At 35.4% G+C, this 72,089-nt stretch overlaps 4 protein-coding genes and 1 pseudogene across 7 annotated transcripts; 4 read left to right on the top strand and 1 right to left on the bottom strand.

Moving 5' to 3' along the window:
- The first annotated feature begins 36,696 nt into the window (after positions 1-36,696).
- On the top strand, positions 36,697-38,974 carry LOC145032293 (Galactose oxidase/kelch repeat superfamily protein). Its single transcript, XM_078981057.1, has 2 exons — positions 36,697-36,929; positions 37,537-38,974. Exon 2 carries the CDS (start codon positions 37,560-37,562, stop codon positions 38,781-38,783), a length of 1,224 nt encoding a protein of 407 aa, XP_078837183.1. The 5' UTR covers positions 36,697-36,929; positions 37,537-37,559; the 3' UTR covers positions 38,784-38,974.
- A 702-nt stretch (positions 38,975-39,676) lies between these two features.
- LOC145032294 (SWI/SNF complex component SNF12 homolog) lies at positions 39,677-42,012 on the top strand. Of its 4 annotated transcripts, none has more exons than XM_078981058.1 (3): positions 39,677-39,817; positions 39,952-41,666; positions 41,751-42,012. In XM_078981058.1, the coding sequence occupies exons 2-3, from the start codon at positions 40,117-40,119 to the stop codon at positions 41,818-41,820; spliced, it is 1,620 nt and encodes a 539-aa protein (XP_078837184.1). In that variant the 5' UTR covers positions 39,677-39,817; positions 39,952-40,116; the 3' UTR covers positions 41,821-42,012. The 4 variants fall into 4 exon arrangements, with proteins under 4 accessions (XP_078837184.1, XP_078837185.1, XP_078837186.1 ...); XM_078981059.1 differs by having other exon boundaries at positions 39,967-41,666; XM_078981060.1 differs by having other exon boundaries at positions 40,014-41,666.
- A 14,288-nt stretch (positions 42,013-56,300) lies between these two features.
- Positions 56,301-60,529, top strand: LOC145029255 (P-loop containing nucleoside triphosphate hydrolases superfamily protein). Its single transcript, XM_078977848.1, has 13 exons — positions 56,301-56,625; positions 57,042-57,177; positions 57,388-57,726; positions 57,817-58,046; positions 58,159-58,286; positions 58,364-58,482; positions 58,573-58,665; positions 58,765-58,866; positions 58,984-59,086; positions 59,610-59,693; positions 59,788-59,883; positions 59,963-60,090; positions 60,241-60,529. Exons 1-13 carry the CDS (start codon positions 56,345-56,347, stop codon positions 60,349-60,351), a joined length of 1,950 nt encoding a protein of 649 aa, XP_078833974.1. The 5' UTR covers positions 56,301-56,344; the 3' UTR covers positions 60,352-60,529.
- Positions 60,530-62,880: 2,351 nt separating this feature from the next.
- SOX (sulfite oxidase) lies at positions 62,881-65,733 on the bottom strand. The gene is made up of 12 exons (XM_078981062.1): positions 65,577-65,733; positions 65,075-65,190; positions 64,932-64,994; positions 64,801-64,837; positions 64,648-64,729; positions 64,272-64,390; positions 64,091-64,186; positions 63,886-63,996; positions 63,680-63,781; positions 63,558-63,605; positions 63,270-63,485; positions 62,881-63,168 (listed from the first exon to the last, which is right to left on the bottom strand). Exons 1-12 carry the CDS (start codon positions 65,649-65,651, stop codon positions 63,052-63,054), a joined length of 1,182 nt encoding a protein of 393 aa, XP_078837188.1. The 5' UTR covers positions 65,652-65,733; the 3' UTR covers positions 62,881-63,051.
- A 2,760-nt stretch (positions 65,734-68,493) lies between these two features.
- LOC145032297 (pentatricopeptide repeat-containing protein At5g56310 pseudogene) lies at positions 68,494-70,098 on the top strand (annotated as a pseudogene).
- The last annotated feature ends 1,991 nt before the right edge of the window (positions 70,099-72,089 follow it).

Raw genomic sequence — 72,089 nt, forward strand, 5'->3', positions numbered from 1 at the left:
AATTGATCTACAACTTGTTTTTATGTGTATTTTTAATATTGAAATTTTTTGGATGTAAAATTCTTAATTTATATATGTATATATGTAAAAAAAAAAAATAACTAAAAAGATGAAAACTAAAAAACCGTTTTTAAAATATTGGTTTCCACCTAATAATTAAAGATGCTTTTGTCATCTTCTAACATAATAGGAACTACATAAATCAAATAATTCAAGGTCAAATGATACCGAAATTCATACGAATTGGAGTTTTGATGTGATTCATGTTCATGTTATTAAGCCGACACCATCATAGATAGGTAGTATTCAAGTCATACTTCAAATATTTCGGTGTCACATATATAATATATTTGTTTTTGAAACATCGTTATCACCTTAATAGTGACAAAATCAGATGGGACATTGGAGTACTACAGCACCCCAAAAAAATTGTTTTATGTATATAAAAAAAATTATTTGTAAACATATTTTATGTTATTGTACCCCCAACTAAAAAGATTATATGTTTTTAATGCCTCAAATATGATAACTGCATAGAATATTTATTGATAATTTTTGTACCCCATATAAAAATTTCTAGCTCCATCACTGCACCTCAGTTTTATAATGACAATAATATGGGACATCGTCGAAATAGTGATCATGAAATTGTTCCATAATCAAATAACAAGGTTCCATAATCAAAATTTTAAAATCGTGGTTTTATTAAAAATGTTGGTTTTATTAAAAAAAGTTATCGATTCTAGGTAATAAGTTTGTAAAGTTGTATAAAAATAGATATGTTGTTTATCTAAAAATAAAATAAATACCACCACAACGGCTAATTAGGCTTTTAGCAGTGGAAACGATTTTGTCAATTAGCGAAAGTGGAAGCTCAGGCCACCTCATTTTTTTAATTTCTTCAGATTTTATATTGCGATATAACATAGGATTCATTTTTGTAGAGGACATATTGCGACAAAACTACATAGTCACGTATTTCTACTTGATTTTTATTTTGGAAAAATATATAAGTAAATATAATTTTTAAAATTTTATAATATTAAGTTTTAATCAAAACAAAAGTCTCGTATACCAACTAAATCAAAATTTAGTTCAGATAATCGAAATGTTTATATGATTATAAAGTATGAGAAATCTAAGAAAAATCTTAAACTTTTGACAAAAGTTTTCAAAAAAGTTTTAAAAAATAAATTTGAACAGAAAAATTTCATTATTTTGAGAAAATCACATAATTTGTCATTTGCTGTTCAAATATATATAAACAAAAAAAGATTTTTTTATTGATTTGGAAAAAATGTTAAATAATCATGATTTTTCTATTAAAAAAAACTTTTATGATTTTATTAAAAAATTTATCAAAATAATGATACTTTTCTCCATTAATAAAGTATAAATTGATAACATACTTTTTTTCAATATTTACTTGGAATATATTTTTCTGAGATTTTATGTGCTCAAGAAACCTGATAGCGGACCATAGGGTCACACCAAGAAACCTGATAGCGGACCATAGGATCACGCCAGACGGCGACGCCTCAGAATCCACGACTAGGGAATGGGCGAGAGCAATCCTATGCCAGCTTGGTAGGCCACGCCCACGAGGGAAGCCATCCAGCTACCTTTCCAGCCTGGCATATGGTGGCAAAGTCTCCTAGCGACAAAACAAGGTTACGAACAACCTTAGTAGTGCACGCACCACCAACACATCGTCTGAATCAACCATAGCCCATAGCAGGATGCAAAGGACATCTCTTCCAATGGCCTGATCTGCCTCGTATCACAGTTAACACCCTTGTCCCCTTAGAGACGATAATGATCACCTCCCCTTGAGGTAAGTTCTCTCCCTTCCTTCACTTACATCATACTCTCTCAACACCCAAAAACTTACTTGACCGTCGGAGTGTCCTCCCGGAGTACGACTGACGATTCTTCATTTGTGTTCAATGGCCCGATTGCCAAGTGAAGACCTATCGGATTATCCTGAAGGCCACTTCGCATCATTGGCGCCATCCCTTGTTGTAACGAACAAAAACAAACACCACAAAGTGCTCACCATAAACAATGGCGACGGAAGAAGCGATGCCTAGTCATTTTGACCACAAAGTCCAGTAAGTTCCATGTCATCATTAATCCCAAACTCCGCCACTAACACATTCCTGATTGCGCAACCCATGGTGGCACCATCACCACCTTTCACACCAACCACCTTACCCTAGTTGTAACCACTTATGTCGATGAACACTCAACCTTTCCAATTTTTAAGCTCATCCAGTGGAACACAAATACAAACCCCTTTTCCAGCAGTCAGTCAAATTGTCACACTAAGCCCTTACTAGTTTCCTCCATTCATTCCGAACAATCTAACAGTAACCTAAAACCGAACCATATAACCCCTATTGATCCAAGCAAAACTGTTCGCAGGACAAGCACCGATGACTCAACCACCAACGTCAATACCAACATTTAGCAACATGTTCGCACAGATGTGCATTAACCAACAAAGGCCACCGTACACCACTACTCACATACTGACAATAGTTTTTCCTGATATGAATGGTAACATCCCTATATACCAAAACACTTTTTCGATAAATACACATGCTATGTCTCCCCACAGCATGACTTTCCCCTAGCAACCTACGTATAATTTCTCACAAGCATACACACAGACACCTTTCATAACTACAAACACATCACCTTTCTCCCGGAGCTACTAAATTATGATATCCCAAGTACAGCAAGACTACCACACCTCAAAGTATACCATGTCACAACCTGTCCAGACAGTCACATTGATACCTATAAGTGGCACATGAAATCATTTAAGATAGACGAGCAATTTTGGTGCACAAATTTCCCTACTACACTCAACGATAATGTAGGTGCATGGCTCAAAAATCCTCGCACAAAACATCATTCACAACTTCGAAGTAGCATCCAGATTCTTGAAGGAATTCAAGTTTATTATATTTTGGATTTTTGGTGGTACCACGTTGTGGTGAAGGCATTCCACGATGTGGTGATGGTCGAAGTATCACAAACTTTAAATCAGCACCATGGCGTGGCAACCTATGACCACGACATGACGACTATTTAATAAGAAACCCTAATATCTGGTTTTTTCGCCCCTATTTAAGGGGATGTAATGGCTAGGGTTTCTCACCCTGGCCCTCCATCACACCCTCTCAACCTCCAAGCAAACCCTAACATCCATTCTTGCTCTCTAAGCTTTTGTGTTGATTTTTGGGGATTAGAAGAAGAAGAATGTGTCATTTTGACTTGGATTTAGCAAGAAACTCTTCTCATCATCTTGTTGTGTGTAACGTCGTGATACTTACCATAATTATTTTTATTTTTAAAACATTTATTTAATAGAATACGTTAGTGGAAGACTTAGTTTTTAATTCAAAACATTTTCAAACCACAACGTTACTTCAAAAACTCAAACATAATTCCAAACCATTTAAAATGTAGTGTAAGCAAAATCAATTTAAATTAAATAATCAAAAGCATGTCCAAGAGTGGTATCAATAATATAAATCAACTACCCATAAGTAACCTCTCTCACCAAGGCCAAACTTGCTAATCTTAAGGCCCAAAAGATAAAAGATATATGTGTCATCCCTAACTAAATGAGTTCATAAAGATTGCACATAAAACATACAAACCCCAAATGAGTCAATTATTCACTTCACGATGAAGCATAAAAATGATAGACAAATACCATTTAGAGAACAACCTCATATCATAATTATTTAATCAAATATTCATCTACATACATGCATATATGTTCAACCGCAATTCTACCACATAACATATATGATCAACTGAATGACATATAAACAACCACATAGGATGTAAATAATCACATTTCATATATAGGCAACCTTTACTTATTAAACCTTCTATTAATAACCAACCTTTTGTTACATATTCCACATTTTAATATACAACCAACCTTTTGTTATATATTCAACCATTTAATATGCAACCAAAATTTTATTATTTATTCAACCTCTTATTGTATCTATCGAACTGATTGATAGAAAAGCATCCCTTAGTGCTACCTAATCCAAGAGAAACACCTTGTTCACTACTTGTGTGCATGGCCAGCCGAATGCTCTAAGTGGCTCATGACTTCCACCCAAAACACCAACCTCGTGACTCCACTTTCACTCCTCTGACTTTGCAAAGTACAAGTACTTCATGGTTTCATTCAGGAATCGGTACAAACAGTGCTAATTCTACCGCAACACTTCCCAACTTATATGTGATGTTTGCATTGGCTGCGAACGAGAGACCAACATCACTCCATCTCATGAACATACAAGTGCCTGCAAAACATGTGTCAAACACTCATCTATAAAAACTAGCTACTAATAACCTCTATGGTTATATCTCTTCTTATAGGTACTCTTTCAACCTAGTAGGCATCCTCAATGATTCGGATAAGGTTTTAGGCAAAGATCATGAACTACCCAAACCCTCTATACATAACCCCACAATATCATTTATACATTAAATAAAGCATGCAATTCATACCATCTAAATGTGTATTAAAACATACATTATATTCACAACCAACACATTAAATCACAATCATATATCATTTTTCAACCAACTCAATATATCAAGTTCATCAAAGTGTAAGCAACATAGCAATTAGATCATTACATTGAAATAGCACAAAGCATATAGTAGCATCAAAAATATTATATCATCATCGAGCATAAGTATTGGCATAATCATCCTAATGTGAATCAAATCACCGTCTACGGATTCCATGTTTCAATTATGCAACCTTAATGAGTTAAAACTATGAACTCACATTTATCCTTGATGAAACTCCCATTCTACTCCAAGTCTTGAACTTACTTGAAGTTCTTAAGTCCCCACCTAATCACCACTCATAACAATCAATTAACAAATAAAGTGCATGTTTAAAAAATACAACTTTATACTAAATTTTATATAACTTATAATTTGCCAGCCCAACCCCTGTTAAGTGATTTAAACATAAAATAAAATACATAACTCCGATTGAGTTGATTTTAGACTTTTTAAAACTAGACTCGTTTTCCTACAAGATTGTTATTGTGGTCATTTTGTCTAATTCGGCTCAGAACGGACTCTATATCCCTTGCAAGACAGATTCGAAATTATGTCTAGCTTTCCAAGTTTTTACCAACACCACCAAGACTTCAAGATTATGGGAAAGGAATTGGATTTAATCCATTTTGCACCCAAATAAAATATATTAAGGATATTAAGAAATATTTTTATTAATTTTTGGAAATATCAAATAGATGACACAATAATGTTAAAAGTACAGTGCCTAAACTTTTTGACAAACATCTAGACTCAATTTTCAGATTTTTGACCCGTAACAATAACCTATTCAAGTCCATTTTAACACTACAAAGGCCTGCAAAAATTGAAACTTTTTTCCCATATTTAATTAGTTTCTAGTTTTATCTTTAAGATTACTAGTCATATAGGTCGATACGATTTTCTACAATTTTATATGAATTTTACAAAACTGCATATTGGTGCGGCTAATTTATGACCAGTCAATGAAAATGGAGATTTTCACCTTGGTTAGAGATAACATCATGTCTTGGGAAAACTCAGGAGCAAATTAGACGTAAAATTTAAACTTTGAGAGTTTACAGATCCTGAATTCGACTCTTGATGATTTTTCTAGATTTTTATAAGGGATGGACAAATAGAAATTTTCCTACAATTCCTAGCTTTGAGTTTTTGGGGTTAATTGACATCTTAACCCATTAAGCCATAACCAAAACAGAAAAATAATTTGAGGAATATGTTCTTAGCTCCTAGAACTTTAGATGACACAAAGGATCAAAGTGAAAAGAAGACGCCAATCGCTATACGACCAAAATCCTTTAAAAAATGCAAATCTTCTTCACTTGAATCACACTAGATTAATAGGAAATGAAAACTCACAAGAACACACTAGAAAAACATCATGTTGGCTGCAAATAGGATTACAAACCCGTATTATAGGGTTAGCCTCACTTAAATACCCCATAACTTCCATAATTGACCCTCAAAGTATTACAAAATGACACCTAAACCCATATACATGATCAAGGTTCATTTTATTACACTTTAGCCCTCCAAAGTTAACTTTAAACCAAAGAAAATGTAAGCTTATGAATAAAATTTAATGGAACACCAACATCGATGATGGATAAAAAAAATTAGGTCATTACAATCCTCCCCTCCTTATTACACTTCATGTTCACGCTCCACCTCATGTCACTTCAATGCTTGTTCTTCCACAAGACTTTCACGAGCTTCACACTCTTCTTGTTTGACTTCTTAGATTCATATTCAAGGTTCGCCTCAGGTTCTTTCACCAAATGTTTAGCTTCATCAACTCAAACTCATCCAGGGACAGAATACTTGGTTCCTTAGCCAAGCACTTTCACATATAAGAAACATGGAATACATTGTGAATCCCCTCTAGCTCTGGTTGTAGCTCCAACATGTATGCTTGACCACTGATCCATTCCAACACCATTAACAAACCAATGGAACGGGGTCCCAACTTGCCTCGCTAGCCAAAGCGAATGATCTCCTTTTAGGGTGAGTCTTTCAACAACACTCTTTCGCCGCCTCGAAAGTCTTTGGTTGATGCTTCTTGTACGAATACTTTTTTCTCGTTTATGGGTCAATCACAAATGATCACGAGTTATCTTCACCTTATCCTCAATAATATGCATGATCTTAGAACTTGTGAATTGATTTTCTCCTAGTTACAATCAATATGTAGCAGTATTACACTTCCTCCCATATAACATCTCCTACGAAGAGATATCAATGCTAGCATGATAGGGTTGTCGTAAGTAAACTCCACCAAGGGTAAGTGAGTGACCCAACAACACCCATACTCGATAACATAAGAACATAATATATCCTCAAGAGTCTGAATAGTCCTCTCGCTCTACCTATTAATTTGTAGGTGATAGGATGTACTCAAATGCACTCGCATACCCAACTCCTCCTAGATAGGAGTAGACCCTAGGTTTTTCTTTCTATGAACATAGAAATGTCATCCCTCGATAAACGTAATACGCACACACTTTGGTTCAAAGTATTTTAGGATGATTGGCAAAAATCCAATCCATGCTAACGATAATATTGAACAATTAGATTCCAAAAGGAATTCAACATTAAGGAAGATATGGACATCTAGAAAGATTCCACATGAGTTAAACATTTTTCTTACACCGAAACTTGATCTCATATAGTCGTATTACTATCTAACGTCCAAATCAACGGACTCTGAGGTACATCAAAACGAGCACAAAAGAAAGCAATGTGTAACGTTCCAAAAATTAAGACTAAAAATTTCAATTTTTAGATCAATAACACCATTATCCAAAATAATATCATAGAAACCCTGGTGAATAAAAGTGTACTAATAATATCCAAATACATCAGAGTGATTTAAAATGCGGAACGATGTGGTGTATGCATTGCAATCATTCCAGGTTCTACCCCTTCGAACCAGAAGTACTTGAAACATAAACTGAAAATCATAAGAATAAAGCTTAGTGAGTTCCCCAAAATACCACATAGCATACATATCAAACATATGATGGGCCCCGCTCGTCCTCGTGCCCCGTTCGAAACAGATATGTCAGTCATCAGGCCCCGCCCAATATACATATAACATATGAGCATAAAATTATATAAACACATGCAATAATCACAAGATAAATAGCATACATGATAGTTATCGGGCCCCGCCCGATATACATATAAATATCATACATGCAAGAGTCACGTAGACAACTAGCATCCTAATCATAATAAACCACAGGCTGGTATTTGTGCCTTTAACCCACTAAATACAGTAAGGAAACTCACCTCTAGCTGTTGAATCTCTCAAATAAATGTCGGCCTACTAGTCCCGAAAATCCCCGTACTAACATCATCAAATAATATTCAATTAATAATTGGATCTCGACCTATAATCAAGAATCTAAGCTACTTATCCAATATATAGGGTAAAAGACTAATTTTCCCTTTTTCATACATGGCCCAAACCAAGGCCCAACCAATTTTCTCAAAATGCCCAAATTCCTAAATGGCATCCCAAGGCCCAATAAGGCCCAACTTCCAAATTGTGCCCAAAAATCATCATAGACCTAATCCCAAGCAAATCCATGGTCTATTCATGGCCCAAAATCAGAAATCCAATAGCCCGAAGTCAGAAATCCAATAGCTTAACAAGGCCCAAACTCCAAAAAGCCCAAAATATGGCCTAAACCCAAGAAAGTCAGAACGAAGGTAAATCTGCTAAGTACACGTGGCGTACTAAGCTCGTACGCTTAGCGTACTCCTTCCAAGTCCAATACACGTAGCGCACCAGCTAGGTATGCCCCACGTACTCCCCAGATTACCAACCCAAACCCATTAAGCACTTAACTGGTTGATCCAATATGCTAAACTCTAAGATATGATTCTAGAAGGTGACTTAACACTTAAAGTTGGCAACCTAACACCCATTCATGACTTGATGGGACCTAACACTCAAAAGGAAGCTTAATAAGAACCTTAACACTTTCACGAACCAATATCTCTCATGAAGATTACATTTTTATGGATAAAGGAGCTCAATGGAGCTAAGATCTAACATCTATGGCTTATGGAGTAGATCAAAAGCTCAACTTTAGCTCAAAAGACCCAAAATTGCATAAATGACACCCTAAGTTGGATCTAAGATAAAGAATCATCAAGACGGGAGCTTTTTACCTCCAATGACTTGCTAAGATGAAGATGACCCTGGATCTACAAGCTCAAGCCACTCCCATGCAATCTCCAAGTCTTCTTCTTCTTCTTCACTATAAACACCACCAAATCTCACTTTCAAGCTCAAACTCACCAAAAGCAATTAGGGTTTCGTTTTTAGGGTAGAGAGTGATCGACGCTGATCAATAGAAGTCCAAAGGCGGTATAAGTTTATTAAATAGGGTGTAAACCCTAAAATTTAGGGTTTGCCGCTACACCACGTATGTCATGCGTACTCCACGTATGCTTGTGTACGTAGGTGAATCCCATGTGTAAAAAAGATCTAGTACGATAAGCTTACTCATAGAGTACACCTCGTGTACTAGCTAAGGACCAAAAAGATAAAGATTTGCATTAGGGGCTAAAAGGGAAACATACCAAATTAGAAATGTTACATTTCTCCCCCACTTGAATCATACTTCATCCTCGAAGTACACTTCCCCAAATAACTTCGAGTAATTATAAGGGTCGAAGACTTGTTGTAATATGTCGAAAACTGTAATATTATTTTACAAGGCGTTTATGTGTCGAAGCTTAGAAGTTTAGTCCTTGTAATTTGTTGTGTGTTGTCATGTCTTCTATAAATAGGGACATTACTTAGAGTTAGATAAAAGTCTTGGTAAGAACTTGTCTAGATTCTCTCTGTAAGAATTGAAAGCATAATTGAGCTGAAACCAGATTATATATACGTCTTATGTTCAATTTGTATTGATCTTACTATGATTTGTTTCATATACTTGATTATCTCTTCATCAGTAACGCTCCCTTATATCGTCCTCTGGCTCCCACGTCAACCTTGCGATGCTGCCACTGAACTTTCACGAACTCAACAACCTTGTTCCTTCAGGTTTTCGTCTTTCGGTCTAGAATCTGTTGGATTAGTGTCTAAGTCCATAACTATTTTGGTATGTACTTGACCCGATGGTGCATGGTCCTTTTGGGTTACCTTCACCAAAGCAACTTTATTGGAGAAATATATAGAGAGAGAGGTTATTATGATTTATTAATATGTTATAACAATAATATATTAAAGGAGAACTCATATGTGTTTAATTAATATTGGTCAATAATTAATTGGGAATTAATTTTGTGATCAAGTGTAATTAATTAAACTAGAGGGGCTGATTTGTAATTATGTGATAGTTACAAAATAAGGTAAAGATTATCTTAAATATAGGGTGAACGAATTTGAGGTGATAAGGACTTAGAATTCGACTATGATAAGGATTCAAGGATTATCTTATGGGTTGCTTTGTGGATAAGCATCTAGATAAGGATAATGACTGAAACCCTATCTCTACACCTATATAAACACCCCTTGGCTCATGAATTCGTGTATCCCTTCCCAAGAAGTCCTAAGGACGAATTCTAACCTCTCTTCTCTCTCTTTATACCTTCTCCATTTGCTCTTGGTGTTTGTAAGCCATTAGAGGAGTGACACTTGTGACTCTAAGCCTTCCAAAGTCAATTCAAGGAGATTTAGGATTGTTATTGCTATATAACAATCAAGGTATGTGCTTAAACCCATTCATATGTTAATATCGATTTCATATACTAGAATTAGGGTTTATAGTCTTGGATTCAAAACATGTACAATAGAGAAACCTAGATCCAAGCATTAGGGTTTGTATGAGCACATAGGATGTCTTATGACCAAAACCCATCAGTGGTATCAGAGCCTAGGATGGTTTCAATTGTATTGATGCATTGTATATCTAAAAAATTCGATTTTTTGGTGTTCTAGAGGCTGGACTCGCCGAGTCCATGGTGACTCGACGAGTCAACTCGTCAGATAATGCTTATCTCGGGATTTCTTGCTGTTTTTGCATATGGATAGTTACCTTATCATGTTAGATCAATATTAATCCGATTATATGATATATTTGACTATATTTTCGATCTAAATGAAGATATTTATCAATTAATAAGATAATTGTTTCCTTATAAGATAATTGATTAATTATTTTGAATAAATTGATAAATTGTTATGCAAGAAATCATTAAATAAATCAAATATGGATAATTATGTGATTAAATGTAAATTTAAAATTATTTGTTATTTGATCCTTGTTGTTATGAAAGGTTTCATATTTTCCCCTTTAGGTTTTATAGTTTAAATTTGAACCCAAAAGTTTTGTTGTTTTAAAATTTAAATAGTTAAAACCCTAATGTTTTGAAAAAGGTTTCAAAACTTACCCTCAAGTTTTGGGATTTAAATTTTGATTAAATAGTTTAATTTTGATGTATATTTAAATTCTAAACCCTAATGTATTGAAATGTTTCAAAACTTGCCCTAAAGTTTTGGAAGTTAAAAGTTGATTAAAAAGTTTAATTAGGAATGTTAATTTCTAAAACCTTAGTTTTGAAAAGTTCAAATACACCCTTATCGTTTTATTAATTAATTAAGGTGTATAGTTAAAAGAGATTTAATAAATCCATAAAAGTTTAGGTTAACCAATTAATTAAAAGTGTAATTGTTAAAGTTAACCACATAGTATTTTAAAAGTTATAAAATACACCCTATACTATATATAACATTAAAAGTCTAACATTATATATGTATAACTAAAAGTCGGTCTTACTGTTAGTAAGCCTCATTCACGAAACTGGTCTATAAGGGGTGTTTAAGGAAATTGCCTATAAAATGGCGATTGAATGGGTATCCACTCTTACCCACCGCACTCTTGACTAGTGGAGGGTTGTTAGCCAAACGGGTAGGATAGGATGAAACTTTCCATTATAAGTATAATAAAATACAAAGTAACTAAATGTTTTTCAAATTCCCAATCTTAGTTACTTAGGCAAAAGTGAATTGATGCAATTCCATGAAATTACACTTTGTGCCCTTGCGAAGACGTTAGTGGAGCGTGTGTGGTTTACCGGCACACTAAATGGTTCTAAGCAAAGGTAGCAAAGGGTGACTCAATGTTTGTCATAGTTCGGTGGAGCGTGTGTGGTTTACCGGCACATCGAATAGGTGACTGTAACATGTGAGGGCACCATGTAGTTTGCATGGTTATTCACACCCGCTTTGTGATCCTCGGCATCCCAGTCACAAACAAGAGGGGCATATCGAGATTTAAACATGCCATTGAAAGTTCAATGAATCTCAAAGGATCTAGGAGTTTTCATAGATTTAAAACTTAAATTTCTTTTTCGTTTTTCATGGTGGAAATTAGTGAATCGTCATTCACTTAACTTCAAATATTCTGCAACTAGATTACGGCATCCCTCTTCTAGGTTGTAGCGTATTGTGTTGGGTCCTAGCCTTAGTATCTCATTTGGGTGATTTACTAAGGACTCAATCGATCAACTAACTTGAATTTCATTTTATCCCGTTTTGTAGATGTCAAAGTTTGACAACTATGGTCTTCCCAAATCCCGTGGAACAAGCATTCCACATGAAGATGATATTCCACGATTTGATCGAGGAACAAGAAATCATGCTTCACTTCCTCCTCATCCTCCAATTGTTCTCCCTAACCCACAAGATCAAAGAATTGAAAGGTTCAATATCACTAAGGCCCTATTGGAAATGAAACATGAAGATGGTAAATCCGTGTGTGCCCACATTCTAGGAATGAAATCACACATCGATAGGTTGATTATGTTGGGTGTGTCATTCCCGAATGAGTTGGATGAAAATTGGGTTTTGCAGTCACTTCCTGAATCATATAATAAGTTCAAAAGAAAGTATTATATGATGGATCATGACAACAACCTCATTGACCTAACCTACATGCTCATTGCTGCTGAATCAGAAATGATTTGGCGAAGCAATGGAGCGTATTTGTTGGGAGAGTCAACCGACCATGCTTCCGAGGACGTTCTAAGAGAGGCGACCTGCGCATGCTGCCAAGAGAAAGGGCATTGGATAGAAGTCTGCCCCAAGAGCCTGAAAATTCCAAAGATGGGAGAGTCAAAGAGTATGGTTGTGCTTCAGGTAAAATCCATTATCTAACTTAATTAAGTTCCTATTCGTTGATTCTTAATACATGATGTGATAAGATTGCATTTGAATGTTTTTGTAGGATCGGTGAAAAGAAAGGAAGCTTGATAAGAGAGCAAGATGAATCTAATCACAAGAGATGGATCTCGATCGCATGGACTTGAAGATTGGATTTTGAGCTTAGATATTTATGATAGAGTTGTTAGAAATTTTCCTTTTACATAGTTTTCAATAGATTTTGCATTGTAAGGACAAATGTTTTTCCGCTGCTTTTATAAATAAAATAAATTTTGTTTGACTTATTTATTTATTTGTTTACTTCCTTGCAATGAAATCATTATGAAGATTGATGTTTGCATATTTCTACAACGAATGGATATGATTTTTAGTTATGTTATTTATGGAAATGTCGAGAATTTACCAAATAGGGAGAGTTTCTCATCGCCCAAGTTTCAATTGGACAGAAACTTGGAATCATGCAACTTGGTTGCACGATGAATGAGAAATTTCATATTTTGGAAATTAGACTAATTCATTGACAAAGTGTCAAGTGAAGGACTAGGAGATCAAGTACACAAAGTTGCGTGTTGATCAAAGTCCACCATAAGAGTAACAAAGACATTCGTCATGATTTACTAAAGGTTTAGTAAATATGAATATGCTTATAAGATTAAGAGTGATTCTGAATTGATTGAAAATGTTTAAATCAATAGCAGAACAAATAAGAAGAGTCAAGTAGGCAGAAAGATAAAAGTTTCTCCATTCTAAGAAGAAGGGAGAGTACCTTTTATGCTTTATGATAGGTCTTAATGATTAAGAACCATATCTCAATTGATCCTCTAAGTGAGTCTTAGTACAATTGTATGTTTTAGAAGAGGAATCAAGGATTGAAGAAATGGTTAAATCAAGAAGTCTATCATACTTCGTTCCAATAACAAGTCTTAAAGTTAAGATTGTGACAATGAGTGAAAAGTATTAAAGGTTTATAACATTCATCAAATGTGGAAAGTTGTGATGTCTTGAATAAAACAAAGATCGACTAGGACCAATTTATGAAGTGTTTTGATAAAAACTACACTAACTCTTGAATATTTGTTTGTCAAGAAATGTTTATTGACAAAAGAATCTTATATATCAAGGAGTTAGTGGGAGTCTTAATGATCTTGAAAGGTTTCATGAACAAATCAAATAAACCTTATTGATCATCACTAGCACACGAGTTGAGGTTCTACAACCTATCGTGTTGACATTATTTTGTTTCTGTGCTATTTCCAAATTGAGTTAATTATGCATGTGAGTTCTATGAGTTCTCATTTTGAACGCATAAAATGCAAGGCACCTTGATCAATGAAAGGTACATTGATAGGAAAAAGGTGAAATGCTTAACTACTTGGAAGACGTGGTGGGTAGCTGTGCTACCATAAGGCAAGAAATCAAGATTAAGAAAGTTCGGTCCATATAAGTTTGAATTTGTCGTAAACTTTGGTTTTAACAAATTCACATGGATATGAACAAATACACCATTTAAATCTAAGTGTCATAAAATTTCCTCCTTCATGACAATGATTGTGAGGAAACGCTTTCACTAAGAAAGATTTTTAAAAGATAGTGATTGTAAAATTGCATTCTCGAATTCGATCATGGTTACGGTATCCCTTTCCATAATTTGAATTGTGAGGTTTGGCAATTAGTCTTAATTGTTGAGACACACATATGAACTATCTAAGGCAAAGGTGTATAAGTTCTAGAAGCCTTGATAAAAGATTATCAAAGCACTAAGTATTAGAAACATGAACTTAAGAAATTCATTAAGCATTGTTTTTCTGAAAGTTAAGATGTTTATGAATACATGTCGAAGCTAGTGGGAGCATAAGTGTTATGTTTTATAATAGTCATCATGATAGTGGGAGCATAAATGTTATGATTGTATGATTATTGCAAGTTGGCAATATTAATTATAGAAAACAAGAGTCATTCTTTGCAAAGTTGTAAGGATGGAATAGTTGTTTTGCTATAATTAAGGGAGAGAATATTATGCTTCATTTCAAATCTAAAGGCTTAGGTTGGGAAATATAAATAAATTTAGTCAAAGGTACATAGTGTGTTCTTAAAATTTCGATTATGATTACGGCATTCCTCTTCACAATTCGAATTTTGAGAACATAGCAAATAAAACATTATGCGTCGTGTCCCATACGCTTCGGGTATAGGATCAATTGCAAATGCTTTAATGTTTGACCATTCTAAAATTTTCCAAATGTCTAGCGCATTTAGAGGGAAAAAGGGACTAGAATTGGTTTTGACTAAAATAATTAAACAACTACCAAAGGACAATCCAAAGTTCGACGAGGATTGGTCGCTTGTGAGTAGTTGGAAGTATAGTATTGGAAAATATGGAAATGTTTCCATATTGGATGGACCATATCGACATCATTACAAATATAAAAGATTCTATTAAGAATGAGTTGTCATGAGGAAAATATGGAAGCGTGTTCATATTAGGAAGTAAATATTGAAAATCTATGTCTAGATTAGAAACTTTTATGCAAAAGGATGTTCAAAGGAATGTACTTTGAGTGAGAGACATCATATCTAAGGAATTGTCTCGTAACAATCTCCGATAGAGGACTTTGTAATATCATTGGCAATAGTCTTTGTGACTTTGGTGCAGTGACATTACGAAAGGTTCGTTGCATAAAGTGTTAGAATCTAGCATATTCTACAAGTAGCAAGAATTTGATATTCTTACACTTATGAAAAAGGATTTGGAGTTGTAAAATGAGAATGATTGGAAATGTGTTCAATTTGTCTATTTCACAAAGTAAGAACCATAAGGAAACATTGTGTGCATGCTAGGAGCATGGGACAAGTGTAATAATTCAAGTAAGTAGTTGATTACCCGAAACAACAAATAATGCGTAATCGATATGGTGATAAATAAAAGGTGTTTTATTTATACTCAAAGGTTTGAGGCCATATGGGATTAGTATTATTCTTGTGTTTCACTTTGCATGTTTTGACTTCCAGGATAATTGAATTTATTAAGAATAATCGAATTATTCAAACGGGCCACAGTCGTTCATATGTTGGAAGTAGATATGAATGAAGACTGTCGTGAATTGGTGTGTGGATTGTCTAGAAGAGTATTAGACATAAGAAAATGTTTGCTGCAATGTTCATGAGTGCTTATGAATATGATTTGAGCATTGGATTAAACCCACGCTCATTTGGATCACTCCATGAATTGTATCACGAGTGATTGGTGAGACGATAACATCTTATATTCTTGAAACCGAGATGTGTGAGTTGTATCTTGCTAATCGATTGTACATTGATAATATGTAAACGCACTAGTAACTTGGTGTTATAAAACATATTGTTGTATGTGATTTGGTTAGTGAGTGCAAGCAAGCATTGTATCAAAGTTTATCCGTTCCTTTTATCCAAGGTAGGATAAAAGCGATATCTTTGGGCCCCTCGATGGTTTAGTGATGACAAACGTAAATGCTCGGCCGGACTAGGGCTAATTTGATTTGTTCAATTAGTCAGTCGTCATAAATCGGAAATCGAGAAATAGTACAAAGAGAATGATTAGAAATCATGTCTTACGATATCTAGAATGGAGGAATATATGATCCCTTATCTAAGGACACGCGTATCTGATAGGATCAGAGTTGACAACGGCTTTGGAAAGCTACGATTGCAGATCAGGATCTGAAGTCATACGCATAATAGTTTTTAGACTTATCCAAGTGGGAGACTGTTGGATTAGTGTCTAAGTCCATAACTATTTTGGTATGTACTTGACCCGATGGTGCATGGTCCTTTTGGGTTGCCTTCACCAAAGCAACTTGATTGGAGAAATATAGAGAGAGAGAGGATAATATGATTTATTAATATGTTATAAGAATAATATATTAAAGGAGAAATCATATTTGTTTAATTAATATTGGTCAATAATTAATTAGGAATTAATTTTATGATCAAGTGTAATTAATTAAACTAGAGGGGCTGATTTGTAATTATGTGATAGTTACAAAATAAGGTAAGGATTGTCTTAAATATATGGTGAACAAATTTTAGGTGATAAGGCCTTAGAATTCGACTATGATAAGGATTCAAAGATTATCTTATAGGTTGCTTTGTGGATAAGCATCTAGATAAGGATAATGACTGAAACCCTATCTGAACACCTATATAAACACCCCTTGGCACATGAATTCGTGTATCTCTTCCCAAGAAGTCCTAAGGATGAATTCTAACCTCTCTCCTCTCTCTTTATACCTTCTCCACTTGCTTATGGTGTTTGTAAGCCATTAGAGGAGTGACACTTGTGACTCTAAGCCTTCCAAAGTCAATTCAAGGAGATTTGGGATTGTTATTGCTACATAACAATCAAGGTAACATCTTAAACCTAATTATATGTTAATGTCGATTTCCATATTCTAGAATTAGGGTTTATAGTCTTGGATTCAAAGCATGTACAATAGAGAAACCTAGATCCAAGCATTAGGGTTTGTATGAGCACATAGGATGTCTTATGACCTAAAACCCATCAAAATATGCTTAAGAACTCACCAACATTCAATGTTGACGATTTTCAAAATGAATTGTATTCTTAAGGAACCAGTAAGCAGGTACCTAAGATTTGGATTTGCTGCATTTTGGAATTTGTTACTTTTATGTCACTTTTGTGTAATTTGCAAACAAATACAATATGTAAAAAAATGTGAGTTTGTTATCTCAATGTATTTCATTTGGTTGCTATGTCCATTTATATTCAATTGTGATGATACTATACAATGATGTCATCCACCCCGAATCACTATTAAGCGAGGAGGGAGAACGGTTACATCCCAGAATAGGGGAGACTTGCTCTTCATGAAAAATTCTGATCAGAATATTCGTGGTGATCAGCCCCAACTAACGGTGACTGACCCTGAGAAGAAAAAACTCCAACATAAATATGGAGATAGGTCAGCAATCTATATGTGGGGCTTTCATGATAAAATCAATTACTGGTTGGTCAAGAGAAAGAGCAACACAGTGGAGTATTACAAACATCAAAATGACTTTTCTTCGCTCACCAAGGTGGATCTTATTGAATTGCCTGCTGCTCCGTTTTACAATCCCTCCAATGATCCTTGAGCAACAGCTTTCAAACTTTTCTTGGAAAATCATGTGAGGAGAGGATTTAATAGTATGAAGACTGTTGAATCTTTTCTGAAGACTGCTAAACATGTGTTCGACCCAATCACTAAAAAGTCCATCAAAAATGTCATGCGGTCTCCAACAAAGCAGTTGACAAATATCCCCATCATCAAGAATTTTTGTGATGGCTCTTTGGACAAATATGCTCTATTGGGTGTATGATGAAGCCACGACCTCAGCGCTTATCAAGTTTAAAGATGGTGTCTTCTGTCTTATAGATAAGAGGGATCTTCTACAATTTGGCGAGAAGGACATTCACACTTTAGCATCTCATCAAATCATTTGTGAGCAGGAAGTTCCGGAACTGGCTACAAAAGAATTCACTAGAATGATCTCTGAAATTATTAGTAAAGGAATGTGGTTGGGTACAATGGAAAGATCTGACGTGATAGTCGTTGAGAAGAACTAAGCTTATGCTAGCCTCAAACCAAGGGGGAGATTCATAGGACATTACTTTGTGGTTTGGGCTAGGCAATTATATGTATAAGTCTTTATTAGTTCTAGGTCGTGTTTTTCTTGTTTTTTGTGATGTTTATTATTAAGTCTGTGTGTACGGCCATAAACCTGTTTACGACCAACTACCCCTATATATAGGGTGTGTTAGATTTGTGTCGGGGTTGTTGGTGAATCACACAGTGTCTCTTAGTTTATGGCCCTAATGTGTATCAGATGTTTATTTTATATAAAACGTGTGCATGCTTGGATTAATCTGTCTTATACTACATTCTTTGTATGATCGATTGATATTTGTTTGATCACTGTTTGGATTCTCAGTTTTAGGGACCTTACAACTACTTTATCATTAATGAAACACATATGAGTTTTATTTACGGACGTTGTTATTTGCTATGTTTTATCTGTTCATTTTTATTTGGTATAACAGGATTTAAATTACATGTACAAAGTAACACTCAATAACCACTAGTTTAACATATATATATATATATATATATATATATATATATATATATATATATATATGTAATGTTTCATTACAATAGTATACAAAACGTAACTCTTATCAAAGACTTAATGTAAATTCCATATGTGACAGTAAAATGCCGCCCCTAAAGTACAACAAGAATACCACAACAGCAGCACCACCACTACCACCGCCTCTACCACAAATGGATTCGACCGCATTCCAGGCGGCAGTTTCAGCTGCAGTCATTGTGGCTCTGGAACGTATCAACAACAATGGTGCAAATGGAGGTGGAAGTGGGAATGGAATGGACAATTCTAATCACGGGGGTAATCAAGGGCCTCAATGAGTATGCCCATACAAAGACTTCACAAACAGGAAGTCGAGGCCATTCAATAGAAGTGCGGGTATCATAGCCCTAACACGATGGTTTGAGAAGACGAAATTAGTCTTTGAGATTTTTGTATGACCAGAAGAAAGCAAAGTACAATTTGCAACATGTACGGTTGCTGATAGAGCCCTTTCACGGTGGAATGGCCACATCAAGGCTCTAACACTCACAGTGGCCAACTCGATGGCTTGGGAGGACCTCAAGACCATGATGCTTAAAGAATATTGTCCTAGAGGGGAGGTACAGAAACTAGAGCAAGATTTGTGTAATCTTAATTTAAAGGATTTCGACGTTGAAGCTTACATTGTCAGGTTCAGCGACCTGGTGATCTTGTGTCCAAGAATGATAACCTCTGAAAGTAAGAAGGTTGAACGTTTCATTAGGGGGCTAACTCCCTCGATTCAAAGGAATGTGACTTCTACAAACCCAACAACGTTCGACAGCGCCAAACGCCTCGCGCAAAAGCTATATGAGCATGGGGTACAAAATGACACGATGACTTCTATCACTGAACCAATGAAAGGAAGTGATAACAAGAAAAACTCAGGAAACAAGAGAAAAGGGCAAAAAACTAAGGAGTCTACAAAGAAGCAACAAATAGTGGCAGTTCATGATGCTACCACTCCTGCCACACCAGTCTCGACCAAACCATATGCGGGTAATCTCCCGAAATGTGATAAATGTAACTTTTATCACCACAGTGCTTTCCGAGAGATGCATTGCACCAACTGCAATAGGAAAGGCACACCAACCAATATTGTAGAATGCCAACATAACAGACCCATCAACCTACCAATGTTGGTGCAAGTCAAGCATGTTATGGGTGTGGAGAAACTGGCCACTACAAAAGAAACTGTCCAAAGGCCAACCACAAAAACACAAGAGGAACAAGCAAAGTCCTAGCAATAGGAAAAGAGGAGGGTGTGAAGGATCCAGAGTAGTCACTGGTACGTTCATCCTCAACGACATATATGCATGCATTTTGTTTGATAGTGGGGTAGAAAGAAGTTTTGTGAGTCATAAATTTAAACACCTACTTAATCAAAGTCCCCAAAATTGAACGAAACTTTCTGGGTGCAAATGGCTAATGGGAAAACAGAAACAACCAATGATGTATTCATAGGATACACATTAACTTTAAATAACCACTCATTTTAAATTGACTTAATGATGGTTACTATAAGGAGTTTTGGTGTGCTCATCGACATGTATTGGTTATGCCCCCACCGTGTTGATATTATGTGCTACGAGAAGGTCGTTCGCCTTCACCTACCCAACGACGAAACCTTAATTATCTACGGCGACAAAGTTGATGCAAACCTTCGTATCATTTTTGTGAATCAAGTCATAAAAGTGTTTGCACAAGAAAAATCGTGCCTTTTTAGTCCATGTGGTTGATAAGAAGAAAGAAGAAAAGAGCATCAAGGACATCTTGGAAGTGCGTGATTTTCCCGACGTGTTTCCTGAAGACCTTCCGGGAATACCTACTGAACGATAAATGAAATTTCAAATTGACTTGATACCCAGAGCCACACCGATCGCCAAATCGCCATACATACTGGCTTCGACAGAAATACAAGAGCATTCCAATCAATTAAGTGAATTACTGGATAAGGGGTTTTTAAGGCTAAGCTTCTCTCCTTATGGAGCTCCAGTTTTGTTTCTTAAAAAGAAGGATGGTTCGTTTCGCATGTGTATCAATTAACTTGAGCTCAATAAGCTCACCGTCAAGAATCGATACCCTCTTCCCCAGATCGAAGATCTATTTGACTAGCTTCAAGGAGCAAGTTAATTTTCAAAGATAGATTTAAGATTCGGGTACCACCGACTATGAGTCTGAGAAGAAGACATCCCCAAAATTGCCTTTCGAACCCGCTATGGTCACTATGAATTCGTAGTAATGCCCTTCGGTCTAACGAATGCGCCTGCAACATTTATGGACTTGATGAATCGAGTTTGTCGACCATATCGATCTTGATAACTTCGTGATTGTATTCATTGATGATATACTTGTTTATTCACCAAGTTAAGAAGAACACATCCAACATCTGCGGAATGTTTTGGAAACACTAATGGCGGAGAAGTTGTACGCAAAATTCTCCAAGTGCGAGTTTTGGATCCGCAGAGTCGATTTTTTGGGTCACGTGGTCAATGAAGAGGGAATACATGTGGATCCCTCCAAGGTCAAAGCAATCGAAGTTTGGGAAACTCCCAGAACCCCAATGGAGATCAATCAATTCTTAGGCCTCACTGGTTATTATACGAAGTTCATCCAGAATTTCTCTAAGATCGCCAAGCCACTCACCGCATTAACTCAGAAGGGTGTGCCTTTCATTTGGGAGAAGAAACAAGAGACCGCTTTCCAAACTTTGAAACAAGCTCTTTCCAACGCTCGGGTACTAGCTCTCCCAGAGGGAATGGAGGACTTCATGGTATATTGTGAAGCTTTCAATCAGGGGTTAGGTTGTGTACTTATTCAGCACGGAAAGGTTATAGCCTATGCGTCAAGGCAACTAAAGACCCATAAGGTGAACTATACCACTCACGATCTGGAGTTGGGAGTTGTGGTTTGCGCTCTAAAAATTTTGAGAACTACCTTTACGGGACAAAGTGCACTATCTTCAATGACCACAAAAGCCTCAACCACATCCAAAACCAGAAAGAACTTAATATGAGGCAACGACGATGGGTCGAGTTGCTGAACAATTACGAGTGTGAGATCTGTTACCATTCGGGAAAATCCAATATGGTGGCAGATGCTTTGAGCAGAAAGGAATACTCGCATCGCCAAGTAAGAACGCTAACATTCACCATCCATTCCCATTTGTCTTCACAAATCAAGGAGGATCAACTGGAAGCCTTGAGACAGGAAAACATCTCGAACGAATCCTTGCGTGGGATGGACAAGAACCTCACAATCAAGGATGACATAGCCTACTACCTCATAGACTGGATCTGGTCCCCTAAGTTCGGTGGTTTCAGAGACGTGGTCATGAATGAAACACACAAAACAAAGTACTCTGTCCACACATGGTCATGAACGAATCCTTGCGTGGATGAGCACCTCCTACCATCCCCAAATAGATGGACAAAGTGGGAGGACCATCCAAACATTAGAATATATGCTAAGAGTCTGTATGATAGACTTTTGATAGGCTTGGGATATTCACTTGTCACTGATTAAATTCTCGTACAACAATAGCTATCACACAAGCATCAAGGACGCCCCCTTTGAGGCTATATATAGACGTAAATGTCGACCACCTCTCTGTTGGGCAGAGGTAGGAGACACATAATTGGAAAAGGGGGTGGTACCTAATAGCACTCTAACCGGTCCTCAAATCATTAGAGAAACAACTGAGAAGATCATCCAAATTAGGGAACTAATAAAATTTTGCAGGGACAGATAAAAGAGTTATACGGATAAAAGACGAAAGTCTTTGGAATTTCAAGTGGGTGATCGCATACTGCTAAAAGTCTCTCCTTGGAAAAAGATGATACGCTATGGGAAGCATGGAAATCAGAAGAGTTTTTAGGCTTGGGCAACCTTATTATTGACTTTTCAGGAACTTGGTGGTCGGACCAGGGGCGAGACTAGTGTCTCCATATTAGTCGGACATCGTTATAGGCTGAGTTAAGGCATGGTTATCGCAATTGGAAGGAATTGGAGAAGTGATGTGCGTGTGGATAGTGGGCCATGGGTCATGGGTTGAGTGCTTCATTGGGACGAGTGGTTCCAATTCTGTGTCGGATCAGACTCTCGAGTTTGAGTTTGACTCTAACGGTGTATTGAGTAGGCGAAATGAGATCCCGGATTTAGAGATGGGTCTCTTTTTAGAGGGGTATTGTTTGTCATCTAACGTCTTAGACCTAAGTGAGTCAGTCTATTGGTATGGGAAGGACTGAGAGATGCATGGAACTTACGAGTAGTAGATGACAAAGGCCGAGGATGAGACGATTTCAGTTAGGATTTTAGTATTCGCTTGGGTAAAGCGGACTTCGTAACTCGTGTGACAGAGTGGGCTGAGACAATTATTGTGAGAAGGAAGCCAGTGAGATATTTTGGGCATGCTTTGGGTAACCTTTGAAGGTTCAACTGTTGGGTCGAAAGTTGACCTGGTGCTCAAGTGTTGAATGGAATATTTGAAAGGAAACTTGGGCTTATGATTATAGATATTAGAGGATACTTCCGAGTGAGCATGATCATTTTCTTATGTCTGAGGACAGGGTGTTGAGAGTTCATTGTTCAGTCGGGTTCTGATAGCAGTATAGTGGATGAGTCCCTGGTGGAATGTGACCCCCCCCCCCTTTATCGTTCCTTTGGAGTATGGACTGGATTGATTAGTATATCTGGTACGAGTGATTGGTAGCCAATTATTGGCCATTTACTTGATTATATCAAGTCGCAGTAAGAGAATCAGAGGGACGGTGAGTTATATGGGTCTGTTATTCTAGGAGCGATAAGCATGGTGATATCGTGCGAGGGCGGTCTGGCAGGGAGACAGACTACTAGATTTTTCCAGGTTCTGGAGAGTCAGAATGGGTATCGTAGCGGCAGAGGAGCCTGTGCTTATTCAGGATTGGGAACACCTGTTTGGGTTCAGGTGTCCTTGGAGGAAGATAGTGGTGTGGTATGAGATCCTTTCGGTGGTGTTTGCGGGTTATTGGGTTTGACCTACATGTTGCTTAGGAGCGATTTCAAGGGCGAAATCTAATTCAAGTGGGGGAGAATTGTAAGATCCGGAATCCTAGGTATCTTAATGGTGTGTTTATTTTTGGGTTTATTGGGTGACCCAATGAGTTGTGAGTCCAACTCGTCAAGTAGAGTCGAGATGATTGCGTGGGTTTAAAGAGCGGACTCGACGAGTCGGAGAGCTAACTCACACGAGTAGGTGCTATGTAGTGAAACCTTAAATCCCCAGGTTTGGGCCCTATAAAAGGGAACTTATAGCCTCATTTGCGGCTCATGAGTTTCCCAACTTCACTGAGAAAAACCCTAGTCGCCTTTTTAAGCTAAAAGAGATAATGTTGAGCTTATATTGAGTATTTTGGTGCATATTTCCAGGTTCTGGAGAGTCAGAATGGGTATCGTAGCGGCAGAGGAGCCTGTGCTTATTCAGGATTGGGAACACCTGTTTGGGTTCAGGTGTCCTTGGAGGAAGATAGTGGTGTGGTATGAGATCCTTTCGGTGGTGTTTGCGGGTTATTGGGTTTGACCTACATGTTGCTTAGGAGCGATTTCAAGGGCGAAATCTAATTCAAGTGGGGGAGAATTGTAAGATCCGGAATCCTAGGTATCTTAATGGTGTGTTTATTTTTGGGTTTATTGGGTGACCCAATGAGTTGTGAGTCCAACTCGTCAAGTAGAGTCGAGATGATTGCGTGGGTTTAAAGAGCGGACTCGACGAGTCGGAGATCTAACTCACACGAGTAGGTGCTATGTAGTGAAACCTTAAATCCCCAGGTTTGGGCCCTATATAAGGGAACTTATAGCCTCATTTGCGGCTCATGAGTTTCCCAACTTCACTGAGAAAAACCCTAGTCGCCTTTTTAAGCTAAAAGAGATAATGTTGAGTATTTTGGTGCATCTTTGGAGGGGAAGAGAAGGAATTCAAGAAAGGAACGAGGATAGGTTGTTAGATATGTAGCTTGTCATTCGAGAGCTTCTGTAAAAGGTGAAAAGTTCATACTTTTATCATTCTTATGGTTAGATCTCTTGATTTTGGAAGGTTAGGGTTTATGCCACCTTTAATTGGAGTTTCGAGCTTATAGAATTCTCTTGAGGTTTAGACCTCAGATCTGGACCTTGTGAGGTCCCTAGAGTCCAAAAGTCCCAACTTTATTTACCCATGTGAAGGATATTGTGCTTGACACATTGTGAGAGCATGTTTTGGTATGTTGGAGCAAAAACTACCATGCATGAACGTAAATATTGATGCTTTACGTGACAATAAAGTCTTGGGATGCTAGATCTAGTGTTTGGAGTTGTAAAGCTTATTTAAATCATCTGAATGAGAAATCAGATTAAAGGGACTCGCCAAGTCTATGAGCTGACTCGACAAGTCGACTTGGGTTTTTCCCCGATGGGTCTGGATATGGGTGACTCGGCGAGTTGGCGAGACAACTCGACGAGTCAAGGTGGATTTTCACAATATGACAGAAGAAACAAGGGGACTCGACGAGTCACACAGACGCACTTGGCGAGTCAGGTCAAACATGGACTGTTGACTCAAGTTTGACTTCTGTTGACTTTAGGGTTTGGTCATACATGGGTAATAGAGACCATGAAGGGGTAAAATGGTCTTTTACCCAATCCAGGAGTTAGAAAGAGAAAGAGAGGGAAACCTTTTGGTATTGAGAATGAATAGAGTATTAATTAGAGATATTTATCCTATGTGATAAGCGGAGGCTAGTTTAAGATTTTCGTGTGCGAGATTACTACTTGTAAGCTTTCGAGGCGAGTCTTCTCACTATACTTACCATGTGTGGTATCTTTGTGTGAACGAGATGTCTTATGTGCTTATCTATATATTTTGATATTTTGCATTATGTCTTTGTGATTTATGTTGAGTATTATTATTATGAGCTTCTTGAGTTAGGAGCGAAGGGTCTACCCGAGTTATGGGATCGGAGTGTCCCACTGAGACACATTGACCAGAGGGTCTTATCTGAGTATAGCCATTAGAGGTTACTGAGACGTGTGTGGTATTTTGGAGAACTCGCTAAGCTTCGTGCTTACCGTGTAATGTGTTTCAGGTACTTTTCATGATATCGGGAAGGCGTTGGCTCAATTGTACACACATGAGAAAGAGTTATGTTAGGAGGATCCTCGATTTGTGATAAACAATTTTAAATAAAATGTGTTGAAATTTTGTTACTAATGTGACATATGTTTATTTGTGTTTTGAAAATAAAATTTTGTTTTAAATTTTACGGTGTTACAAGTTGGTATCAGAGCCTTAGTTTGAGAGATTCGGATGCACCTTCGGGTGTGTCTGGACTCAAACTGAGGATTTAAGAAAAGTTTTTAAAAGTAAAGATTTTCTGAAACGAGTAAGATTTCTAAGAGAAAAGCGAGAATAAGCAGTATGTACAATCAACCAGATCCTGAATGGTGATTTCCCAAAATACCCTTACTTATTTATATGTGTTATGAGTTATTATTGAGATATTAGTAATGTTTACTCGAAGATATGCTAGGTATTTCATATATTAGGGCTAAAGTTGCCTGATTTGTGATGCATTAGCCTAGGAATTGTCGTTATCTGTTATGTGCCTTGAGTATGTGCTGAGTAAGAGTATTTAGCAGGAATCACTTAGAAAGAGAGAGAGAGAGAGAGAGAGAGAGAGAGAGAGAGAGAGAGTTCTGAGTCGTGAGATAATCTAGGAGAGATACCTAGAAGAGCATTGAGGAGTCTGTTGAGAAGAGTAATTAGATACCATGAGAGGTGAGGTGGCTTGAGTTCAGTGATGCCTTTTGAGAGCAAGTAGAGCAAATAGAGTTGTAACCTAGAGTGGTTTTACGTGTTGGTGGAGATTTTTCGACACCCGAATGTTGCTTGCTTTATGCTTTATGGAAATCTTCATGATGGTAGTCAGCTGCTAAGTGAATATGACGATATTCAGGAGGTAGATGGTTGGCATCATAAGGAGTTCTTCAGCAGCTGATGACAGAGAAGTGTGAGAACCTAGGAAGAGCCTAAGGAGTGTATGTAGTCAGAAGAGTATGTTGATAGAGGAGAGTGATATGTGTATTTTTATATATATTTATGCACTTTATCTTAATATTTTGGCCTTATTTATTCTATTTTAGAACTAAAAAGTACTCATAATACTTTGAATTATGTTTTGCAGCTATTCGTTGTCGATAGAGCACAAAAGAAAAGACTGAAGCGGAAACCGAACTTAGGAGCTAAAAGAAATTAAAAATGCTAGATTAGACGATTACGCCCCACGTAACTTCGCATTACGCCCAACGTAGTGCCTAAAATTGATGTACGCCCCGTGTAATTAAAGGGTACGCGCCGCATACTGGTTGGTTTCAGATAACTTCAAATCGGGTAGTAATCCTAAGTACGCCCCGCGTAATCCTATGTACTGTTGGATTAGTGTCTAAGTCCATAACTATTTTGGTATGTACTTGACTTGATGGTGCATGGTCCTTTTGAGTTGCCTTCACCAAAGCAACTTGATAGGATGAATTATGGAGAGAAAGGATTAAATATGATTTATTAATATATTATGAGAATAATATATTAAAGGAGAAATCATATTGGTTAATTAATATTAGTCAATAATTAATTAGTAATTAGTTTCGTGACTAAAAGAGATTAATTAAACTTAAGGGACTGGAATTGTAATTATAAGATAATGATAATTTGGGCCATGGATTGCCTTATACTAAGGGGTGGATGAATTATATGGGGGAAGCCCATATGAAATCGTCCAAGGCCTTAATTAGAAGGGTCCATGGGTTTCTAAAGGCTTAAGCATCTAATTTAGGGTTTCCTTGTTAGATAACCCTAATAGCCCAACTATATAAAGACCCCTTAAGGCTCAAAAACGTGGCTAAGCTTCTTGTTAGGGTTTCTACACGTTTTTGGTGGCCTCCAACCTCTCTCCTCTTCATCCTCTTGCTTATGGTGTTTGTGAACCATTAGAGGAGTGACACTTGTGACTCTAAGCCTTCCAAAGTCAATTCAAGGAGGAATTGGGATTGTTATTGCTACATAACAATCAAGGTAACATTATAAACTTATTCTTATGGCTAATATGATTATTTGAATGCTAGAATTAGGGTTTATAGTCTTGGATAACTTGCATGTACAATAGAGAAACCTAGATCCGAGCTTTAGGGTTTGTATGAGCACATAGGATGTCTTATGACTAAAACCCATCAGTGGTATCAGAGCCTTGATTGGTTTCTATTGTATTGATGCATATTTGATCGAAATAAGCACTGAAAATTGATTTTTTGAGCTTCCGAGTCACTTGGTGAACTCGCCGAGTCCAGGTCCAGACTCGATGAGTCAAAGGGTCTGACAGCTCAGATTCGCGATTTTCTTCCTGTTTTGGCTTTGGATAATTACCATAAACATGTTTTTGTGATAAAATCCGAATTTTTTCAATATTAGGTGATTATCCTTACCTAAATAGAAGATAATTGTTAAAATTTAGATAATCACTTGTTTTATTAGATAAAGTTTGATTATTTGTAATTTAGATTTGAATTATCTTGTGAAAAAGTTTTAATTTTTGCCCTTTAGGTTTTATAGTTTAAATTTGAACCCAAAAGTTTTGTTGTTTTGAAATTTAAATAGTTGAAACCCTAATGTTTTGAAAAAAAAGGTTCAAAACTTGCCATAAGTTTTGGAATTTAAATTTTCATTAATAGTTTAATTCTGATGTACATTTAAATTCTAAACCCTAATGTTTTGAAATGTTTAAAAACATGCCCTCAAGTTTTGGAATTTAAAAGTTAATTAAAAAGTTTAATTACGAATGTTAAATTCTAAAAACCCTAGTAATGTTTTAAAAAGTTCAAATCATACCCTTATGGTTTTATTAATTAATTAAGGTGTATAATTAAAAGAAGTTTAATAAATCCATAAAAGTTTAGGTTTACAATTTAATTAAGAGTAAATTACACGAATGGTCCCTATGGTTTAGGGGAATTTGCGCGTTTGGTCCCTAACTTATTTTTTTAACTCGGAAGGCCCCTACTGTTTGTTTTTGTTACGCGGTTGGTCCCTATCTTACCAAAAAAAGACTATTATACCCTTGATTTTTTTAATTTATCTAAATAAACACACCCCTAATCCTACCCCTCACCTTACATCACCTACCCCATCATTTTTTCCTCTTTAAATAATAGTCTTTTTAGATAAGACAGGGACCAAACGCGTAACAAAAATAAACATTAGGGACCAAACGTGTAACAAAAACAAACCATAGGGACCTTCCGAGTTAAAAAAATAAGTTAGGGACCAAGCATGAAAATTATCTCAAACCATAGGGACCATTCGTGTAATTTACTCTTTAATTAAATTAAAAGTATAATTGTTAATTTTGACCTCCTAGTATTTTAAAAGTGTAAAATACACCCTATACTATATATAACATTAAAAGTCTATCATTATATATATGTATGAGTAAAAGTCAGTCTTACAGTTAGTAGGCCTCATTCACGAAGCTGGTCTATAAGGGGTGTTTAATGAAATTGCCTATAAAATGGCGATTGAATGGGTATCCACTCTTACCCACCGCACTCTTGACTAGTGGAGGGTCGTTAGCCGAACGGGTAGGATAGGACGAAACCTTCCATTATAAGTATAATGAAATACAAAGTAACTAAATGTTTTACAAATTCCCAATCTTAGTTACTTAGGCAAAGTGAATTGATGCAATTCCATGAAATTACACTTTGTGCCCGTGCGAAGATGTTAGTGGAGCGTGTGTGGTTTACCGGCACACTAAATGGTTCTAAGCAAAGGTAGCAAAGGGTGACTCAATGTTTATCATAGTTCGGTGGAGCATGTGTGGTTTACCGGCACATCGAATAGGTGACTGTAACATGTGAGGGCACCATGTAAGTTTGCATGGTTATTCACACCCGCTTTGTGATCCTCGGCATCCCAGTCACAAACAAGAGGGGCATATCGAGATTTAAACATGTCATTGAAATGTTCAATGAATCTCAAAGGATCTAGGAGTTTTCATAAATTTAAAACTTAAATTTCTTTTTCGTTTTTCATGGTGGAAATTAGTGAATCGTCATTCACTTACCTTCAAATATTCTGCAACTAGATTACGGCATCCCTCTTCTAGGTTGTAGCGTATTGTGTTGGGTCCTAGCCTTAGTATCTCATTTGGGTGATTTACTAAGGACTCAATCGATCAACTAACTTGAATTTCGTTTTATCCCGTTTTGTAGATGTCAAAGTTCGACAACTATGGTCTTCCCAAATCCCGTGGAACAAGCATTCCACATGAAGATGATATTCCACGATTTGATCGAGGAACCAGAAATCATGCTTCACTTCCTCCTCCTCCTCCTCCAATTATTCTCCCTAAACCACAAGATTGTAAAATTGAAAGGTTCAATATCACTCAAGCCCTTTTGGCAAGTAAACATAAGGAAGGAAAGTCGGTGTGTGCACACGTCTTAGGGATGAAGTCACACATTGATAGGTTAAGAATGATGGGATCCGTTGTCGGTGAAGAGATGGCTGTTGATTGGGTTCTTCAGTCACTTCGTAACTCGTATAGTGAGTTCGTAAGAGAGTACTATATGATGAACCACGAAGTGATCCTTATTGATCTCACCTATATGCTTATTGCTGCTGAATCAGCAATGGTTTGGCGCAATAGAAAAGCAAAGTTGGTTGGTGAATCTGCCTTCAAGACCTCTATAGATATAGACAATGGCAAAGAAAGACATGCAATGATCGAAAAGTTTGATCATAAGAGAAAGGCGATGTCTGAAGTAGTTCCATGTGTTATTCCAAAAGAGTCAATTTGCTTTTATTGCCAATAGAATGGGCATTGGAGACGAAGTTGCCCTATTTACCTAAGAGATCTAAGAGATGGGAGAGTCAAAAGTATGACTACGCTTCAGGTAAAATCCACTATCTAACTCCGTTAAGTTCCTATTCATTGATTCTTAATACATGATGTGATAAGATTGCATTTGAATTTTTACGGGATCGGTGAAAAGAAAGGAAGCTTGATAAGAGAGCAAGATGAATCTAATCACAAGAGATGGATCTCGATCGCATGGACTTGAAGATTGGATTTTGAGCTTAGATAGTTATGATAGAGTTGTTAGAAAATTTTCTTTTACATAGTTTTCAATAGATTTTGCATTGTAAGGACAAATGTTTTTCCGCTGCTTTTATAAATAAAATAAATTTTGTTTGACTTATTTATTTATTTGTTTACTTCCTTGCAATGAAATCGTTATGCAAATTGATGTTTGCATATTTCTACAACGAATGGATATGATTCTTAGTTATGTTATTTATGGAAATGTCGAGAATTTACCAAATATGGAGAGTTTCTCATCGCCCAAATTTCAATTGGACTGAAATTTGGAATCACGCAACTTGGTTGCATGATGAATGAGAAATTTCATATTTGGAAATTAGACAAATTCGTTGACAAAGTGTCAAGTGAAGGACTAGGAGATCGAGTATACAAAGTTGTGTGTTGATCAAGTTCACCATAAGAGTAACAAAGATATTCGTCATGATTTACTAAAGGCTTAGTAAATATGATTACACTTACAAGACTAAGTGTAATTCTGAATTGATTAAAGGGTTTAGATCAATAGTAGAACGAATAAGAAGAATCAAGTAGGCAAAAAAATAAAAGTTTCTCCATTCTAAGAATAAGGGAGAGTAGCTTTTATGCTTTATAATAGGTCTTAATGATTAAGAACCATATCTCAATTGATCCTCTAAGTGAGTCTTAGTACAATTGTATGTTTAAGAAGAGGAATCAAGGATTGAAGAAATGGTTAAATCAAGAAGTCTATCATACTTTGTTCCAATAACAAGTCTTAAAGTTAAGATTGTGACAATGAGTGAAAAGTATTAAAGGTTTATAACATTCATCAAATATGAAAAGTTGTGATGTCTTGGATGAGACAAAGGCCAATTAGGACCAATTTATGAAGTGTTTTGATAAAAACTACACTAACTCTTGAATATTTGTTTGTCAAGAATTGTTTATTGACAAGAGAATCTTATATGTCAATGAGTAAGTGGGAGTCTTAATGGTCTTGAAAGGTTTCAAGAACAAATCAAATAAACCTTATCGATCATCACTAGCACACGAGTTGAGGTTAAGAACCTATCGTGTTGACATTATTTTGTTTCTGTGCTGTTCCAATTGAGTTAATTATGCATGTGAGTCCTATGAGTTCTCATTTTGAACGCATAAAAGGCAAAGCACCTTAATCAATGAAAGGTACATTGATAGGAAAAGGTGAGCTGCTTAACTACTTGGAAGACGTGGTGGGCAGCTGTGCTACCATAAGGCAAGAAATAAAGTTTAAAAGAGTTCGGTCCATATGAGTTTGAATTTATCGTAAACTCTGGTTTTAACAAATTCACATGGATAGGAACAAATACACCACTTTAAATCTAAGTGTCATAAGATTTCCTCCTTCATGAAAATGATTGTGAGGAAATGCTTTCACTAAGAAAGATTTTAAGAAGATAGTGATTGTAAAATTGCATTCTCGAATTTGATTATGGTTACGATATCCCTTTCCATAATTTGAATTGTGAGGTTTGGCAATTAGTCTTAAGTGTTTAGACACATATATGAACTATCTAAAGCAAAGGTGTATAAGCTTAAGAGGCCTTGATAAAAGATTATCAAAGCATTAAGTATACATGGACTTAAAAAATTCAATAGGTATTGTTTTCTGAAAGTTAAGATTTTATGAATACATGTCGAAGCTAGTGGGAGCATAAGTGTTATGTTTTATAATAATCACCATGATAGTGTGAGCATAAATGTTATGATTGTATGATTATTAAAGAAAGTATTGCAAGTTGGCAATATTAATTATAGAAAACAAGAGTCAATCTTTGCAAAGTTGTAAGGATGGAATAGTTGTTTTGCTATAATTAAGGGAGAGAATATTATGATTCATTTCAAATCTAAAGGATTAGGTTGAGAAATGTTGATAAATTTAGTCAAAGGTACATAGTGTGTTCTTAAAATTTCGATTATGATTACGGCATTCCTTTCACAATTCAAATTATGCGAACATAGAGAATAAAACATTATGCGTCGTGTCCCATACGCTTCGGGTATAGGATCGATTTCAAATGCTTTAATATTTGATCATTCTAAAATTTTCCAAATGTCTAGCGCATTTAGAGGGAAAAGGGACTAGAATCGGTTTTGACTAAAATAATTAAACAACTATCAAAGGACAATCCAAAGTTCAACGAGGATTGGTTGCTTGTGAGTAGTTGGAAGCATGGTATTGAATGGACCATATCGACATTATTATGAATAGACAAGAGTCTATTTAGAATGTGTTGTCAAATGGAAATTATGGAAGCGTGTCCATATTAGGAATTGAATATTATAAATCTATGTCTATATTAGAAACTTTTATGCAAAAGGATGTTCAAAGGAATGTACTTTGAGTGAGAGACATCATATCTAAGGAATTGTTTTGTAACAATCTCCAATAGAGGACTTTGTAATATCATTGGCAATAGTCTTTGTCACTTTGGTGCAGTGACATTACGGAAGGATAGTTGCATAGAATGTTACAATCTAGCATATTCTATAACTAGCAAGAATTTGATATTCTTTCACTTATGAAAAAGGATTTGGAGTTGTGAAATGAGAATGATTGGAAATATGTTCAATGTGATCTATTTCACAAAGTAAGAACCATAGGTAAACATTGTGTGCATGCTAAGAGCATGGGACAGGTGTTATAATTCAAGTAAGAAGTTGATTACCCGAAACGACAAATAATGAGTAATCGATATGGTGATAAATAAAAGGAGTTTTATTTATACTCAAAGGGTTGAGGCCATATGTGATTAGTATTATTCTTGTGTTTTACTTTGCATGTTTTGACTTCCAGAATAATTGAGTTTATTAAGAATAATCAAATTATTCAAACGGGCCACAATCGTTCATATGATTGGAAGTAGATATGAATGAAGACTGTCGTGAATTGGTGTGTGGATTGTCTAAAAGAGTATTAGACATAAGCAAATGTTTGCTGCAACGTTCATGAGTGCTTATGAATATGAGTTTGAGCATTGGATTAAACCCACGCTCACTTGGATCACGCCATGGATTGTATCACGAGTGATTGGTGAGACGATAACATCTTATATTCTTGAAACCGAGATGTGTGAGTTGTATCTTGCTAATCGGTTGCACATTGATAATATGAAAACGCACTAGTAACTTGGTGTTATAAAACATATTGTTGTGTGTGATTTGGTTAGTGAGTGCAAGCAAGCATTGTATCAAATTTTATCCGTTCCTTTTATTCAAAGTAGGATAAAAGCGATATCTTTGGGCCCCTCGATGATTTAGTGATGGCAAACGTAAATGCTCGGCCGGGCTAGAGCTAATTTGATTTGTTCAATTAGTCAGTCGTCATAAATTGGAGATCGAGAAATAGTACAAAGAGAATGATTAGAAATCATGTCTTACGATATCTAAAATGGAGGAATATATGATCCATTATCTAAGGACACGCGTATCTGATAGGATCAGAGTTGACAGCGGCTTTGGAAAGCTACGATTGCAGATCATGATCTGAAGTCATACGCATAATAGTTATTAGACTTATCCAAGTGGGAGACTGTTGGATTAGTGTCTAAGTCCATAACTATTTTGGTATGTACTTGACCTGATGGTGCATGGTCCTTTTGAGTTGCCTTCACCAAAGCAACTTGATAGGATGAATTATGGAGAGAAAGGATTAAATATGATTTATTAATATATTATGAGAATAATATATTAAAGGAGAAATCATATTGGTTAATTAATATTAGTCAATAATTAATTAGTAATTAGTTTTGTGACTAAAAGAGATTAATTAAACTTAAGGGACTGGAATTGTAATTATAAGATAATGATAATTTGGGCCATGGATTGCCTTATACTAAGGGGTGGATGAATTATATGGGGGAAGCCCATATGAAATCGTCCAAGGCCTTAATTAGAAGGGTCCATGGGTTTCTAAAGGCTTAAGCATCTAATTTAGGGTTTCCTTGTTAGATAACCCTAATAGCCCAACTATATAAAGACCCCTTAAGGCTCAAAAACGTGGCTAAGCTTCTTGTTAGGGTTTCTACACGTTTTTGGTGGCCTCCAACCTCTCTCATCTTCATCCTCTTGCTTATGGTGTTTGTGAACCATTAGAGGAGTGACACTTGTGACTCTAAGCCTTCCAAAGTCAATTCAAGGAGGAATTGGGATTGTTATTGCTACATAACAATCAAGGTAACATTATAAACTTATTCTTATGGCTAATATGATTATTTGAATGCTAGAATTAGGGTTTATAGTCTTGGATAACTTGCATGTACAATAGAGAAACCTAGATCCGAGCTTTAGGGTTTGTATGAGCACATAGGATGTCTTATGACTAAAACCCATCAGTGGTATCAGAGCCTTGATTGGTTTCTATTGTATTGATGCATATTTGATCGAAATAAGCACTGAAAATTGATTTTTTGAGCTTCTGAGTGTTTGACTCGCCGAGTCACTTGGTGAACTCGCCGAGTCAGCTGTACTCGACGAGTCCAGGTCCAGACTCGATGAGTCAAAGGGTCTGACAGCTCAGATTCGCGATTTTCTTCCTGTTTTGGCTTTGGATAATTACCATAAACTTGTTTTTGTGATAAAATCCAAATTTTTTCAATATTAGGTGATTATCCTTACCTAAATAGAAGATAATTGTTAAAATTTAGATAATCACTTGTTTTATTAGATAAAGTTTGATTATTTGTAATTTAGATTTGAATTATCTTGTGAAAAAGTTTTAATTTTTGCCCTTTAGGTTTTATAGTTTAAATTTGAACCCAAAAGTTTTGTTGTTTTGAAATTTAAATAGTTGAAACCCTAATGTTTTGAAAAAAAAAGGTTCAAAACTTGCCCTCAAGTTTTGGAATTTAAATTTTGATTAATAGTTTAATTCTGATGTATATTTAAATTCTAAACCCTAATGTTTTGAAATGTTTCAAAACTTGCCCTCAAGTTTTGGAATTTAAAAGTTAATTAAAAAGTTTAATTAGGAATGTTAAATTCTAAAAACCCTAGTAATGTTTTGAAAAGTTCAAATCATACCCTTATGGTTTTATTAATTAATTAAGGTGTATAATTAAAAGAAGTTTAATAAATCCATAAAAGTTTAGGTTTACAATTTAATTAAATTAAAAGTATAATTGTTAATTTTGACCTCCTAGTATTTTAAAAGTGTAAAATACACCCTATACTATATATAACATTAAAACTCTATCATTATATATATGTATGAGTAAAAGTCAGTCTTACAGTTAGTAGGCCTCATTCACGAAGCTGGTCTATAAGGGGTGTTTAAGGAAATTGCCTATAAAATGGCGATTGAATGGGTATCCACTCTTACCCACCGCACTCTTGACTAGTGGAGGGTCGTTAGCCGAACGGGTAGGATAAGACGAAACCTTCCATTATAAGTATAATGAAATACAAAGTAACTAAATGTTTTACAAATTCCCAATCTTAGTTACTAGGTAAAGTGAATTGATGCAATTACATAAAATTACACTTTGTGCCTTTGCAAAGAGGTTTTTGAGTTTTTGGGCAACAGCAAATTCGACCTGAGGTTTTTGGGTTTTGTTTTTATTTTTGGGTGGGGGTTGGGCACTTTTCTTCTTGTTTAATGGGCAGAGTAATTTAAGCACTCCAATTGGCGAACCACCACAAACCTCTTATATCATCACCATCTCCGAGAACCCATTAATGGCTTCGCCCCCTTCTCTCTAACGTGGATTGAAGCATATATACTCCAAACTCATCATTTTCTTCTTTATGGGTTATGACTTATGAGTGTCCTGTTCAGTCGTTTTGATCTTTTTCGACTCCTGTCTCTGGTACTATCTATTCTCTTTCTATATTTAATGTCTCTTTTTCATGTGGCTATGTATAGAGCTAGCTAATTAAGTATATCGATTTTTTTTCTTTGAGGCTTTATACCAAACAGTGTTCGTGCATTCTTCTTCTTCTCAAAATTTAGTTTGTTATCATGGTAGTTCATAATGGGGAATTAAGTTCCTCTTTTTTTTTTTTTTTTTTTTCTTCATTTCAATGCTTTTAGCTTTTCGCTGCTCTGCTAGTTTCAACGATGGCTATTTTGTTTTTGTTATCCTCAACGTGTGTTTTCCTGTAATTATATTCCATATATCATTTACTGTTCCTCTTGATTTATATTCTTCCACTTTTCTTTTTTGTTTTTTCTAAATTATTGTTACTGAAGTTTGATTCTGTTCAAATAATTTCCCCAAAAGATGTCCTATATGACAACAAGATATGATCTTGTATTCATTGATAACTGAACAAACGTTATTTAAATGATTGCTTCTCTTTGATTCTCTAAAAGATAACCACGTTTTATGTCAATTTCTTGGTTATTCTTTAAGTTTTATGTACCTAATCATCCTAATTAATCATCGATTACTCTATTCCTCTTGCCAATTGAAGGAAAGAAAGCAATCAATCAGATCATGTCGAAAGGAAAGGAAAGGGTGACGGAAGAATCAGACGAACATGATAACGAAAAAGATGGTGAATCCTACGTTCCAGATAATCAAAACTCACTAGAACTCGGACTCGATTCGGCTTCCAGTTCATCGGAGAAACCCCAGGATGCAGATTACTCTACTTACATTCCTTCACTGAGTTACGAGTTAGAGGGTTTAATCTTAGCCCGATCACCAAGGTCCGAATATTGGAAAATATCCTTCGCCAACAAAAGATTTGCAAGCTTAGTAAAATCCGGCGAGCTTTTCAAAATCAGGAGAAACATCGGTTTCATCGAGCCATCAGTTTTAATGCTCGCAAGCGGCGAGAACTGCTGGTGGGGTTTCGATCAAGGGTTTAGTTCCCGCAGAAGGCTTCCCGTTCTTCCATCTGACATATGTTTTGCTTCAGGAGACAAAGAATCACTATGTGCTGGGACCCATTTACTCGTATCGGGTCGAGAACTTGAAGGTTTAATGATTTGGAGATACGAATTAGCCATGAACAAATGGTACAAAGGCCCTTCAATGATCTACCCTAGATGCTTATTTGCCTCCGCCACTTGCGGGAACTCCGCTTACGTGGCAGGCGGGATTGCGGTGGTTGGTGATGGCATGAGTGGGACCCACATCATCCATAACACGGTTGAGAAGTACGACCCGGAAACCCGCTCGTGGACCCCACTCCCCAGAATGAATAGACCCCGGAAGCTTTGCTCCGGGTGTTACATGGACGATAGGTTTTATGTGATTGGTGGGAGGACCGCGAATGAGGAGCTAACATGTGGCGAGTTTTTCGACGAGGAAAAGAACGAATGGACTTTGATCCCGGAGATGTTAAAAGACAATCCTGTCCTTAGTTGTCATTCTCCTCCATTAATTGCGGTGGTGAATAACGAGCTTTATTCGATTGAAGCTTCTTCGAATCAGTTGAAAGTTTACTTAAAGGGTAGTAACAGTTGGAAGCGGTTGGGTTTGGTTCCTGTGAGGGCGGATTATAATCGGGGTTGGGGAGTGGCGTTTAAGTCATTTGGCGATAAGTTGTTGGTGATAGGGGCTTCAACTGTTTCGTCTTCTAGAAGCTCGATGGCTATTTATACGTGTAACCCGGACCCGAGATCCGATGGGTTGCCGAATTGGGAGCTACTTGATAATGGCAGGATTCAGTTGAGTCATTTTATTATGAATTGTTGTGTGATGGTAGCTTGAGAAGAGGTGTTGTGTGATTAGTGTCTAAATAAGAAGAGTTGACTTTTTATAGTCAAACATGGTTGTATTTTGGTGCTATTTCCTAACTCTGCATAATGGGTTAACGTTTTAACTTTAAGTGTACAGAAGTGCTTTTAAGATGCATAGAGCACTTGACAAACTATCTACTAAAAGTTGCCAAGTTGTATGTACTTTTTTTTTTTTTTAAGGTTTTATTTTAGTAAAAACAGTTTCAAAATTAATATACAAGAGCTTTAGCTTATAATTTTTATAATCGAATAAAACTTAAGCTTTATTTTTACTAATCCGTCTTTTATTTTATCATTAACTTACGTCTTTTAAAATAAAACGGATAAAAAATAAGTTTTTTTACATGTAGTATGCTGTTTTAAATACACAACTCATAATTCTTTTTTAAATTGTTCTAGTAAACCATATAGAATTTTCTATGAAAACAGAATACAACTATAAAAATAACTGTTTTAATTTATTAAATTTAATATACCATTAAACAAGAAAAATTAAATATCCTCTTACCATTTGTTCATATTTTTCCTCTTACCATATCAAATATCAAATGTTGATAAGTATCACATTTAATTAGACATTTAATGAAATTAATAATCATTTAATACACTTGTCAACATTTGATATGATAGGAATATTTAATTTCTCATTAAACAAAACTAATATATTTTGTAAAAGACATATCAGATGGCAGATTCTATATAACCAAATAAAAGGTTTTTAATTATGGTATCTAAAAATGAATATGACGACCCAACGCCTTACCAGCCCAGTAAAAACATATAAACAGCCCGATAAAAGCTACAAAGTAAAAAAATAAAAATAAAAATAAATAATAGGTTCGTCACCCAATTCAAAATACCAAACCCATATTAGACTCCAGACTCCAGAAGGAAGCGAAAGGGCGAGAAGCAAAAGAAGCCACAAAACTCTGCACCTTGACGCTTGATAACGAAACTAAAATCTGGCTACTACAGGAGCTGCGAAGGGCTCCGCGCTTTCATCATGTAAGCATGACTAGCAGATGTTATATGCATTTTCATGGTTGAATTTTGTATGATTTTCTCCAAGTTTCACGTGATCTTTTTGCACCATAAATATTTTGCTCAAATTTCCTATTTTGTATTTCATACGTCAACAGTTCTCTCTTGTTTAGGTAAGTTTGTGTATCAATTTATGGCGATGATTTTAACCTAATTTCAGCATTGCATGCGCATTCTGAAATTCCGTTCCTGGCTTGCAATCTAGATTTTTCATGCATTTTGAGCCAGCATTGTAAGAATTAGGGCTACATTCTGTGTGAAGCATGTCCGCGAACAACAATAATCCGCTAAAGAACTCTCCTTTTGGACATTCTATACCACCAAACCCTACTGCGCATCTACAGTCGCATACACAGTCCCAAACTCAACGACCCTCTGGATCTCCCTTCACGAATCAATTTCAGGTTTCCCAGTTCGCTGCGACCCATGCCCAAGCCATTGCTCAAGCCCAGTCAAAAGTTCAGGCTAAAGCTGCAGCTCAAGCTCAGGCCAACCATGCCCAATTCCAAGCCCAGCTCCAAGCTCAAGGGCTAGCACCTAGCCAATCCCATGGATCTTTGGTTACTAATTCACCCTCTTTTCCATCAGCCATTGCAAGCACAAAACGAATGCCTCAAAAACAAATCGGAAGGCCACCTGGAGTGTCAAATCCTAATTCCATTTCCCCCATGAGGACAATGGAACTTACACCAGCCCCACGTAACAAAAAGAAGCAGAAACTTTCAGGGAAACAGTTACAAGAAAGAGTGGCAGCAATTCTCCCACAATCTGCTCTATACACTCAGCTTCTTGAGTTTGAGTCGCGTGTTGATGCTGCTTTAGTGAGAAAGAAGATAGACATCCAAGAAGCGATCAAAAACCCACCTTGCATTCAGAAAACCCTTCGAATCTATGTTTTTAACACATTCTCTAATCAAATTCATACGATTCCCAAGAAGCCAAACACCGAGCAGCCTACGTGGACAATGAAGATAATAGGAAGAATACTGGAAGAGGGAATGGATCCTGATCAAGCTGGATTGATTTCAAAGCCAAACCCCATTTACCCAAAGTTTTCATCTTTCTTCAAAAGAGTTACTATTTCATTGGACCAAAGACTGTATCCTGATAACCATATGATAGTGTGGGATAGTTCTAGAACACCAACACCTCATGAAGGGTTTGAAGTCAAGAGAAAAGGCGATAAAGAGTTCATGGTGAATATACGTTTGGAAATGAATTACACGCCTGAAAAATTTAAGCTTTCGGATCCTCTAATGGAAATTCTTGGAATTGAAGTTGATACCCGACCAAGAATTATAGCTGCAATCTGGCAATATGTCAAGGCTAGAAAGTTACAGGATACAGATTCTCCTTCCTACTTTAATTGTGATCCACCCCTTCAGAAAATATTCGGGGAAGAAAAAATGAAATTTTCCAATGTCTCACAGAAGATTTCAACCCATTTATCCCCACCACAACCTATACATTTGGAACATAAAATCAAGCTATCAGGAAACAATCCAGCTGGAAATGCATGTTATGATGTAGTGGTGGATGTCCCTTTTCCAGTACAAAAGGAATTGAATGCTTTGTTAGCTAACACTGAGAAAACCAAAGAGATTGAAGCTTGTAATGAAGCAATATGTTCAACAGTACGAAAGATAAACGAGCATCGAAAAAGACGAGCTTTTTTTCTTGGATTTAGTCAATCACCCGTTGAATTTATTGATGCTTTGATTGAATCTCAAGGCAAAGATCTAAAGTTTCTTGCAGGGGAAGTAAGCCGTAGTGATGAAAGAGAGCAACGGGCTGATTTCTATAACCAACCCTGGTAATTTCACCATCTGTGTGTGTTAATTTTCACTGATGTGATGGGTTTAAAATCTAATGGAATTATCTTTTGGTAAATGTGTAGGGTTGAAGATGCAGTTATTCGTTACCTAAATCGCAAACCAGCTACAAAGCCCATGGAAGCACATAATTAGTAGTGTGGGAATAAAGGTAGTTTCTTTTGAATTTACTTATGAAGGTTTTCTTTTGGTATTGATATGGATAAATAGACAGAGGTGTAGCTGCATTTTTCCAAGTTCAAACCTCTGTAGTTCGGGTTATATCTTGTTTTCTAGCTTAGAATGTAGTGTAGGGTTTCCACTCTTCTGTCAAAATATGAATATTTATGAAAGTTAAATATTCTACTTGCTTTCAAGATCTTCGTATATGATTTTTTTTTTTTCCTTTTCTTTTGAATTGTCATGGGTTTGAAAGGTGACTTTTTATAAGAGTCTAGGGTTATGACAATTTTAAAACTCTAGATATGTGTGCCAAAATAGGTGGGTTAGAAACTTAGAATGCTATAATTAGATAGATTTTTCATAGTACATTGTGTTCTTTTTAGCATTTAGACCTTAAATATAGTCTCGATCTTTATGGATGTACACATTTATATATACTTTTAAGTGAATTTAAAAAAAGGGTAAAGTAGCCCACGTCAATTCGTCCAAATGTCTCGTAAAAAACACTAGCAATATTTGGAGTGTGTTCAACCATTAAGCTTCCAACGCTTGTTACAAATGATTTATAAATTGTGTGATTTGTCTTTCGTGTTAACCAAATTTTTTATTTTACATATTGAAATCTTATTATTAAGTTATAATTCAAATTGATTTTTTTTATATGATTGTTTTAAAGTTTCTTTTGTAACTCTGATGTATAATTGCTTGCTAGTCACTAGCCACTACACCTTTATTCGTCACCTGTGATTTAACCTTACCTTGTAAAAGTTAGATGTTACATGAGTCGTGTGTTGTTTGTAGTTGTTTGGTCAAATTGAAATTAAGAATAAATAACTTAAATGTAAAAGCAAACAAAAAGTTAGGTCCAAAACCAAATAAAATGGGATATAGATATCCAAAACTACGGGTAGATGCGTGAATAGTCTTATATTCTTTCAATTAATAGTCTTTGATATGATCCAATCATTACCTAACTCATCTTTCAAAAAGTCAAAAGTCAAAACATAAAAGTAGGTGGATAACGATCACCCATTGACGTGGTCAATTCTGGTGAACCAATCGGTTAGTAAATGGGCTTGTGGGCGTTTGAATTCGAGGCTTTGGAATGCTTAGTAAGATTTCAATATTTAAATATCACAATCACACAGCATATAATTAAATAGTAGTTGGTAGAACGTACAGACTGATTAAAAAACTGTACATATAAAGATAAAGTAAATATAAAGATAAATATTAAATATTAAATATTTTTAAAGTAAAATTTCAAAATAACTACAATAAATAAATATTTCTATAATGAAAACTATTGATATATTTTAAAAGAAATGTAAGTACTCAACATTAATAAATATTTCTATAATGAAAACTATTGATATATTTTAAAAGAAATGAGGAATAAATAAGTACTCAACATTAGATGCCTTACTCATAAGTTTATTATCATTATCTAAAATTAATATTTTTATTTCATATTTATTTTTAACTTTGGGCAATACAACATACAATTATTCATGAGTGAACGCTATTCTTCTCAAAAACTCCAGAATTTCAAGAACAAATTCGAAATCCGGTGAATAATTTCGGATTTTCGAGCAAAGATTTCATTTTTTACTTACATTTGAGAAAAAGTTAAACAAATATAGCAAATGTGAACTATATATAATCTTAGGGCATGCAATGATATATTAAATTGAAGAATAGTGACATCAAACACTTTCAAATGAACATTTCAGACATAATTAAATAAATTTATTTGGAAAAGAAATTGAAAAACAAAAACAAAAAAGAACTAAATTTGAAAATCAAATCTGGAACAAGACATTTGGGAGTATGTGGTCATTTTTCAAAAACCAAAAAATAGTTATATTATTTATAATGCTCATTTATAATGGTTAGTTTGCTCAATATCCTTTTTTTTAAAATACGACAAATTAGATATTAACAATTTTCCATTTCACCTATATCTAAATCTAATAGCATGTTTCCTTTTGGAGCAATGAAGGTAGTTTAAAATTAAAACCAAATTAAAAAATATACTCTAAAAATATTATTTTTGTCACATGTCATACTTTCATTCATTTTGTCGCATGTCATTTTATGGTAATAGTAGTTTACAACTCTTAAAATGTTACAAAAGTAAACATGTTATAACTCGATATACATTATAGTAAATTATGTCATTAAACTGATTTTTTATACATTATAGTAAATTATGTCATTAAACTGATTTTTTTTAGAACAACAAGAAATCTTGTTAGAAAAACAAACTAGCAAGATGCAAGAAAACTACAAATTATAAGAGTACAAGGAGAGCAGCATAATACATACCAATTTAAACTAGACCACCTACCCCTATATTTAATTTAATTAAAAACTAAAACTTAAATATCATACATTACTTTTTCCAGAGAACACTTTGAATTCTTAAAAATAGTCGTATTTCTCGTCTTCCAAGTGCTTCATAACATGGTAAATGTGAAAACAAGTTTGAGCTTAACTAATTGCTTATTCACTCTTTCCTCTTTAATCAACCTCTTAAGATGCATCAGATTATTTAGGCAAGTTGGAGGCACCACTCCAAGAACATAGCTAACCCCAAATCTCCCGAGTAAACCAACAATTAAAGAACATATGATCAATATTATATTCATCCAAATTGCAGATTGTGCATAAGATAGAAGAGACATTCAAACCTCTCAAAATAAGATTTGAGACGAGGAATTCGGCACTTGAAAAGCCTCCAAGCAAAGCATGAAACTTTTAAAGGGGCCCAGTTGCACCAAATAAATCCACTAACGTCAGAATCCACCCCTGTTCCAGCCATAGTCTTCCTTAGATCATGAACCAATAAGCTTGAGGAACTGCCTCCCTTCCAGCACCACCTGTCTTGAGTCCTCGAAAGGCAAAGACCATCCAGAACCTGCAATGGGGAAGAGAATTCATTGCTCTAAGTTGTCTCTTCCAATCCTACGTGAATTGGTCCTCCAAATTCATCTCCCACAATACCAAGACCTCCATCATACTTAGGTTGAAGAATGTTGGACCAAGCAACCCAACAAATCTTCCTCTTATCCATATTTTTATCCCAACAAAAACGCCTTCTCAAACTCTCCAACTCATCGACAATCTTCTTAGGAGCTCTAAAAATTGAAAAATAGCAAATATATTAGCTCCCAAGCACCGCTTTAGCAAGCATTAATCTATCGCTAAAGGAAAGATTTTTGTATTTCCAAGCCCTTAGATTGGCCTGAAACTTATCAACAATCGACTTCCAATTTCTCAAAAGTTTCATGCTTGCATCGATAGGAATCCCCAAATAATTAAAGGGAAATGAGGCAACTTCACACTTCAAGATATTAGCAAGACGAGAGACGTCCTTCTTCTCTAAATCTACACCAAAAACCTTTCTTTTATGAAGATTAACTGTGACATCCCTTATTTCCCATAACCAAAAAAAACTTTATTTACGCTTTTAAAACATTGTTATCTTTGTTTGCAGAAAATGACACTGTAATAAAACATTTTGCGGAAATTGTCTTATTTTATTAAAATATCTTGAGTAAAGATCTTGTTTCAAAATACAAACCCCTAAAGATATCATAATCAATACACAACATAATTTACAACGTGAAGACATAACGGTCCTGAATGCTATTGCAGGTTGTCTCTTAATCACTCGACATCTTAATCAAGTTCCAACATCTTTATCCATGTTACCTATGATGCATATAGTTTGAGTGGTTCAAGTTTGTGAAAACATGGTGAGATAAATAGGGTTTTCAATCCACAATGTTATTATAATAATAACTTAGAAAGCATAACCATGAAAAACTAATTGTTACCGATATATATATATATATATATATATATATATATATATATATATATATATATATATATATATATATAACATTACACCCATACATACTCATCCTAATCGATTCTCACAAATCATAATCCACGATCATCTGGATGAATCACATAACCTGATGATTCCTTTATATCAATCGTATGACTACATACTAAGGGATTTCTTAGCCAGTGTAAGTCATTAGGTAACCGAAGTCTCAGAGTATATGATAAATATGGTATCTCGTTTCATCTATGTTTATGGGTTATAAGTGTGTACTAACAATGTAATTTGCAAGATTGTCTAGAATGATCAAGTGTTATCATATTACTTTGATAAATGACCAAACATACCCTCGGTTGTCTGATGGAGATCCACCATTTTTGGTTGTCTAGAAAGAGGACTACTACACTCCGATTTAATCTTACATCTTACTCCAAAATCAAACTACCCAATATCCACCTTATTTGAACTAAGCATCCCTTACACGCCTTAGTTTATAACTAGACAAGATTACAATATATGTACTAAACTGTGGCATCCCTTATTTTTCAGAACCAAAAAAACTTTTCTTTAAGCTCTAAAATCATAGTATTTTTGTTCGTGGAAAATCCTAGTATAATAATATATTTTGCGGAAACTATTTTGTTTTGTTAAAATATCTTTGAGTAAAGATGTTTCAAAATACAAAAACTCCAAGGATTTCATAATCAATACATAACAATGTTACATCGTAAAGACATAATGGTCCTGAACATTATTGTAGGTTGTCTCTTAATCAATCGACATCCTAATCAAGGTCTACTAGCTTTAACCCTGTAACTTGTGATGCATATAAATTAAGTGGGTAAGTTTGGGTAACCTGGTGAGACACATAGGGTTTTCGATCCCACCATATTATTATGATAATAATTTATAATTATCAAACCTGCAAAACCAACTATTACCAAACAACATAGATATATCCCATAACTTATATATCTATAAAACATTACACCCATACATACTCATCCCAACCGATTCTCACAAATCCTAGTCCACAATTATCATGAATAATCAACTTGCCAGATGAATTGTTTAGAGCAATGGTTTGACTGGAGAATCGTCTACACCTATGGGTAATAAGTCCACACTAGCAAGATAATTCACAAGACAATCTAGAATGTCAAGTGTTGTCATCTCACCCTAATAGATGACCAAACATACCCTCAAGTTGCCTGATCGAACCCACCATATTTGGCTATCCAAAGGAATACTATTCGTACTTTAGTATGTAAACCGTACATCGACATGTGTCATTGAACAAAGTTCTACTCTCCGTTCCTATCGCACACACCCTTAATATGATTCTACACAATATCCAAACTTAATTGAACTAAGCATTCCCTTTAAGTCCTAGTGTATAACTAAACACAATTACAAAGCCTGTAATCAACATAATTTCCTGCCTATGTAGTATTTTTACAATACAAGGTGCGACTAAACATTATTTTCATTTAACTCGACCTAAGCATCCTTTATAAATCCTATTTTATTACCAATTAAGAATATAATGATTATAATGGATTTCCAAACCATTTTTCTGTTTATACCATACTATCACAATACAATATACGACTTATTCTTTTATCCAACTTAACTGGATCAAAATTCTAACTCCCGCAAAATAGGGCTACATGATTAAAGAATAATTGGATAATTATTAGTCACATCGATAATTATATATTATCAAAGAAGGATTATTTAGGGTAAATAATCTAAACGAAAGTCGTAGTACTGGTTAAACCGAGAGCGTGTATATAGAGAACGTCCAAATCTGACTTCGTAAGAGGAAATTAAGTTTTTTAGAAGTTTCAGCAAACCAATATATAGGTCAAAAACCAAAATATAGATCAGTTGATTGTTAGGAAAAACAATGTAAACGAGAGTTAAATATTCCATCGATATTAAGAGAGTCGAGAACGGATATCGTATGAGGAAGTTATGAATTTTTAACGGACTTTAACAATCCAAGCTTGTTAAAAATATAACTTTAAATCGACTTTAGCTATGCATGTATATAAAGAACGTCGAAAACGGAACTCGTATGAAGAATATATGATTTTTTGAAAAATCAGAAATTCACATGCATGTGTAGAGGGGCACGACGTGCAATAGGTTGCCGACATAGGGACGTAGATGAATCTAGACCTGACACGTGTTGCAAAATGAGAGGATCGACGTTGCTAGATGTGCTCGACCTCGTTCTCCTTCACACCACCCACACTTTTTCTCTTGATTTCCTTCAATTTTAGCCTCATTTTCCATTAGTTTTAGGCTTCGACATGTGATCCTTGAAAGTAGTAGTAGCTATCCAGTAGAAGCCCTGCGGTTTCAGATAGGCGATGAATAAAAACTCCCACATCAAAATTATGCATGCATGATTCCCAGCTTTTCGGTAAAACCTCTGTAAGTTAAGCTACACTTTGTTTTTCAAGGTAACTTATATTTATGGTAATAAGTCTTTATTATGAACCTATAAATAAGATTTATCTATAATTCTAAATCATTATACTGATTGATCTACTTATGGTAGAAGTGTATATAATGGTCACGTTGGCTTGGTTGTTGGATTTTAGAAAATCTATTATGCTGAAATGATCCTACCTCCCAATTGTCTTGCTTGGCTGATCCTTACTTGATAGATCTTGATGTAGACACTAGGATTAATGAGGATCTAGACTATTAGTCTCCAGGATCATTAGACTAAAACTTTGTATTAATATTACTTAGGTCACGTCAAGGAATATCTAAGGTGTTAGGTGAAACTCTACCCAAATCACCAATCACCCATTTAAGTCAGGTGAGTGCATAGTCTCTATTATAAACATTATTTAATATAAGTATTAAATAAAATATTAAATATCTACTAGAAATTGTATGTGAATTATGTGCTTATTTTATGGATTATATGTTAGGATATAACATGCTAGCACGGACTAGATATGGTTCTATTTTTTGTTAGGATAAACAAAAAATATTATATAATGATATTAAAATTAGAATTGTTGAGAAGATAAATGATTAATAATACCTAATACTCTTATGGAATAGATATACACTAATATATGTTAGTGTCACCAAAGAATATAGTTGGTATTAAAAGTTGGCTTCAGGCACTATAATCTAGTATAGGGATAAACTCAGACTTATGGAAGATACCTAGTTCAATTAAGTTGATATTAGGTGGTCTCATTAGGAGAATGTGTGTAACCTAGGAATGGAGAGTAAAGCTATGTTACATGACATTTCAGGTGTCGATGTACGATAGCTCCATACGGGATGACCAAAAATGGTGGGTCCTGATTAGACAATTGTAAGCGGTATGTATGGTCATCTATTAGAGTAGGATGACAACACTTTACCATTTTAGGCGATCTTGTGAATTACATTGTAGGCTCATCGCATACAGGCGTAGATGAAAGGTAATACCATATTCATCAAATTACTTCGAAGGTTCGGGTACCTTAAGTCTTACATCAGCCAAGGGAGTCCCTAGTTGCGTAGTCAAACCCTTACCTTAAATGGTTCTTCGGGAAGATAATTATCCCTGGTAATCTAGGACTAGGATCTTCTGAGGATTAGTAAGGATTGATAGGTAGGAATGTAAGCCTATATAAATATAGAATGGTAAATGGTTGGTTTTGCAGGTCTAATAATTAAGGAATATTATCATATCAATACTATGGGATATGTATCTCACTAGGTTTCCCTAACCTAATTCATTCAGTTTATAGGTATCATAAGTATCAAGACTTAAGCTACTGGAACTTTATTAAGATGTTTAATGATTTAGAGACAGCCTACAATAGCATTCAGGACCATCATGTTTTTATGTTGTCACTTATGTATCTGTATTTATTATGACATCCTTAGGATTTTAACATTTTGAAAATAAACATTTGCAATCAAAATAATCTTTCATAGTAGGACTTTATGCAAATATAAATAAATGAGTTTTTTAAAGCATAAAAAAAGTTTTAACTGGTTCTGAAAATTAGAGGATGTCACATAAATATTCTTTATGTGTTACTTTAGAATTTAGATGAAACTACAATCCTTATAATTGATTTTTTTTTTCATATTAACTCTTGTTTAAACAACATTTATTGTAACTTAGTGTATATTGTTTACACAGTATATTTTAACATATAATAATATTTTAAGTAATAATACTTATTTTTTAAGATTATCACGTAATGATATCATGTAAACATTTTAACAAGTAATTAACTATAACAGGTTCACACAATGCATGTTTATTAAATACACATTTAACAAATGTTTCGGATAATAAAAATTTAACTCACATATAAACTTTCAACATATATTTAATATTTAATACTTCTTAATAATATGCACTCACCTGATATATGTGGAAAACTTATGGAAAAGTCAAATCTTTGACTGACACTTCAGCTTTCCCTTTAAAACGACATAAAATACGAATATTGCTAAGGGTTAGTATTCGTTCGTATTTATAAAGTTATATCATTATACTATTTTCTTAAATTTATCAATATTCACAAAAAAAAAAAAAAAAATACTAGTGTATAGTTGATAAGAAAAAACCAGGCGAGATTGTATCAGAGGTAGGATCTGTTTGGTATATAAAGATATATTGTTTGGAAAATCCATTTGAAACACCTCACTGATCTAGCATTGTAATCATTCTCATAAGTATATCGGTCAGTATAACGACTGGTATTATTGATAGGTCTTATTTATCAATTAATGATAACGATTATAAACATAAATATAAGTTATAATTAAAGCACAATAAGCATAACTCAACTTATAGGTTGTTTGACGAAAAACTGGAGATTACGTGGGCATAACTTGACACCAAAACTTATATTTTTCGGGGCTCTTTGGCGCTCCATAGTTTTGCTACTAACACCTAAGAACTACTAGATTTGGGCCTCGTGCCTTGAGAATGTTTGAGAGTGTTTGGGAGAGGATTGATCAACTTCTAAGCAAGAAAACATTTCATTATATATGCAAAATTATAGGGCGCGTCGCGTCCTATACCACATGTCTCCATCTGGTTCATTTCCATGGGGAGGAAGGGCTGATTAAGATCGTGACACATGTCAACCTCTTGTTGTGCCATTGTAACACCTATAAAAATCAAGCCAATTTTATACTTTTTCAACCATTCAAAACCATTAAATTATTTCAAAGTGTTTTCAAGATAGTTTAAACATCAGAGTATCCCAGGAATCCAGATCATAAAATATGAGGATGTGCACGATCATGCTTTCGCCATCCTGCGATCATCTGAAGTACCTGAAACAAAATCCAAAACTGTAATCCAGAAGCTTAGTGAGTTCCCCCAAAATACTGATACACACAACAATATACACATAATCACAAACAACATACTATAGGTCCAATCAACCATTAGGTTGTAATACCCTAAGCACTCAATCATCTGGTTGGAATGCCAACATAATATGGTCCAATCGTACTCGGGATGGAATACCCTCGGCCTATAACCATCAGGTTGGAATGCCCACATACTATGAGTCCAATCATCCTCGGGATGGAATACTTATAGCCCACAACCATCGGGTTGGAATGCCCAGTTCTGTTGGCTCTCGTACAAAGCAGATTAGCCTCAACCACTAATCAAACATGTGCACATATATCAGATAATCACATAACAATCTATAAGCAGACAGACCGATCTAACAGATCATAATAGCATGATAACATCCTATTTACTAGGATACCGATCTAACAAATCATAATAGCATAATAACATCATATCTACCAGGATACCGATATAACAGATCATAATAGCATGATAACATCCTATCTACCAGGATACCGATCTAATAGATCATACGATACTCAAGCATATACAAATCATGATAACAATCCAAAAGGGTCGACCTTGGTGCCTTCGACCCTTGAGTATAGTGAGGAAGACCCACCTCACAAATGTCAAACTGTAGTGATAAGATCAAACTCTCGGATCACAACCACGAACTCCACCACCTATATTCACCATAGGACCACTTCCATAAATTCCTAATTTACTAAAATACCCCCCATAAGTCAAACCGATCAACCATTGGTCAAGGTCAAAGTCAACGGTCAAGGTCAACAGTCCATGTTGACCTAACTCGTCGAGTGCAACTTACAGACTCGTCAAGTCATTCCGGAACTTGAGAAATCGTGAAAACCATAGTTGACTCGCCGAGTTTCTAGACAACTCTCCGAGTCCATGCTTGTCTAAATGTTGGGAAAACCCTAACTGACTCGTCGAGTCCATGCAGAAACTCACAACGGCCAATATTCATCTGACTCGTTGAGTCGATGCGTTGCTACCGTACCGACTCCTTTCCCTTCACAAAAGAAGTACTTGAAACCAAAATTGAAAATCGTAAGCACAAAGCTTAGTGAGTTCCCCCATCATATCACATACCATACGTAGCACATACTGTCTAACATATCTGGGTACTATTTACCCCTTTGGTCTCTTTCAACCGGTAACTTTCCTAGCATATCAGGGTGCTAGCCAACCCCTTTGGTCCTTTCGACCGGTAACTTGCCTAGCATATCAGGGTACTGGCCTACCCCTTCGCTCCTGTCACACCCCCAAACCGGAAATGTGGAAACGTTCGGGGGCGGAGGACGTCATGTACAATATCATAACAATGCACAAAAGTAAAACAAGCAATAGCATCTATTACATTAATAGAATAGTTAATACATGTGTGTTCTTTGTATAGTTGTATGACACCAAAAATGTATAACGAAATAAACGACGAGTCTTGAACATGCTCCATCTTCTCAAAAACCTGTGCTCGTGTACCTGTCTACTGGTTCCCTGAGTATACAAGTTATTTTGAAAGAGAGTATCAACATTTAAGTTGGTGAGCTCATAAGCATTCTAGTGTCAAGTGTTTGCATTTGTTTCATGAAAATGTTTGTATTTTTCTAGTGAAAATGTTTGTATTCCTCCCAGAAAATCCTCTATTTTTGTTTTCTTAAATGAAAAGTAGTCTTCTACCCAAGACTTAACTGTTTGAATGTTTCTTCTCTTGTAATAGTGTAGAATGTATGTTTATACTTGAAATATTATAAAATGTATGTTTTCCATATTTGTAACAATCATTACTAGAAAAATAGTATGTATTTCTCATGTGAAAATATCACTGTATGAATGTAATGGAAAAATGAGGATTATAGTAGTATTGTGTAAAATAAACTACAAATGCATTAACTACCCTGTAACCAAACTGTTTAAATAATGTTAAAATGTGATTAAGGTTATAACCACGTTTGATTGACTAGTGTAAAACATGACGTTCTTCAAGCGTCAAAAATGTTATGACATTTGTCACCTGTAGACCTGCAGGTCCCACTGTAGCTAGCAACAAGATGTGAGATTGTCAATATTGTATAGATCTATACACAAACTTACGCTCTCCCTCCAGGAGACTCTGGTTATAAAACATGAATAACAAGAATATTGATATGCCATGAAATAGTATCTCACATTTTAGTTATCTTGTTCTTGTTATAGTATGCAAGTTCCTTTTTGTTATTGTAAATGAATATAATACTTTGTAATGAATAGTAATAATATGTGTGTATTGACTTATGTATGTTTCTCTATTCTAGAAAATAGTATGTATTGATCCTCTAAATTATACCTATTATAGTTTACTAGTATGTTTGCTTGAACTGTAACTGATTTGGAGAAAAGACTCAGTTGTTCAACATATGCAACTGAGCTAATTATGTTCTTTGAAAATGGGGTTTAATATTTATGTATATATTTAGCAAGTAAAATTATGATTTAGCCGAAAGTCGAACTAGTGATCCTACCCTAAGCCCACAACCAAACAAGGAACATAAGTTACGGTATTTAACAATAGTCCTAAGTTCGTTAAAGCATAATTATACATAAATATGCAAATGAATATGATTTTGATATAAACAAAATTCAAAAAATAATTTAAAAGAGTTTTAAAATGATTTTGATAGTACTTAAACATAAGAAATCCTTTTGTTTGTTTCCAGATGTAAATGTTTAACACAATTAAAGTGTGTTCTACTTGTATTCCCCCCCCCCCCCCTAAAACATTTAAAAAGGTAAATTGTAGGGGTATGAACTCACCTTATGTGAGTGATTTGTTTGCAAGTTCGATATAGGATGATTGTTTCCACAAGTGAAGTCCCGTAGCAAAATTGAGTCCTAAATAGCATTTTATGTAACATATATGCATACAATTAGTGTATATAATCACAAGAATGATAAGGAATTGGACTAATTTGTAAGTTTAACTTACAAAGAGAAGTGTTAGGAGCAAAATGGAAGGCTGCTAGGAGTTCACGGCTAGCCCCAAGAGTTCACGGCCCAAGAAGATCTTGGTGTTCTTGGGTTTCCGGTTGGATGTTCTTGATGAAATGAAGGAGATTCAAGGGTTTACGGTTGAGTGTTCTTGATTAAATGAAGAACACTTGAAGATCCATGCAAGATCATAAGAAGATTCAAAGGATGAAGGATGATAGTTGAGAGAGAATGGGTGTTCATGGTTGGAGTTCTTGAGAGAGAAAGGTGTGTTTTCAGCTGGGATTGAATAAGTGAGGAGGAGTTCACGGTCCAACCCCTATATAGGGTCAAAACTGATGGGACACCTTCGTTGGTTACCACACCGAATGGATAAGACCGAGGGTTCTCGGTTGTGAACCGAGGGTTTACGGCTGCAAACCGTTCGTGGTCCGAGGGTTTGTGGTTCGGACAAGTTCTCGGTTCTTGGTTCCAAATGTTTTCCTCCTTAAACACACAACACCTTTGAATACAAGGTATATACACCTAAAACTCATTAATCTAACCATATTAAGATAATTAAATAAATAAGTATGACCTTTATTTGATATGTTTGACTTTCTTGACTAAGATTGACTTTTACAATATTCGAAATTTGGGTTGTCAGAGCTCCTGTCGACCGGTACATCGCCTAGCATATCAGGGTGCTGGCCTACCCCTTCGGTCCTTTCGACCAGTACCAGGGACTATTTCACCCATACTCCTACCACATAGCATCCTAGTGCATAAACATATAAGTCATATACCACCTAGCTTATCCAGGTGATGGTATACCCCTTCGGCCCTATCAATCGGTACTGGGGTCTATCCTACCCCTCCTGCTACTATCACATAACATCATATCATACTAGCACATAAGCATAACAGATAATGACATACCTGATAATTATCACAAAGATAATAATATCTACTATAAATCTACTAGTGGGCCGGCATTGGTGCCTTCGACCCACTTCTACTGGAAGGTAACTCATCTCAATGTCGTGATGTAGCTGAACTATCCTCGGTGATGGGATCAACTCCTCTCAAACTCATACACATAATAATCTCCTTTAATTACTCTTTTATACACATAACTCCTTTAAGGGTCAACTATGGTCAATGGTCAAAGTCAAAGTCAACATCCTAGTCAAAGTCAACATCCTGGTTGACTCAACTCACTGAGTTGGTCCATCAACTCGTCGAGTTCCATAATATAGAATGAAGAAGTTATGTCATTCGGAATATGGGCGGTTCTTGACCCTAGCCAAGTACGTCGGGCGTACGTTAGGAGTACGTTGAGCGTACTGGCTCGACATCCGGATCGCAGAGGCTTCAGCATATGTTGGGCGTATGCATGGACTTGTATAAGTTAGGCCTCGGACCCACATGATTATAGCAGGTCATTTTTTGGGCTTAAGGCCACATTGGGGGTTCTTGGGCCATATTGGGCCTTAGAGGCCTTATAGTTGGTCTTGGATGCCTTTTTGAGCTTTTTATGGCTTTAGGCCTTAAGGGGAGGGAGGCCCATTGAGGCAGAGGTAAAGGAGTCCTTTTTGCCTTAAGTCAAGAAATAGGGTTTTGAACTTGAGTTCGAGATCATCATTTTAGAAGAAGAGCAATCATAAGAGAAGAAGAAGTCATTCGTTCGTGAAGAAACCCTAAATCGATTTTTAAAGGAGGAATATATCATTTATTGTTTTGTCAATAATTATTATGTCATGTCATAATAGTTAAGTCAAGTCATCATTTAACTTGTAAGAGTCAGTTACCAGTGGGTAATATTCGAACAAAACATATAGTTTGTTGGTGTTTTTTTTGTACAAAAAGTTTACTTGGATGGTGTTTTTTGAACATATCAAACTTGGGTGGTGTTTTTTTTTTGAACGATTTTGAAACATATAGTTACCTATTTGAGTCATTTCCTCTTGTTTTTTTTTTTTCCTTTATTTATTTTTTACCGGTTACCACAAAATCAAATTAGAAAAAAAATGAACTTTATTGATGTTTTTTGTACAAATATTTTATTTGGATGATGTTTTTTGGACACACCAAATTTAAATGATATTTTTTGAACGATTGTAAAACACAACTACCCATATAAATCATTTTTCAAAAAGCCATTTATGTAATATTTTCGAATTATTATTTTGTATTTTGTCTTTTCTCCATCAAGCGGCAGTGAGCCAGTGACCAAAATGGGGTTATTATTAGAAATTGGCGGGAAAATAGGACACACATTCCAGCGACACCGCCTAGTTTGAAATCCGAGGAGAAGAAGAATGGATGCGGAACCAAAACCATCGTCGTCGGAGGCGTCGTCTTGCTGGAGAAAAGAATTAGACACCAACCTTAAGAGGCTCCAATCTCTTCTATTCGGCGCCGACATCGCTCTCGAGAAGCGAGATTACTCTTATGCTCAACTACTCTCCCTCCGTCTCATCGGTTTCCTAGATTCTCAGTCCTTAAACGACGTAGACGAAGCCTTCATTCGTCCAATTCGCCGTGAAGCTCTCTCGAAACTGGATTCTGCTAGTCAATCACTGATTCCTGATTCGGATCGGTATTATGTCTATGCCTCTAAACAAACATATGCGAAACTATTACTGAAGTTGTTTTCTTGATAGAAATGTATCCACTGAATTTGTTGCTACCAATGAGATTCAGCTTTAATTCTCTGATTAAATGTAAGGTTTCTGTAAGCTATGGCATAGAAGTTAATGTAGTTCGTAATTTCAAATTAAGCTAGAATCCTAATTCAATTCTGTTTCAGTTATAATTTTACTGTGTAGGATCTGGATGGGAGAAATATCAGTTATGTTTGAATGGAACATTGTTGATGTTTGAAATCTAAATTGCAAACTTATCAGTTTTGTAAATTGGTTCCACCTGTTCGAAGTAAAATAATTTTATGGTTTATTAAGTTTTTTTTTTGGGTTATTCATGTTTATCCTTAGTTTCTGCAACATGTCACTGCAGTCAAGCGTTTGAGCAAGCTGGTAGAGATCCAGGGGTGGTTTTTCACAAGCAAGGGGATATCAACATTGAGAAAATTAAGCAATCAAAATATTTTAAAGCTCTTCTCCAACATTCTAAAGGAAATACTCTAAATGAGGTATTACTTGTTAGTGGCTGTATTTCTTCTTCACGTTTTATAGTCTTCTGTACACCTTTTCATGGTGCAATCAACTCATTTTTATATTGCTTTGAAAACTTCAACTAAATGTTTAATCACTGATGTAGAATAAGGATGAGTATTATAGTTTGATTGCAACACAATAAGATCTTATAAAATTCATTGACTAATGATGACAATCCATGTTAGGATGATGAACCTGAAAAGAAGGAAGATATCAGTGGCAAGACTTCAAAAGTTCTTATACATGGAAAATCAACAACCTTTTATGGAGGCATCTCAAGGACAAACAACAGTATACATAATAATTCTGTCAATTCAGTAGGAAATAATCTTGTTGAGGGTCGTGGTTTGTCTACATATATAAATTCTGAGGAAGAAAGAACAAATGGAAGTCATTTGAGACCAAAGCGATCTCGCATGGAAACCATTAGCCCAAAGAATGAAATACTCTTGTCTCCATCAAGCAAGAATGAAGCTGATACTGGTATTACTGGCAACGGTTTTGTCACTGCTAGAACAAAATTGGTATACATTTTAACTCTTGAAAATAGCTTCTTATAATCTCCATTGACCAAAATGATTATAGATTTATGATGCATGTTCTTTATGCCACAGGAAATGGATGTGAGGCAAAAGAGAGGGATGACTGGATCACCAAGTTCTTCAGTTTCCCCACAAAGTGATGGAAACAACAGAGGCTATGGTGTCAAATCCTATCCACAACGCCGTGGAATCCGTGGTTTTGTTCCCCCTATTAGATCCAACGGGGGTAATACTGGAAATGTAACTTCACGTGGAAATTCAACAAAAGGTGAAGATGCATTAGATGATTCAACAAAAAGATGGTAAGTAAAGTAATAAGCTCAATACTTGGTTGTTAAATGTTAACATAACAAAGCAAAATCAAACATGGTTCTATAACTTTTGTTCATTTTAACTTTTTACCTATGATTACAGCATGGATGCGCTATGTGGTCCTGATGGTGAACTTCCAGAGAAGTTAAGGAATTTAGAGCCTCGCCTTATTGAGCACATTAGTAATGAGATAATGGATGGTAAACCCAATGTTCATTGGGATGATATTGGTAAGAGTTTTTTCATTTTCCATAAACTTTTAAGTTATTTCTAACAAGATTTTGATATATTGTCATCTTAATTACAGCTGGATTGCATCATGCGAAAAAATGTGTTACAGAAATGGTGATATGGCCTTTGTTACGCCCTGATATTTTTGAAGGTTGTCGTTCCCCAGGAAGAGGGCTTCTTTTATTTGGCCCACCAGTAAGTGCAATGTACAATAGTAATTTAGTATAATATCATGACAAAAAGTCATTTTTTTAAAATTTGGTTGAATCGTTTTTCTTGGTTTAGGGAACGGGTAAAACTATGATAGGTAAAGCTATTGCTGGAGAGTGTAATGCAACATTTTTTTACATATCTGCAAGTTCATTGACCAGTAAATGGGTATGGATTGATTCTTTTAAGCATGATAAGTTTGTAGATGTTCATGTTCTATTATATGTAATGTATCCAAGTAAAGATGTTATAAAATGATGAATGTAGATTGGAGAGGGTGAAAAGCTAGTGAGGGCTCTTTTTGGAGTTGCCAGCTGTCGTCAGCCAGCTGTAATATTTGTGGATGAAATTGATTCTCTGCTGTCCCAGGTATGTCACATTTAGACTTAGTCAGTAGCTTTGATGATTTTATTTAAATACTTAAAACCATATAGTCTTATTGGATTCTTCACTTTTTTGCAACTTAATTAATAATTACTACTGCAGCGTAAGTCAGATGGTGAGCATGAGTCAAGCAGGCGACTTAAAACACAGTTTCTCATTGAAATGGAAGGATTTGATAGTGGAAGTGAACAGATTCTACTCATAGGTGATCTTTAAAATCCAAAATTTTTCTGATGTTTATTCATCTTTTATAACATTCCAATACTTAAAGAGTCGTTTCATATCCTACTGCAACTGCAAAAGCCAGTAGTGTACTTCAAACTCTATCACTACAAAGAAAGGTTAAACTCAAGAAACAGCAACATATTTTTGTTGGTTTGTTTATTGTAGCATGCTACTTTCAGTTTTTCCTATTACAATATTATACTTTGAAAAATCTGACCACCTATGGCAATGCTAATAAAAAGCACTTTTGATTGCTTTGCTATAATTGGGTATATCTTTTAAAGTACAATGTTCTAATAAGTACAATGCTATTTAGATTTTTCGAAGTACACTGCCTTAATAAATAAGGGGACAAAATAGTTGTAATGGAAAGAAATGAAAGTGGGATGCTATAACACACAAATGACAATATGCTGCTAAATGGCAGATTAAGAGCTTTATATCCACTTCTGTTTTTAGTGCAAAAATCTCACTTGCAAGTTTATCTACTTCTAAAATGGCAGGAGCGACAAATAGACCACAAGAGTTAGATGAGGCAGCTAGGAGGCGATTGACAAAGAGACTTTATATTCCACTCCCTTCCTCAGGTGCAAGTGCAACTTTGATTTATCTTTTTTTTCTTTAAAATTCCTTATGCTACTTATACAAGGCTAATTATGTAATTATGTCTTGGTTGTAAAGAAGCAAGAGCCTGGATAGTCCGTAATCTTTTGAACAAGGATGGCCTTCTTAAACTCTCAACAGAGGATATTGATACCATATGCAAATTAACAGATGGTATTCTTTTATTTCTAATTTTTTTCCCTCAATTTGATGTATGTTTTACTCTTACCTTACTTGTACTTTGATTTTTTAGGGTATTCAGGATCTGATATGAAGAATTTAGTCAAAGATGCTTCCATGGGTCCACTCAGGGAGGCTTTGAGACAAGGCACTGAAATTACTAAACTTAAAAAGGAGGATATGAGGCCAGTTAGTCTACAGGTATATACTTTGAAGTTTGAAGTTAGCATGGATTATGAACTCTTATTAACTGAAAAATCATTGGTGGCTGTTTATTAACAAAGAGTTTGCTAGTTTTAATAAAAGTAATGTTATATTTGGTTTGTCTGTTGTCACACACTATATTTGTAGGACTTTGAGAATGCGCTACAGGAGGTGAGACCTTCTGTTTCTCTGGATGAACTTGGCACATATGAAATTTGGAATAATCAATTTGGGAGCTTATCGCCATCAACAAAGTAGCTTCCAAGTAAATTTCATATTTAGTTTATTCATAACTTGAAGGGCGCAAGTTTCTAAGCTTCTCTTGTTTAAGAACTTGAAATTGTTTCAAAATGCTCAATGACAACTATTTTTACTCCATAATCAAACGGTTCTTGTTACTTCTTGTATATATTCACTAAATTGGAACGCCATGGCTGTTAAATGGAAGGAATCCAACATATTTGCTTAGATTAATTACACAAAAGCAAGGTAGGATTTTTTATTTTTATTTTTCACTCTCTTGATGGTTATAGTGCTATTAGGTTTGTAAGTTGGGGTTTTTGGGGATAGTGAAGTAGATGATAAAGAAATTTCAATGGATGTTGAGGTGATGGTATAATAACCTTAAGAGATGAAGATTATACCTCCATTAAGTGTCAGTTTTCACATATTGTGAATGCAATGTTGAGTGAAATCCTAAACTTTGGAATTTAAGGTGAACCACTTGGATTGAAGTAATGGGGTTGCTAAAATTGTTCGAGCATATTGGTTAGAACCCAAATTTGGTGAATAAGTTTATTTGGAGTAGAGAATTCACCCTGAATAAGAATTTGGTTGATAGTACCTGTTTATGCCCGTTTTGTATGTGTCTATGGGCCTGGAATATAAGTTTTTTTTAAAAAAATGGTATACTTTTGATAGTGGGATGTTAAAAGAAAGTCATGTTTACATAGTTATACACCTTGCGTTCATCTTATAAGCAATTAATCAAAACATTAGCTTCAAGATTTGTTGCTAGACTTAGATGAATTGACGCGAATAGGTGCCCCTTAGCAAAAGATTGAAGGTTTAAGTCTCATTGGGGACAAATACTAGCAAAAGATTGAAGGTTTAAGTCTCATTGGGGACAAAATATGTTGATTTAAGAGTAGAGTAGTGGTTACATGTATAGGTGTAAAAAAATTCCAATTGACATACAACACTAGAAAATAGTGTAACAAAAGTTCCTTTGGACAAGCAAATACAAACCTTTCAATGCTCATGTTTCCGGTACTTGGTAATTTGGGTATGCCAAACTAGTTCAACATCTTCATTTGCCTAACCTAATTATGGAATCAAAACCATATCATAAGGCTTATGATATGGTTTTGATTATGGCTTTGCTCATTAGGCCTTATGGTATACTCATAACGAACATGTTCGTGGTCTATGTGGCCACGAACAAAAAATGTGAACACCACCTCATACTCTTAGGGGTGGCTAGTGGTGGAAAAATTTGTGATCAAATGTGGTGGGGAGAACGGACAACAACATCCAATAATTTTTTTTTCTCTCTCCATGTCTCTATCTCTCTCTACCTCTCTCTACATTTTAATTAATTCAAAAATAAAAAAAATAAGAATATAGTGGTGGGCATCCCATAAGTTTAGTTGTTTAATGTGGTGATGAGGTGGCATCCACCATTATAGTGGTTAGTGGTGGGTACAACAGATGACCTTACATTATATTACCAACATACCACTATAGTGGTTAGTGGTGGACATAACGGATGACCTTACATTATATTACCAACATGCTGCATTAGGCAATGCACTACTAAAAAAATCAAAGGTAAATTATGATAAAAAGAGAATATCCTCCTTAGAGCATGTTTGAGATTGTTTTTCAAACTTCTTATTGACTTTTTGGAAAAGCCAATTTTTTGAAAAAATCATTTTTCATTGAAAAGTTAACAAACACTTTTTTAACTTATTGACTTTTTGAAAAACCAATAAACTATTTTAAGAAGCATTCTCAAATACCCCCTTAATCGTGTCAATTAGTAATATATTTTTAAACATGAATATTCTTCTGATTAAAAGGACAATATTTGTTTCCTAAAATTAATATCTTAAAAATGCCATGAAGATAAATCAAACAACCAAGAATTTAAAATTTTCTTTCGTAACCTCATGTAAAACTACATGTAAACAATCTGCAAGCAAACATCACCGAATAACCACGGAACTTAAGAACCGAAACCTCAAAGGAGACATGGAGTAACCTGTAACCAGAAAATTAATTAAATACGTTTTACAACACCCATGGTGAATATGTGTTATCAATGCCAACAAGTGCACATCCAGGTAGTTATCACTTCTGCGCCTAAAGACCTATTTAGAATGTTCAGTCAATGTCACTAATCACAATCGCAAATCAGAGAGGCCTTGAGACAAGGCACTGGAATTATTTACTTAAAATGGAGGATATGAGACAATAACTAGTAAAAGGTGCATCATACTATAGATACACAGATAGAGTTTGCTAGCACTTAGAAGAGCATAATTATTACGTTTATCTGTTGACTCAATTGTAGGACTTTGAGGATGCACTAAAGGAGGTGAGACCTTCTGTTTCTAAGAATGAACTTGGCAAATATGACCAATTTGGAAGTTTATCGACATCAAAAACCATGTAGCTTTTTCATGTAAATTCAGTTCATTTGTAAATTGATGTTGGGACACATTTGAAAGTTTGGTTGTGTGCTCTCTCAGTTTTGGAACTTGGAACTTTTTTCAAAATGCTCAATGACAATCAAACAATCCCTATTAATTAATATTAATTCTTGTACATTTATTCAATCAAAACATACATTACCAAGATAATAATTTATGTTACAAAACCCAAGAAATAGAAGAAAAAGATTCACTAAATATTTTACCACCCTGGTCATATTATTGGCATGTATATTGATTCACCTTACATGCTTGAATGCCTAACTTGTATATGAACACGATGCCATGATGTGTTTAGAATTCCCCTCAAGTTCCAGATGTCTTGAACCTTTTCAGGTTGAACATTTGCAGCTGTGTCCACCTGCTCATTAAAAAAAATTAAAAGAGTTAGTGCAACATAATTAATAACTTGCTTCACCAAAAATCAATTTTATACTAACAAACATAGATGACATGACATACTGCTTTGGCGATTATCTCTGTATTTGAGTTTACATGAGCTTCAGCTTCAAAAAGTACCCATGCCCATTTATCGCTTCCTTCTTCATCAGCAATGTATTTGACTCCAGGCTTTTGGTATCTGGATGCCTCCATCCATGTTTTACCCCCATCAATCGATATGTCAACTCTCTCAATCCCACGTCCACCTCCTGAAACTGCATATCCTTTTATACCTATCTGCACATCATTTTTAATCATATAATCAATACACATATATATACTCCAAATCCTAAAAAATGCTACACCAACCTTTCCATTCTTCCCCACATTCACATCCTCTAAGGAGCATATTGCACTCTGCCAATAGAATCAAAATTGATAATGTTAACTTGAAAACTGCCTGTTTGCTGTGGTAATTAATAAATTAATACCTGAACAGGGAAATCCATTTGTGGTCTCCTGGTAGACCAATCAATGTTGTCCCAAGTTACTGTTGGAGGAAACATTTTATAGTCTTTCTGCTGAAAGAATCCCTGGAAAGTAGTAGTGATTGATACACACATACACTGTCTTGTTAGAAACATTTTATAAGTTTTGACACTAGTAAAAGTAAATATGAATCTGAGCAGAGAGAGACCTGGCAGACTTGGGAATCTATGTTGATGGTATCCAGCCACTTGACAGAACGAGCACCAATAACCCCTGGGACTACTACTCTCAGTGGATACCCATGATCCCTATTCAGAGTCTTCATTCATATATAATACAAACCAATAAGTCAATAAGTAGTTAAAAAACATTATGATTTATGAATAGCATTAAATACTTGTTTCTAGGTCTACCTCTCCATTCATCTCATAAGCAAGCAGAACATCAGCTTCTGGATTTGTTGCTTGACTTAGTGGAATTGACGCCTTGTAAGGACCCCCTTTTTCCTCCTATGGAAACAAAGTAAGAATCCCATTACAGACAATAACACTTGAAAAAATAAGGTAACAGAAGAAGTAAATACATGATACAAACCTTGCACCTGTCAATGCTAACAAATTCTACATGCTTGCCACCTGCAGGTGTGGTGCTTGTTAACTTGGGTATTCCAACCAGTTCAAGAACATCTGCAAGTTTTGCTCCACCCCATATTGCTGACACAAACACAACAAAACATAATTTAGGTATAACTGTTGATGAAAGCTCCTTAAAAATGGCAGCTAGGGAAAACCCCTTTAGGCTGCCTTTAACTTTAACTTCTCTAGGACTGCTTTTGTCTTTCGATCATGAGGATAAGGAGGGTATTCACGTCTTTTGCATCATTTTTGTCTAGATGTCATCAATCTCAGACTCAGAAATGCCAGAAGCAGGAGCTTCCTCAGATATCATATCAGTGGAAAAAGAAGGATACCATTTCCTAAGGCAGCAACATCCCACCCAACTCCTCTTACAGTTCTGGTTTTGCTCATTGCAGTTCTTCTATTGCCAGCACACTGCATCAGGAAATATAAGACTGTTAAAACAAATCAAGTAACATATTTTTCAACATGAACCAAGGGTAGACCTGTAAAGTGGCAGTGACATTATATTTTGGAAGATTCCTGTATGTAATTCAAAAAACAAAACCAGTTTCCTAAAATCAATATTGTGAATATAGATCATATGATAAAAACAGAACCCAAATTTTTTACTTACATAATATCTTTCATATACAGGTCTTTGGGTTTCTCAATTAGCCCATGAACAGAGACACAATATCTGTTTGTGGCATAAAAGCATTACAAGTTATCTCGATAAACAATTTATAATTGTATGCGTCAAGATGAAAAGTTCAGGACCTTTGTATATCATCAACAATAGGTATTGGTCCATGGTTTCTCTTGTAGAAGAATTCCGTAGGTGTCACATAAGAAGAAACCAAATCTTGGCGTCTTGGCTCGGCGTTGAAGGGCTCCTGTACTAGAAAACAACTTAATAGTAAAAAAACAAGACTATAATCAAAAGTTACTGATGTATAAATGCGTTCCAGAGTCTGAATTCAAATAATTTAGAACTGTTCGTTCGTTTCTATTCATTGATGTTAATTATGTAGCCAACGATTATGCGTCTTAAATTAATACGTTGGAAACACAGATTTTTTTTATTGGATAACCAATTAACCATAGAACTAAGCAAAGACATATGGTCGTAAAAGCAAAACCACAAAAACCAAGGGCAACACAATTCGGTACTCAATAATCATGCACCATCTGTCCAAATCCCTAGGCTTTCGATTCTAATTTTGTTTTTATGATTTGAGTAATATCTTTGGGAAAAAAAAAAATCAAAAGGATTGCTTGCCTTGGCGTTAATTTTAAGAGCAGGATGACGTTGAGGCTCTTGTGAATAGTCAGATGGTGATCTGATTCCTGGCATTTCTCAACTTTACCTTCTTCTTCAATGTAATCTGCGGTGTGTGATAGGATTACGAAGTGAAAGATACAATGAACAAATAAGCCGAATGAGAGAGAGGTCGGGTGGAGTGTGCTATCGTCACGAGTGGGTGTGGAACCCCACGATGTTCGAAAAGCTGTTTGGACCGCAGGATTTTTTTTAAGGAAGTGGAGGGTGAGATGGATGGCTGTGAGATGGTTCGTGGGAAAAGCAGCGTTACGTTAGAACATTAGATAAAGATACTGAGTATTGATTACCATTTAATCTAGATTCACTTCGGTAGCCACGGAAAAAAATATGGCAGCTTGTGGGTTGCGATTTGGAATTTGGATGCATCCATTTGTAATCTATTGCGATCAGGTGGGTGTAAACAAGTGTTTACTTTGGTTGGTTTAAGTAAAAAATTGGATTTTTTTTTTTTTTTTTCAGAATGGTTATGAAACTTTTTTTTTATATATTTAGGTGTTCAAATAATTTTTTTTATATACCATGGGTTTCGCACTTGTTCGTGGGTTGAGTTTCTACTTTCTAACATGTTTTTTTGTATGTCTTGGTTGAGTTTGAATTTTGTTCACAAGTTTCAAATTTTTTTTATGTTAGATATCCGTTGAAATAAATATAATAAGAATAGAGTAGGGAAAAACCTATTTTTTACTAAAATGTGAAATTTTGAAACAAAAATATAAGAATGGTGATAAGAAATGACAAGTAAGAAGACGGGAGAGATAAACAAAAAAAATCAATCGAAACTTTGAAGATTTTAATTCTTGAACCCCTCGACCATTGTGGTTTTTTTAGAAAAATTAATTATCATTTTATTATATTCCGTTATAGAAATGACTCGTTGTATGAGTCGATTATTCAGTTTTCTTTTTAATGATTTAAAGTTTAGAAACCGTAAGCTAAATGTCAAATAGGTTGGTTGGCTTAAAAATCTTTTGATGGCTATCCTTTTGTAATTTTTGCTATTTTTGTAGTATGATATAAGTAATACTTGAAAGTGTTAAAACATGATATTCAGTTATAAAGATTATCATTTTGGTAATAACTCGTAAGTTTATCACTGAAAGATTCTCAATTTCACCATTTTGGATGCCTATTAGGTACTCGATTGTGACCGGAGATACTTGCGTGGCAACCATTATAGGTAAATGTTTAGAGGCTAAAAATAAAAATAAAGATCCGTCCAAGAAAAGTTCATCATAGTGGAGATAATTTTGATTAGGGATGAGACCATTTTTCAAACTCGAACCAATGCCAATACCAAACTATAGCCGTATAATAACCGAACCGAATACGTATATACGGTGTGGTACTCGGTTCCAAGGTTTCCACAACCTCCATATTTGGTGTTTTCGGGTCATTACCCACTATTTTGTATCTGGTTCATATCGTCCAAATAGTCTTCCAAGAAAATAACACTTCCACCAATATGCGTAGAGTTTGTTTCTTTTTGGAGATGTCATCATTCTACTAACAGAAAAAACAGATTTTGATGTTGACTTAGAAGCTAGGACGATTATTAGATAATAGGTCATAGTGGCTTAAATGGAAAAACAAGATTTATTTTCTTTCCACCAAACCAAAATCTCCAAATTTTCAAACTCTTCTATAGTTATATGTGCTAAAAATCGGACACAATACATACTTTTAGCTCATTACTAGGGATGTTAGTCTGAGCTCGTTTAATAGCATCATCTTTTTAAGTATTATCCAGTCTAATTGTTTTGTTATCGTTGAGTTTCTTTTTGTGGATTTAACCACAACCACCGTTAAGTTGTTTGACCAAGCTCAGACACCATTAGAAGATTGTGAATCATGACCACATTCGGATGTCATTACTTGCAAAAGATTAGTGAATGTTTTTAAGTTTTAGAATACTAGAAAGCGTTTTTGTGTGGTGTGAAGTTATATATAATTATATATGCCTAACAATTGAAGGGCAAAATTTTGTGATTTATTATATTTAACCTTAACATATGTATATAGTTTATGCTCTTTATGGTTGAAATGTTTTAAACTTTTTACTAAACTAATGTAGCCAATGATTAATATGAAGAAAATAATGTTATATAACTCCATCTTTTGTCTTTGTAATTAATAAGGCCAAATCGCAATCATTGAAAATAAAATTTTAGGTTTATTATGAATCTTTTCAAATATATTAAGGTGTAACAAATGTTGTTTTTATTAAACCTTTAGAAAATTTTACATTTTATTTATATAAAGTTGTTGCCTTCCAAAAAACTACTGGATAAAAATCATTTTAAAACAAACATATGAAAGCGATTATAAAACTTATATCACTCATAAAGCCATCAGGAATACGAAGAATGCTTAACGGGTCAAAGCATATCCATCTCATCACGACAAAACTCTATCAACACCTCACAACCAATGAAGGTGGTCTCCACACACACACACACATATATATATATATATATATATATATATATATATATATATATATATATATATATAGAGAGAGAGAGAGAGAGAGAGAGATTTTCTCTCCTTTGTGATTGTCCATAATTTGTTACCGGACTTACTCATTATCATAATTACGGGAGCTTGGAGTGGTGTTTATACATAGAATACCCCTCCACATCAATTTCAAACGACAATGTAAGACCCATATGGATGCCCCTAAAATAAGTTCTATAGTTTCATATAACTTAGAAACAAGTCAAAAAATAAATAAATAAAAATAAAAATAAATTAATTAATTAATTAAAAACCGCTTTAAATCTTTAATTTAGTTAATTGTATTTTTAATTCATCCTAAGACCCCAAAATGCTTAACTATTGCTAATGCGCACTTCGATTCAATCCGAACACCCTACATTAGAACTTTGCATTCGTTAACAAATTTTCTCATGCATGACCGGATCTATTGCTTGTTTTATCTGTATCCATTATCCGAGTGGATGTACATATGTTCCGGCGACCTCTCATCGGGAAACACCGACTTCGCTCGTCACGGTCCGCCATCAGATGTGTTCATATACAAAGTCCACCCCCTCCACACTTATCTGAGTTATCACTGCTCGCAGACAAATGCACTTCGATGCGACAGCTCCAACAAATCCACGCTCAAATGATCGTCTCTGCCACCATAAACGACAACTTCGCCGCTAGCCGTTTACTATCCTTCTCCGCTCTTTCCCTTCATGGCGACCTAATTTATGCTTCCAAACTACTAAATAGTGTACAACAACCAAACATGTTTATGTGGAACACCCTGATTAGAGGCCTAGCGATCAGCCCTGATCCAAGTGAAGCATTTTTCCTGTATATAAAGATGCGTCGAATCGGCGTTACCCCTGGTAAACACACCTTCCCTTTTCTTCTCAAGGCGTGTTCTAACTTACAATCGCTTACATCCTGCAAACAATTACATACCCAAGTGGTAAAAGTCGGGTTAGACCTGGATTTGCATGTTGTGAATAGTTTGATCAGAGGCTACTCTGTCTCTTGCAGCTTGAAAGACGCCCGCCAAGTGTTCGACGAATTTCCTGACAAAAACGTCAACATTTGGACCACAATGGTATGTGGCTCCGCTCAAAATAATTGCCCAGAAGACGCATTGGCGCTGTTCGATGAAATGGTAGCTCAAAAATTCGAACCAAATGGTCCAAGCCTTTCATCTGTACTATCAGTTTGTGCACAATCGGGGTGTTTAGACATCGGCGAGAAGATCCATAGATACATACAGGAGAAAGTACTCGAAACTGGAGTTATTCTTGATACTGCTTTGGTGAACATGTACGCCAAGAATGGAGCACTCGTCATGGCTAGAAATTGTTTCAATAATATGCCTCACAAAAACATTGTAACCTGGAATGCGATGATTTCAGGGTTAGCAGTTCATGGCCATGCCAAAGAAGCCCTCGATTACTTTCACGAGTTAGAGAGACATCAGGTGGTTCCAAATGATCGGACATTTGTTGGGGTTTTATCTGCTTGCTGCCATGCCGGAATGCTTGATTTTGGATGGAAAATATTCAAATCGATGAGGAGTGTTTATGGGATCGAGCCCAAGATACAGCACTATGGATGCATGGTTGATCTTCTAGGTCGAGGTGGGAGGGTATTGGAGGCGGAGGAGTTGATAAAGGAGATGCCATGGAAAGCTGATTTGAAGATTTTGGGAGCCTTGTTGAGTGCTTGTGGTAGCCATGGAAATCTTGAGGTTGCAGAAAGAGTGGTGAAGAAGATGATTGTATTGGAGCCGGATAATCATGGAGTTTATGTTGTTTTGTCAAATATGTATGCAGATGTTGGACGTTGGGAGGATGTTTTGAGGGTGAGGGGGATTATTAAAGATGGGAGTTTAACGAAAACACCCGGTTGGAGCATTGTCGGTGGTGAATAATTTGATCATATGTTTGAGTTGAAAACTTGAAATAAAAAGTATAATTTAAATGAATTGAAAGTGACATATCTATGATTGGTTGAGGTAAAGGCGTAAAACTCTTGTTAAACTATTTTCTTAGTTTGATTAGAAGTTGATAGCAAAAAATACAAAATGTATTTGATACGTAATTTTACAAGTGTAGTCTACTTATAATTATTCAAATTAGCCAATCCGGTAACTAGAAAAGTAAGGTGACCATAAATTTGTAATTTTTTTTTTTTGGTTGGGGAGGGGGGGAAGGGATAGAGTCATGCTATGGGGGCAGCGGATTAGGGACGTTCCCGAAGGTACCACCACTCTGAGCAAGACAAGTTCACCAACCTCAACGTCCTTGAGAAGACTGAGACTGGTTATGAGTAAGAGAGTCGGAGGTATGTGCCTGAAAAACAACATAACCAAAAGTTAACCAGGGATGGTCCCGAGAGAACGTTTTGATGGTTAAATTTGTCAATGATCTTAATTCAAATTTGAGTAGTGAATGTAAAGTAATCAAGTCCGCATACCTATACTCTTCATTCTCACGATCTTTTATATGTCTTACAATGGGAATCATCGCCTTACCAGGCTGAGCAGGTCTGGTCTAATCGTCATTAATGCAAGAACGGTCGAAGGTATCGAAGATTGTACTTAGGTTAAGTCATTAGTCACATCTGATAGATCATAAGTATTGTAGTTAACTTTAATGGTAAGTTGTATCCTGTTATTGATTATAATGCCTTCATTTGTCTTGATCCCATTGCTACTTGATGTACTTTACTTACGGTAGGTTCTGTTGGATTAAGTGTCTAAGCTCATAACTATAAGTGTAATGTACTTGATCCGATAGTAACATGATGTTTTTGGGTTGCCTTCACACTAGTGACTAGACAGGATGACTATCAAGGAGAGAGGCTGATTTATTGTTAAGAATAATAAATTGGGGCATAAATATGATTTATTAATATATTATAAGAATAATATATTAATTAGAAGTCATATTATTAATTAGTATTTGATCAGAAATTAATTTGGAATTAATTTTGGGATTAAAGGAACTGATTAAAAGTATAGGGGTTGTTTTGTAATTATTTGATAGTTGCGGATTTAGGCCAATGGATCACCTTATTAAGCAAGGGCCGAAAATCCTAGAAAGGATCTAGGAGTTTTTGTCCAAGGGTAAAGGATAGGAGGTCCATGGACTTGTTTAGGCCCTAAGCTAAGAAATTAGAGTTTCCATCCTGAAACCCTAGCTAACCTCAAGTATAAATAGACTCCATTATGCTCTAGATTTCGTCCACCTTGGAGAAATCCTAGTAGAGCCGAATTTTGAAGCTAGTTACCTTCCCTTCTCTTTCTTATATTCATCCTCTCACTCAAGTGTGTTTGTGAGCCATTAGAAGTACTACAATTGTGGTACTTGTTTTCAAGAGCTAAGGAAATTCAAGGAACTAGTTGTTATTACTATATAGCAACAAAGGTATGTATTCTAATCTTTTGTTTGTGAATTTCGAAAATATTAGATGCATGCTAGGGTTTTCTTTTGTGTTCATTTGTTGTATGTCTAATAGTGAAAACATATATCCAAACTAGGGTTGCATGCACACATATGATTATTTGTATAAAGCTCCACAGCGGTATCAAAGCCTTTAGTTTTTGTTTTAAACTGGATTTGATACAAAAGTATGAACTTGATAAATTAGGTTTTATGGCTAATAAACCCTAGGGCTTGATTTTACGAAATTAGGGTTCCAAAACCCTAGTTGTCGAATTTTGTTATGGTTTCTTGAACCCTTTCCTTTGGCATTAAAAATTCGAAATTATGGTTGTCTAACCCTAGGGTTTTCGAAAATGCCTTATTCCTAAGATAAAATTCCAAGATTTTAGGGATTAGGATAATGCTATCTTTTGTAATTATCCATTTAATAGTTTAAATAGATAATTAAAGATCTTTGAATTATCCCATCCCAAATTTTTGAATTTTAAGGGATAAAGGGATTACGTTATGGATAATCCTTCAAGATTTA

This window comes from Lactuca saligna, chromosome 2 (genome assembly GCF_052625555.1).
Source record: "Lactuca saligna cultivar CGN05327 chromosome 2, ASM5262555v1, whole genome shotgun sequence".
NCBI lineage: Eukaryota > Viridiplantae > Streptophyta > Magnoliopsida > Asterales > Asteraceae > Lactuca > Lactuca saligna.

Excerpts from the sequence above, each read along its gene's own strand:
- LOC145032293 (XM_078981057.1), top strand. The coding sequence starts at position 37,560 with ATGTCGAAAGGAAAGGAAAGGGTGACGGAAGAATCAGACGAACATGAT.
- LOC145029255 (XM_078977848.1), top strand. The coding sequence starts at position 56,345 with ATGGATGCGGAACCAAAACCATCGTCGTCGGAGGCGTCGTCTTGCTGG. Across the intron at positions 58,047-58,158 it reads GATGATTCAACAAAAAGATG|CATGGATGCGCTATGTGGTC; the intron begins GTAAGTAAAGTA and ends CTATGATTACAG. Across the intron at positions 58,287-58,363 it reads TGTTCATTGGGATGATATTG|CTGGATTGCATCATGCGAAA; the intron begins GTAAGAGTTTTT and ends TCTTAATTACAG.
- SOX (XM_078981062.1), bottom strand. The coding sequence starts at position 65,651 with ATGCCAGGAATCAGATCACCATCTGACTATTCACAAGAGCCTCAACGT. Across the intron at positions 63,997-64,090 it reads CTTATGAGATGAATGGAGAG|ACTCTGAATAGGGATCATGG; the intron begins GTAGACCTAGAA and ends ATATGAATGAAG. Across the intron at positions 63,606-63,679 it reads AAATGGATTTCCCTGTTCAG|AGTGCAATATGCTCCTTAGA; the intron begins GTATTAATTTAT and ends TTCTATTGGCAG.
- LOC145032294 (XM_078981058.1), top strand. The coding sequence starts at position 40,117 with ATGTCCGCGAACAACAATAATCCGCTAAAGAACTCTCCTTTTGGACAT. Across the intron at positions 41,667-41,750 it reads GATTTCTATAACCAACCCTG|GGTTGAAGATGCAGTTATTC; the intron begins GTAATTTCACCA and ends GTAAATGTGTAG.